The following is a 70,770-nucleotide window of genomic DNA, read 5'->3' as shown; positions in this document are numbered from 1 at the left end:
CCACCTGGGCTGCCCTAGATTTGAATTTAAATAGCCCCAGGTAGGGGCACCTAGGTGGCTCAGTTGGTTAAGCAGTTAAGTGTCTGTCCCTTGATCTGAGCTCAGGTCTTGATCTCACAGTCACAAGTTCAAGCCCTGTGTTGGGCTCCACACTGGGCGTGGAACCTACTTAAAAAGAATAAATAAGTAAAAATTTAAATAAATAAATGAACAGCCACAGGTGGCTAGTGTGACAGCCCTGGACTGCACAACTTTAGATGATCAATTAGACCCCAATTTAAGTGAAAATCTTTAATATAAATAATATAATTAGTGATTTTGCTGCAATGAAGAGAAAAATAACTGGTATGAAATATACCATAATGAATAAATTATGTATACCTTTATCTTGTTGCTCATCCAAGCATTGCTGGCCCAGCCATAAATGCCAAGACACACGTGAAAAAACTAAATTCAGCTGCCTTTGATAGTGGCCAGCCTTCAATCATATGACAGCCACGTTTTAGAGTGTTCCATTTTTGTCATTATAGAAGTATATTTGCCAAGGAGGACAGAACCCATTTTGTCGAAAAGCTTGTTAGCTGGGTTTTTAACTTTAAATATTCAGACATATGGTGTGTGGACTTCCGCTGGGACACTCACTCCAGCCCCACAAATGCTTGGGGCGGGCCTGTCCATGAATGAAGGCGGCTGCACGGGTGGTGTGTTGAGAGCCTTGCCAGACCCTGCGAGGGTGTGGGCAGCAGGGAGGACTCAGGATTCTAGTCCCTGTGTCCAGCGAGGACAATCGCATGAGCTCTGGCCCTACTCCACAAACGCAGGTGATCATGAGGATTATTATCCCCATGGTGGTGTGGGAGGCAGAAAAGCAAAGCACAGTCCAGGTGTGAGCCTGACCATGTGGTCCATGACTACGGGCAAACCAAATACGGGTGGTGAACAGAAGGTGCTAGGCGTGAGGCCTGGCACGTGGTTCTTATTCCATGAAGCCCAGAACTGGCCTGCCCACAGTAGCCCAGCAAGACAGAGCACCCGGGAGCCCCTCCTCGCCACCTCTTCTCCACGCACAGGGACCCTCTGACATCAGCACAAGCCTTGCCAAGATAGAAGGGTTCTCTAACAGCCCCGTGGATCTTGAGAAATTTGTTTTGTACAGAGCGCTTTAAACTCTCCCTGGAAAGAGGCTGTGAATAACAATCACTTGCAGAAATAACCACCACTTTGGAGCACCAACTGTATACCCGCACTGGATGCTTCTCATACATATCTTCATCACTTAAAGAACAAAAAAGTGTTTATGAGACCCATGACTTTCAGAATTTCTGAGCTGGAATAGGATTGGTCCTAAGTGACCTTGAAGGGATGTCAGGTAGTAAGATGGGGACCTAAATGTACAGAAAGCCTACCAGGGCCACTGTATGCTTTACCAACCCCATGTTAGCCTCCAGTACAAGGATGATAGCATGGCTCGGTGATTAAGTTACCTATGCAAGAGAACCCAGCAAAGAGATGAGCAGAATCAGCACTCAAGCTCCAGGCTCCTTCAGCTTCTCGAGAACACCACTACAGGATGAGCTGGGCCCTGACCCTCCTGTGGCCTTAGGAACAACTTCAAGCCTGTGGCAAGAACTATGCGATGGGGCCGTTCTGGGGGCACCCTATGCCCCAGTCATTGTATAACTAGGCAGTCAGTGAGCATCACGTCGAACTTGTGACCCATGGGACGTGGCTAATGCCCAGGATCGACAATGGATCAAATATGTGTCCACACAGAGAATTCTCCTGGACGCTGGTGCCCTGCTGCAGAGATGTTCCCCAGCAGTGTTACTTACAGAAGTGGATTCCAGGAAGCAATGAAAGCCTCTGAAAGTGGGAAATAATAAAAATAAACCAGTGTTCGATGATGAGATGGAATATGAGGCACACATTAAACTCAGGTTGCGAATAACTGTTAAAGACAAGGGAGACAGGCTTGCAGCAGGTCACATTTTTAAAATTACAACACAATGCTAGCTACAGCGTCTCTGCAGAAAAAGGACAGCAAGCAAACAAGCAGCACATTTCACAGTGATGATCTTAAGATGGTGGGATGAAGGGGGACTGTTGCTTTCATTTTTATACCTACTTCCCTTGATTTAAAAAAACGTTGCCCAAAGAGCACATGTTGCACTTATAATTGCAATGCTGCTTTATAATGACTCCCACTTAAAGTCAGATTAAAAAAGGGGCACCTGGGTGGCTCAGTTGGTCAAGCATCTGCCTTTGGCTCAGGTCATGATCACAGAGTCCTGTGATTGAGCCCCACGTTGGGCTCAATGTTCAGAGGGGAGTCTGCTTCTCCCTCTGCCTCTGCCCTTCTGCCTGGGGTCTGTCTGTCTTTCAAATGAATAAATAAAATCTTTTTTTAAAATTTAAAAAATAAAGTCAGATTAAAGCAAGAAAGCGGGATCCCTGGGTGGCGCAACGGTTTAGCCCCTGCCTTTGTCTCGGGTCATGATCCCATGGCCCCGGGATCGAGTCCCACGTTGGCCTCCCTGAGTGGAGCCTGCTTCTCCCTCTGCCTCTGCCTCTGAGTCTGCCTCTGTCTCTGCCTCTCTCTCTCTGTGTCTCTCATGAATAAATAAATAAAATCTTAAAAAAAAAAATAAAGCAAGAAAGCAGACCAAGGTCTTCAAAGGTTCATTTGCTTGTCCAAAGTCACACACCCACTGGTCATTCACCAGATCTGACTGGTACCTATTCAGATGCCAGGTGCTGTTCTGGACAGCAATGGGCACAAGACAGCAGGACTACACTTCCCAGCCTCCCCTTGCAGGAAGGTGGCCACATGGGTAAGTCTCCCCCTGGGGAATGGAAGCTATCTTGTAAGGCATATAGAATCCAGGTTGGTTTTCTTCCCAAGTCAAGAATTAGAACACTGCTAGGACCAGAAGCACCCTGTGTACCCAGAAGCACCTGCCCCCCTCGCCCCCGTTAGAGATAGCCAATGAGCTGATTTTGCAATAATCATTTGCTGGCTTTCCATATACCTTCCTCTGCATTCCTAAACAACAGGTGGCTTCCTATTCTTGAGCGTCAAATGACTGGATTCATAGTTCTCCTTGTGTTTTGCTTATCACTCAACATGTCTATAAGATTTATCTGTACTGTTGCCTGAAAGTGGAGGTACTCTCACTGCAGGATATTATTCTATTATAGGGATGCACACTACTCTACCATTGACGTTTGGGAGGTCCCCAAGTCTTCCTTATCATGAACAATACTGCTGAGAAAATTCTCGTCCATTTCCAATGACACACATTGTGCACAAGTTTCTCCAGGGTAGATGCCCAATGAAAATGAGCAGCTTTTTGTATGCTCACTGCTCATTTGTGTACTCTCCTCTCCCTCTTTGTGTTTATCTGCAAAACGATTTGTATTTTCACATTTTCTATTCGTCTTTTTCTTCTTGTAGTTCTTTATATTTCCTGGACGTTAATTATCTTGGTGGTTAAATTGTGCTGCAAATATGTCCTTCATAGCTCATCTTCTATTTTCTTCATGGCATTTTTCAGTGGATAGAAATTCATAATTTTTAACATGCTCTAGTTTATCTCTCTTTTCTTTAATGGTTTTAACCTTTTTGTGCCTTCAGATATCTTTACCTACCCTGAAACCCAAAAGCTAGTCCTTTCTATTTTCTAAAAGTTTCAAGTTGTTTTTTTTTTTTTTAATTTCACTTATAAATTTTTAACCCATCCAGGGCTTTTTTCTATATGGTGTGAGGTAGAGCTCCAGTTCCACTGTTTCTGTCTGGATAACCAATTGTCTCAGTACCATTTATTTAATAGACCATCCTTGAGTTGGTGAATCAGCAATGCCACATTTCACAAAAATCAAAAATTTTTTTATATGTCTGAATCTGCTTCTGGACTCTCTATTCTGTTCCAGGGGCCAATCTGCCTAGCCCTGCACCAACACGACACAGTCTTTAATTCCTATAGCTTTATGATAAGTATTTTGATCTAGGTAAATCATTCAAGGGTTCTAGACTAGAACCTTAAAAGACGGGCTAGTCCCACCATTCATTGAAAAACAGGCTTAAAGATGGAAAGCATCTTTTTACAGTGTCACACAGCATTTAACTAGGAACACTGTTAAGGGCTGAATGGTTCCCCTTCTCCTTCCCCCAGAATTCATAGGTGAAAATCTAATTTCTGGTGTGATGGCATCTGGAGGGGGGATCTTTAGGCCATAATTAGGTCAAGAGGGTGGGGCCCTCATGAATGAAATTAGTGCCTTATAAGAAGAGGCCAGAGGCTCCTTCTCTATCTACTACACAAAGATACAGTCTGTAGCTCATAACCCAAAAGATGTCTCTCACCAGAACTCAACCATCCTGGTACCCTGATCTTGTACTTCCAGCCTCCAAACCTATGAGAAATAATTCTCTATTGTTTATAAGCCACCCAGTTGATGATATTTTATTAAAGTAGCCAAAGCAGTTAAGACAAATGCCCATCTCTTGTCCTGGAAAGACATTCCTGTGCTATTTAATTGGGCAGCCACTAGGCACAAGTGGCTACTGAGCACTTGAAATACAGCTAATCCAAACTGGGATGGGCTGTGGGTATAAAATACACAGATCTCAAAGATTTGCAGTGAAAAGAGAATATAAAATATCTCATGGATAATTCATTTATATTGATTATATGTTGAAATGACAACAGTTTGCATATCAAGGATTAACTACAATATATTCTTAAAATTAGTTTCACCTGTTTTTTAACCTTTTAATGACAATGAGATAGAAAATCAGTCACACATTAAACTGAAGAGCTACTAAAAAATGTAGAACTACGTATGTGGCTTGTGTGATATTTCTTCCAGATAGCACTGGGTCATACTATTAAATTCACTCAATCAGGAAGCCTTTATTAAGGACCTAACTTGTGGGCTGCACCACAATAAGGGCTGTGCAATGAGAAAGGGAACAGAAATAGTTCTAATCGATGTGCTTCACTTCCTCACTGGACTCATTGTAGAAACTGCATCAGCCCAAGCACGGAAGGAAAAAGCTCTTGGTCCAGACCCTGGCCCAGATGGAGAGCTCTGTCCCAGTTGGAGAGAGCATTACCAGTGTCCAGATCTACAGATCATTCAGACCAACCCTTACAAGTCAACCAGCTGAGGTTCAGAGAGGATGAGACACCTACCCAAGACCACACAGCAAGTGCAGGAGAGGCAAAGGCCCATAGCACAGGCTTCATAGCTCCTTCCCTGCATGTTTGCATCTATCGCCTCTAGTCCAGACTTTGCTTTCCCTTCCAGCAAACCCTCCACCAACTTACTGTACTTCACAATAGCAAGCCTTTGAAAGTCCAAGTGCCCGTATCAGAGAAGACTCTGGATTTGGACAGCCAGCCCTTCCTACCTTCCAACCCAAAGAAAACCCACAAGAACTCCTCCATGTGTCCCCTTTTCCAGTGGGACTCCCCAATTCTATGAAGGAGAATTCACAACTCCCTCCTCCCCCAGAAATGGAGGCTAAGACTGAGCAGTTAAAGCCCAGTCCTGCCTCCCCACCCACCTCACCCAGCCCCATGCCATTTTCAGCCTAGACATCTGTGATCAAGCTTTGCCATTTGACCGGAATTTGGGAGACCTCATGGGGACAGGGACTCTCAGCAACTGCAAGGAGACAATGAGCTACATAGATGCAGATACCAAAGTAATGTCAATCCATCTCAGACTCACCACCTGCATACTCCACCCAGAAGCAGGAGACCTGAGGCAGAGGGCTAAAAGTCAGCAGGGCAGGCTGGCCCCCTGGATGCCCAGGCAGGAGGCAAAAGTGCAGCTTGTCCTCCCCTCAAGTCCTCTAGGGGCTGGAGGCAACTTCAGGAAAGGGTTTTCAAGCTAGCTTTCAGGCAAGCAGACCCCACAGAATCCTACAGGAAATTAATAATGATAGACCTCCCCCATTTAATTTGTAATCAATGCAGCAGGGACTCGCCTTCCACTCGGCAATCCAGTGGGAATATCTGCCATCACCATTTTGGAAGAAACAGGCTCAGGAGTGACCACAGACCTCACACTGTGAAAAGGTCAAGAAGTACAGGCAACTCTTTCTGGGTCCTACCCTCAGTTTCTCCACCTTAAAAGAGCACTTAACTCGTTCCTCCAGCTTGTTCTGGGGGTGGTGAAGGCTGGGGGGAGGGTGAGGAGCCGGGACGGGGGCGGGGGCGGGGGCGGTGCGGGGCAGGCGAGGGCAGCGCTGGGGGGCGGGGGGACACCGCGGGTGCATGCTAACACCGCTCATCATTAACAGAAACGCCCGAGAAAAACTGAGCGATTCCTCCGCTCCTGGCGCCACGCAAAATGCTTCGCAAGGTCCCCAGGGATGGGGGCGTTCATTATCCCCGTTTTGCAGACCTGGAAATCGAGGTTCCGGGAGGTGAAGCGACTCGCCCCAGGGCTCGCCGCTAGGAGAGGAGGCGCTGGGAACCCGCGCTACTCCCGGATCCGGGGCGCAAAGCAGGGCGCGGACACTCTCACAAAAACCACGAAGTCTCTTTTCTGGTTTCTTCCGGCCGAGGTGAGGGTCCGTTTATCAACTCGAATTCCCTAGGCGGCGCGGGGAGCGAGCCCAGCGGCTCAGAGCTGGGAGAAAGCCTTGGCCGCCCCTCCCCACTCGCACCCCTCCCCAGGCGTCCCCTCCCTGCGCGCCCCTTCCCCGCGCGCCCCCTTCCCGGGTGTCATTTTCCCCGCCGGCCCCTCCCCGTGCCGGCCCCTCCCCTTCTCCCCGAGTGCCCCCTCTCCGCGCGCCCCCTTCCCCGCGCGCCCCTCCCCGTGCCGTCCCCTCCCCTTCTCCGCGCGCCTCCCCTCCGCGCGCCCCCCTTTCCCTGCGCGCCCCTCCTGGTGCCGTCCCCTCCCCTTTTCCTCGCGCGCCCCCTTCCGGCGCGCCCCTTCCCCCCGCGCCCCCTCCTCTTGCCGTCCTCTCCCCGAGCGCCCCCCTCCCTGGAAGTCCCCTTCCCCGCGCGTCCACTCCCCGGGCGTCCCCTCTCCGCGCGCCCCCTCCCCGGGTGTCCCCGTCCCCGCGCGCCCCCACCCTCACCTAGCGTACTTCGTCTTCTGGAAATCCAGGAGCCGGGGAGCGAACATCGCGGCGATTCCATCAGCACCCAGCCCGGGGCTCCGACCAGCGGCGCTAGGAGGGAGCACGGAAGGGAGGGAGGGAGAGAGGGAGGCGGGGGCGCGGGAGCAGCAGGTAGGCGGGCGCGGGGCGGGGGCCGGCGGGGGGCGCGCGGAGCCCGAGCTGGCTGCGAGCCGAGCCTGAGCACGAGACGCCGACGCCAAATCCCGAGCAGATGGTGGCGGGGGCGGGGTGGGGAGGGGGGGCTCCGGGCCAATCGCCTTAGTCCCTGCGGCCTTGGCCCCCTCCGGGTCCCCGGAGGACCCCTCCAGCAGTGGCTGCGCGGAGGAGGAGGGAGAGGGAGGGATGGGGGGGCTTCCGATTGCAGCACCCCCCTCTCCCGGTGTGCCCTCCTCCTCCCGTAGTTTTCGGAGCGAGGTGACAGCCTGCTAGACGGAGCCCCGCTGCCCCCTCCCCCACCCACCCCCATCCGCGGCTGGGGCTGGGCTGGAACGGGAGCGGACAGTGCTGGCGCGCCAGCCATTCAGGCCCCTGGCGTGGCCGGCGGGGAGTAGACTTGTAGCTAGCGCTCCCCCCGCGGCCAGCGCCTCCTGCCTCCGAGCGCCTGCGAGGCGCGACGGCCCCAGGGGATCTGCCCGGGAATGGCGGCAGTCTCTGGGGAACCTCTCCACTTCCAGAGGCTATGACTCTAGGGACCCTCACGACCCCCAGGCAGGGACACACGCATTTGGCTGTGGGATTGCAGCGTACCCAGGATCTGCCCACCCCTCTCTGATCTTGTGCAAGATCCAGCTCTCTCCTTTAGGAGATCTTGGCCCCGGGTTATGGGCTTTGGGAAAGCACCCACGGGAGCAGATGACACCTTTGGGGGCTGTGGGAGGCAGAACAGCCTTCAACGTGGAAGGACAGATGCCCAAACTGAAAGACAAGCACCTCCTTCTCCCTTTCCTCCTCAAACCCCAGCTCCTTTCTATTTGTTATAGCAACTTTTTATTTGAGATCCTACTACACATCCAGAAAATAATCCCACCCATGGCAAAGAGACCCTATGGAATTCATTTCTGCCCTCCAGATGTTGGGCGCAGCCACTTGGCGGGCGTTGGTGTTGGTGGGGACTTGCAGGTACAAGTATTCAGAGGCTGCAGAGGGGCCAGGGCAGGCTGGAGGTGGGGACCAGGAAAGGGATCTAGGGATGCTTATGAGGTAAAATCCACTAGACCCTGCTGATGCATTAGAAATAGAGGGTGGCCACTGGGCTTCTGGCTGGCCCTGCTGGGTGGGGATGTGGAGGGAGGAGGAAGAGATCAGAGGAGGAGCTGCAGGGAGGTGAGGGAAGATGTGAGTTGGGTTTTGGCCAAGTGATCTTGAGGTCAAGAGTGGAAGCCTGGGCGTATAGAATGTGATGGATCAGAGGGTCCCCTAGGGCAGCCAGCCCACCCTGTGAAGAGATGCTGGGAAGGAAGAGCTGGAAGGTCCCTTGGAGCTGCAGGTTTTGAATTGCTCATCTGGACTTACCAGAGCGGCGACTTCCAGGATGATAGCCAGCCACCAGCCTCCTGCGTCTGTTTATTTCTACATTAAATAAAAGGAAATGCAATTTGAAATGCAGCTCTTTGGTCATATAAGCCACACTGCAAGTGCTCAACAGCTACATGTGACCAGTGGCTGCTATATCAGACCATTTCCAACACCGCAGAAAGTCCTGTGGGGCAACATGGCTCTAGAAGATCAGGAAGTCAATCAGGTGGGCGGTGAGCAGCCACTGGAAGTGAAACAGAAAAGACATCCCTTCCAGAGTGCATGGTGCCAGGGGAGAGAAAGTCATGTTCAAGAAACTTTTGTTTCAGTTGTCTTATATACATTTTGTGTGCTGGTCAGGATAGAAAATGTCTTTTTGCCAGGGGTCATGGTTAAGAGCGGGTGAGGCTCATGGCTACAGGGAACAGGGGACTGTCCCAAGGTCACACAACCAGAGGAGCTGCCCTGAAGCCCAGCTTCCCAGGCTCTGAACTCCAAACACGCATTTCATGGCCTCTTCTCAGACCTTGATCTCCATCACCATTGTTGTGACCCCGTCCCTAAGCCTTATCATCAGCCCCACTAGGACACACTGTCCCCAGGTGCCAGCCATACCTCCTCCTCAGCCCTCAACTTTAATTCCCAAAAAGGTCCCTGCTGGCTTTCTAAAAGTGAAAGAGATCAGAGGCCTGATCTCCCTGAGGCCCCTTCTGGGGAAGTCCAGGGCAGGCCTGAGGCATCAATTGTTGACCACAGCTGCCCAGAGGCTGAGGGAAGCCACAGGTGTGGGAGCAGACCTCCCCAGGCTGCTGGCTCGCAGGCCTCCTCCCGGCCCCCAGCCAGCCCTCGAAGACCTTCAGCTTGTCTTGGCCACAGGCTCAGTAGGGCCCCAGAGGAGACCCCTGAAGGGAAACAAACCTAGAAATGGATTTTCTTTTTCTCCAAGAACAAAACAAGTTGAATAAGAAATAAGTTACTATTTTTACTGCTGAGATCCAGTTGTTATAGCAACTGAGGGCCTGACTCCAGCTTGTGAAGGAGACAGGGTGGGCACCAGGGGTGGCAGCAGCCACTGGACAAACCTTGGGCTCCTGATCCTGGGGCCTTCCAGGACCCCCACCTCCCCTCTCCTCTGGTTCTGCCCCCCTCCCCAACAGAAGTCCACCTGTGCCCACTTGACCATGGCCAGTGCTCCCTGACGACTTCTCCCTTTGATGCAAGCCCACCTCCTGCTCACTGCATGGTCTCAGGACCCCCAAGCTTGTCACTGAGCCTGTCCATCACCACTCCTGGGAGGGTCACTGTGGCCTGTCTCCAGATACAACCTACAGCCCCTGCCATAGCAACCACTCACGATCACCTGAGCGCCCAGCCCCCCCAACTGCTCCTGGCCAAAACCCAACGCATCTTCTCTGGGGCTCTGCTGCTACTCCTCTGACCCCTCCCCATTAGGCCACCCCATACCACCCCCTGGGCCAGGCTGGCCATGGCTGGGAGCTCTGAAGGTGGCCTTCCAGGATCCAAGATACACCTCCACCACCATCTAGCCTTGTGCGCTGAACCCAGGTGCTTCCCACTCAACGAGGCTTGGTTTCCCCACTTGTAAAGTGGAAGTAACAGCGCCTGCTTTGCAGCTTTACCAAAGGAACAAAGGCAGCCTGGGTCAGACGTTTTTATTGGAAATGTGCTACCCCCTTAGTACCCTCCGTAGCTCTGCATGACAGGAGATGTTCCTAGTTCACGGACAAGGAGCCGTTCTCAGGCAGGCTGTCCCACACCAAGCCAACAGACCTACACCTGTCTCCCTGAATGGACACTGATTAAGCTCTTACTATCTTCCTGGCTCTTTGAAGAGGAAGAGTGGCAAGCAGGGAGGGAGAGAAACCTCCCCCCCAACCACCCATGCTTTTCACCCCTTCCCTGACCACATCACCAATCCCCTCCCATGAAGCCAACCTCTGCCATCCGTCCCCAGGACCCCACAGCACCCTCTGCCTTGATTCTCCTCCTCCCTCCTGGTGACTTCCGTCCCCAATCAGTAGATATGACACGGGCATCTACTATGTGCCTAGCAGTGTCTGGAAACAAAGTCCCCATTGTTTCAGCCTCGCCAGGCCACCAACCCTCCCTACCAGAGCGACTTTCTGAAACACAAGTCTGATTAAGTCCCTCTCCCTACAACCCTTCAGTGGCTCCCCTTGCCTTCAGGATAGTCAGGATAAAACAGCCTCGCCCACCACCCACACCCAATAAATGAATCCAAACAGACTCCCCAAATGTGTATGGCTTTCTAGAACTCTGTGACTATGCAGATGCTATCCCCTCTACCCCACCCCACCCCCAGACATTCTTCCTCAAGTTGTCTGACAGGTCTCTATTTCTTTTTTTTTTTTTTTTTCAGGTCTCTATTTCTTCTTCCAGACCCAGTTCAAAGGTCTCCTTTGCAAGAGCTTTTAGGGAACTGTCTTCTCCTTCCTTTTGTGCCAGCTCCAGAGCCCCACGGAAACATCCCGTCCATGCCCACCAGCCAAACACTGCCTGATGACGTACCTGCGGGGAGGCTTATTGACTGGTTACAGGGTGGAGGAGGGCCTACCATGGGGAACCGAAGATGGCTCCTCCAGGGAGGTCAGGAAGGACTTATGACAGAATTTGTATTTGCCTTAAGTGCTTGAGGGAGTTCAAGGAAGTGGGACTGTGCTTTTATTTTTTCATTTTTTTAAAAAAGATTTTGTTTATTTATTCATGAGAGACACACAGAGAGAGACAGAGGCAGAGGGAGAAGCAGGCTCCACGCAGGGAGTCCGATGTGGGACTCGATCCCAGGAATCCAGGTTCATGCCCTGAGCCAAAAGCAGACGGCCAACCGCTGAGCCACTCAGATGTCCCAGGGGCTGTGCTTTTAGATATTCTCAGGAAGCAGGACTCATTCTTGATGGGATATCTTAATAAGTCTTCCCTAGAATGGGGAAAGTGCAGGGTGAGGGTGGAGCTGTGATTGACAAATCAGTGACAGTCATTTGATTAGCCAGGAGGGTAGAGATATTTGGTATTTTTGTGCTTTGCACAGGGACCTTAATTTGGTCTGTGGTTAGACAAACTTTCAAGCTGGTTTTGCTCTCTGTCTCACTGTATCAGGGTCACAGAACAGCGTTGTCAGACATGGGTGGACAGTATGTGTCATCAGGCCAGTTCCTGGCTGGCAAGGGAGTGGGGGGTGGCTCATTGTCCTTTCTCAGTCCTCTGCTGTGAGATCAACTTCCAGCCCTCCACCTCCTAACCTTTGGGGACCATGACCACCCACCTGCAGGGCCAGGTGCAAGGTAAACAGTCACCTCAGGGTAGACAGGCAATGAATGGATGGTAGGCAGCTGGCACACATAACTTTTCTGTCTGTGGCTTTGCCACCAGCTAGCTATATTTTTCTGATGTGCAAAATGGGAAGAAGGAGAAGAATCACAGATCAAGATCCTGTGCTGGGTGCTTTGTGTGCATCAATCCGGTTTGCATGCATCCCTCTCTCCACACTTGCCCAGAGGTGAGCAGGTGCAACAGTGGACGCCGTGGGAACATTACTTCGCTGACTTTGGGCCAGTGGCGCTCAAATTTTAGCACTTTTTGCAAAGCTTCTAACAGTGCTGATGCCAGGGCCCCCTTCACAGGGACCCTGGCTCAGTTGGTTGGAGAGCCACTAAGTACCTATATGGTTTTACAGGTATGCTGGACAATCCTGAAGTCCATCCGGGTCTAGGGTATAAGTCCTTTTCCCCTGGTCCCCGACCCAGTGAGGTCGGGTTCCCCCTCCCAGATCTCACTGTCCATGCTTTTCTGTGAACACCACCCAATAGACGTACCTCTGGATTGGATTTAAGACCATAAGGGTCTGGACACCTGGGTGGCTCAGGGGCTGAGCATCTGCCTTTGGCCCAGGGCGTGATCCCGGGTCCCAGGATTGAGTCCCACATCAGGCTCCCTGCATGGAGCCTGCTTCTCCCTCTGCCTATGTCTCTGCCTCTCTCTCTCTCTGCATCTCTCATGAATAAATAAATAAAATCTAAAAACAAAACAAAACAAAACCATAGGGGTTAAGGTTAAAGTGGAGTGCACTCAGCAGACAGGCAGGAATAGTTTTCAAATCCTCCATCAGCCCCTCAAACCCCAAGGAATATGGCAGCAAACATAGTGGAAGCTCAGATACCCACACTGAAGCTGTCCTCCAGCACCAAGCTACAAACTTGCAAATGTTACTCCTTTCAAGGTTTTACAGTTTCTCCATCACTCTCTGTACCTTCAAGTAAGATCTGATTTGGGGAACAAAGTCAAAAGAAAAAAAAATTAAATTTCCCAGCAACTTAACAGCCCATCGACAAGTCTTTGGGAGTCTGAGTGACTTTCTTTTCACAACTCAACTGCCTTCACGTGAATGCTTCGCTAAGGACCAAAGGCAATCTTACCTTAACATTATCCCAAACTTAGGATTCTGGAAGTCTCCTTTATTTTTTTTTAAGAAGATTTTATATATATATATTTTTTTTTAAAGATCTATTTATTTATTCATGATAGACACATAGAGAGAGAGGCAGAGACACAGGCAGAGGGAGAAGCAGGCTCCATGCAAGGAGCCCGATGTGGGACTCTATCCCACGACTCCAGGATCGCGCCCTGGGCCAAAGGCAGGCACTAAACCGCTGAGCCACCGAGGGATCTCCTATTTATATAATTGACAGAGAGAGAGCATGCACGTGCACAAGCAGGAGGAGTAGGGAAAGGGGAAAGTAGGCCCTCTGCTGAGCAGGGAGCCCAATATAGGGGCTCAGTCCCAGGACCCTGAGATCATGTGTGACCTGAGCTGAAGGCAGATGCTTAACTGATTGAGCCACCCAGGTGCCCCTGTAAGTCTCCTTCAACATATAAAAATTTCTTTGGAAATTTCCGTTATTTTTACCTCCTCCCCCAGGAGATTTTTGTCGGCAATCATCCTCTAAGCCTATGGCCTATAGATATACATCTGAAGAGTCTCCCAACTAGGGTTTTACTAGACAGTAATAAATGCCTTTTTCCTAACAACAGGTAGCTCCTCAAGGTCCTGGAAACTTTGCTTCCAAATTCCTTAGAGACTTAAGCTCTCCCCAACCCCCTCTCAACTTAAAAGTATAAAATCAGCCACTCCTCACAACCCCAGGACAGCTCTTCCTGCCCACGTGTCCTGTCCCCGTGCTTTAATAAAACCACATTTTGTACCAAAGACGTCTCAAGAATTCTTTCTTGACCCTTTGCTCCCGATCCCCAACACTTCCTACATTATATATCTATATCTATATTTTATCAATAACCTATCTAAACTATATCTTATCTATAATCTACCTACACATATATGCATGTGGATATATACATGTACACATATATGTATACACACACTCATATATAGTTTATATATACTTGTATATCTCAGATTTTATAATATATATTCCAGATTTTATTTGATACATGTGGTTAAATAATTAAATATTCAATTTAGTAAAGATGTAATCGGTTTTACTAATCGATTCATGAATTGGTCAGCATCCCATCCAGCAGGCAGAGGGGAGTTCCACTGGGCTGCCAGAAAGGAAAGGTTTTTATTTTTTATTTTATTTTATTTTTTTAATATTATAACCCTTCTTTTTTTTTAAGATTTTGTTTATTCATTAGAGACACAGAGAGGCAGAGACATAGGCAGAGGGAGAAGCAGGCTCCCCACGGGGAGCCTGATGTGGGACTCAATCCCAGGATCCCAGGATCATGCCCTGAGCTAAAGGCAGAAGCTCAACCACTGAGCCACCCAGGAGTCCTGAAAGGAAAGATTTTTAAAGGCAGGGAGAGAATGGAAAAAGGACATTATTAGCAAAGAATGCATTATTTTAGACAAGTTTACCCTCCTAAGTGGAATGGAAAATGTCTATCCGTAAATTTCCTAGTGCTGACCAGGAAATTCCAGGTTGATGAGTTAAAGGTTACTTTGGGGGGTAGAGGGAGTAAAATTGCAGTTAAGTTAGGTATTAAGTCCTGGTTTTCTCACATGAGGCTTTTAAGATAAGTGACTCCATTTGGGCTTCCTTTTTAGCAATGTATGTACAACTGCTGGAGAGTTTGTCCAACCAGGATCCCCTGTCCCTTGTCATCACTCAGAGCTGGGACTCTGACCCCCCTCTCTTTGTTCAGCCTGATGGAGCAGGACTTGTCCTTGTCAGGTGGCAGGGGGAAAAACCTGTCTCTTGTATAGCTTTGTGGTCCCTGAGCCAGCTTCAGTTCTTCCCAGGAAGGAAAAGGAGCAGCTCCCAGGAACCAGCTTGTTCCAGCTTGGGTTCCTGGGAAGCAGGCTCTGGGAGGAGATTAAGCACAAGGAGGTCAATTAGGGGATTATTCTTGGGGTGAATGGCAAGGGAAGGGGGGAGTCCCATACACCTGTCACTGGGTGCAGCTGCAAAAAAGGGGTGCCGGGTGGGCACAGCAATCCCCCAAAGGGCCTGACAGCTAGGAGGGTACCTCCTCATTCCTGGAGATTGCCTCCTATTACTGGGGACCTCCCTGCTCTGAACTATCCAGGTTCTTCCTGGGTCGCCTGTACTCTGGTCCTAGCCTCCTACCTCCTCCAAATGAATGTCCCTTCTCCTGTCTGCTCCACTCCTGACTTAGCCCAGAATCCAAATCCTGAGCTTCCAAACCAGTAGAGATGAGAATTGGGGGAGGGGGTGTGTGTGGGGCAGATTATAATCTGGGTTATCTGGTCTCTATCTTCCAGACATCCTTCATCTCAGCACTGCGTCCCCAGGAGTTACCATCCAAATCCTGGAGGAAGCCAAATTACCTCTGCCTTTGCAAAGTGCCCAAGGGCACCATTCAAAGGACAATAATGCTGGAGAGACTTGCATGCAGGTTGAAGCTAAATTCAAATACAGGGCCTCCATTGACTGACGGACCTCAGATTTAAAACAAAAACAAAAACAACCAGGCAGGTAATATCAGTAATGATAACCTGAATTGTCAGAAGAATGAAGGAGGAGGTAACTTCCCCACCTGAAGGTGATTGTCCTCTGGCTTTTTTTTTTTTTTTTAAGATTTATTTATTTATTTATTTATGATAGACAGAGAGAAAGAGAGAGAGAGGCAGAGACACAAACAGAGGGATAAGCAAGCTCCATGCCCGGGAGCCCGACTCAGGACTCGATCCCGGGACTCCAGGATCTCGCCCTGGGCCAAAGGCAGGTGCTAAACCGCTGAGCCACCCAGGGATCCCCTGTCCTCTGGCTCTTTATTTAAAAATTTTCCCTGGGGCCCCAAGAGAAAATATCATTTTCTAAATATTCATGATAATGGGTGTGATGCGGTAAGTAGATTTTAAAATTTTGTTCTGGTTTTATATGTACAAGAAACACAAAACATCATTGAATGTTAAAAAGAAAACCACAGGACCAAAATGATGTCACTGCAGGTAAGGCCCCGCCAGTCAACCAACACTTAGTACCTAATCCAACTGCAGTTTCAACCTCCCAGAAACGTAATCTTTTTTTCTTTTTTGGAAACGTAACCTTTAACACATCAACATGCGAGTTCCCGGTCAGCTCTAGGAAATTGACTTAATGGATCCTATCCATTCCCCTTACGAGGGTGACCTTGCCTAAAACAACAGATTCTTTGCTAATAATTGCCCCTATCATTTTTTTTAAGATTTTATTTATTTATTCATAAGAGACACAAAAAGAGGCAGAGACATAGGCAGAGGGAGAAGCAGGCTCCCTGCGGGGATCCTGGATATGGGACTCGCTCCCAAGATCCCGGGATCACGACCTGAGGCAGACGCTCAACACCTGAGTCACCTAGGTGTCCCAGTTTCTGCTATCTTTAAACACCTTTCCTTCTCTGTGGCCCTTTGGAGCTCCCCTCTACTTGCTGGATGAGATGATGCCAGACACATGAATTGATTGGGAAAGCCAACCAGATCTTTAACATTTCCTTGGTTGAATTTTTGTTACTGAACACTAGACGGGTATGGATTGTGCTTTTCTCAACACTTAGGACTTTGGAACCACTGATTTGAATTGTTACTGACTCTAAGAGGACCTGGGTGGAGAAGGAAGTGGCTGGGGATCCAGGCTCCATCCAGCCCCTTACCACAAACAACTCACATCCTCTACCTGGGCCTCAGGTTTTTCATCTCTAAAGGGAAGCTATTCCAGTTCTAAAATTAAGATATAACAATACCAAAAGAAGAACAAAATTGGAGTAATCATACCATGTGATTTCAAGATCGACTATAAAGTTGTGGTAATCAAGACATTATGGATGTGGGGAAGGAATGAACACCTAGATCAGTGGGATAACAGGCCCTTTATTTTTTTACAAAGATGTCAAGGTAATTAATGGAGAAAAAAACAGTCTCTTCAACAAAGGGTGCTGGAGAAACTGGACAATCATATGCAAAAGAAAACTGTTCCTTCCCTATCTCACACCATATACAGAAATTAGTTCACAGGCTTCAATGCTTTCTAGCAGCTAGGGGACAGGGGTAAGCAGAAGTTGGTGACAAAGGGACACAAGATATTTGGGAGGTGGTGAAACTGTTCTGTATCTGGCTTGTGAAGGTATAAATCTTTCAAAACTCATAGAACTGTACACTTCATAAGAGGAAATTTTGCTGTATGTTAATTATACTTCAATAAAATTGAAAAGACCTAAAATTTATATAACAATTTTTAAAGGTTATTTACTTATTTATTCATGAGAGACACACAGAGAGAGGCAGAGACATAGGCAGAGGGAGAAGTAGGCTCCCTGCAGGGAACCTGATGTGGGACTCGATCCCAGGACCCCAGGACCACAACCCGAGCCAAAGACAGACACTCAACCACTGAACCACCCAGGAGCCCCTGTATAACAATTTTTTAAAAGGCCATATCTTTGTACCCGCCCTCTGTGTGTAGATGTAGGAGAGGTAAAGAGCAAGTGTGTGGTACTCATAGGTCCAGTTACTGCTATAATTGAGAATTATAAGCTTTAAGTGACATTAGTCACAGAAGAAATGTTCAGTGTTCAAATTTCTGGGAGCTGACTACCAGCTCCAACATTCAGCCCTACTCTCACCGAGGCCTCTCTGACATGCCCCAGCCCTCGTTCACCTTTGTCCAGTCTGCCCCACTCACCCACCTCTTGGTTACTGGACGCCCCTGATCCCAGACCCCCTAAGAAGATTCAGAGCCCAGGATCCAGCCTTAGAAGAGCCCCCTTGGGTCCAATGCTTGGGCCCTGCTGGCCTCTTGTGGCCAGAAGCAGAATTATCACATGATCGCAAGTTAAAACAAGTCTCGGAGCTGGCTCAATCTGAGCGTGTCTGGGGGTGAGAACGGGCCTGCTCACCCACCATCCTGAGTATAAATTAGAGCGACCTTCTCAGCAATACGTGTCAATATGTAGAATGCACGGACCTTTGCCCCATGACCCCAGCCCCGTGAATCACAGATGACATCTTCTTGAAAATGTATTTCCTCTAGTTCTAAATAAGAGAGAAAAGAGGAACATTCTCATCCTCGTGTTAAGTGAAACCATGAGAATGTAATCAGCCAAACCCAGAATGTGGGGCCAATTTGCAGGACAGCTGATCCTGTCTCTTCAGCAAATGCCTGGCATAAAAACTGGGGGTTGGAAGACTCTTTTGATTAAAAAGAGAGAGAGAGAAAGAGAAAGAGAGACTTCCAGATTCATCAACCAATATCACGTAGAGCCATAGTTTAGATCCTGGTTCAGAGGAACCAATGGTAAAAGGATGTCTAAGCCACAATCAGGGGAGTGGATTCCCAACCGTGTAGTAGATACAAAGGGATAATTGGGACAATGGCATTGCAGCCATGTTAAAAAAAAAAGGGGGGGGGGTGTTTCTGATATGTATCCTAAAGTGCACCTGGGTAAAACGAAGTGGTACCTGGGATTTACTTCTCAAATATTCCTAACAGGTGTCAGGGAGCAAACCAGAATGGCAAAATTTAGCCCGTTGTTGAAGCTGAGTAGTGGATGTAAGAAACTCATTGTGTTTTTCTATCTGTTTTTAGTATGTGTGAAATTATCCATAGTAGTGTTTTGTTTCATTTCATTTTGTTTTAATTTTTAAGTGCTAAAAGGGGAAGAGAACAGGCAACAGGTGGGGACGTGGTTGACAGGATGGTTAGGGATATTGGTCAGCCTTGGTTCCCAGGAGTTCTGTGCGGCGGAGACCTGGAATATGGGAGGCTGGAGTGGGGCAGACTGTAGGCAAAGGGAAAGTCTTCAAGGTGGGAAAGAGGGAAGAGAGATAGGAAGGATCAAGACAGGGCTGGGAGTAGAGGGAAGATGGTCCCAAGTGCGATGGAAGAGTGAGCAGAGCTTGGACAGAACACGTACTTCTAAACTGTGATGAGGAAATTGGATTTTGTTGGGAATTGGGATGGAGAAGTTGTCCAGGTTCCCATTGCCTTTTAGGATTCCTCTGAGCAGAGGCACCTGAGTGGCTCAGTGGATGAACGTCTGCCTTTGGCTCGGGTCGTGGTCCCAAGGTCCTAGGATTGAGTCCTACGTCAAGCTCCCTGCATGGAGCCTGCTTCTCCCTCTGCCATGAAAACAAGGCCTGCCACCCCATCCAGTCCCACGGCTCACTTGTAGAACATGAGCATCAGTCCCAGAAATTCTGGTCCCCACCCCAGCTCAGCTGAAGCAGCCCAGGGTCCCGCCCAGAGGAAATGGCAGGATCCGGGATAAGGAGCTCAGCGACTGTGCCAGAGAGGACCGACTTCCTGCAGAGCCCAGAGTTGAAAACTCCAAGCCTGAAGGGAAATCTGGCAGATTCCCACAGCCCTCCTGGAATTCTGGACAGCTCTGGGAGCCAGGAAGACTGTACCCACACCAGAGCATTCAGAGCAGCACTCAGGGTACACTTGAAGGCATTCCCCATACTGTACCCAGCTGTGTCAGAACATGTGAAGCCTCATTGCCACAAGGAGCTTACAAGAACTTTGGACCTGCATTTACTGAACAGTTAGCTACTGCTACTCAGTGTGGTCTCCCAAGCTGCGGTTTATTTATTTATTTTTTAAAGATTTTATTTATTCATGATAGACATAGAGAGAGAGAGAGACAGAGAGAGAGAGGCAGAGACACAGGCAGAGGGACAAGTAGGCTCCATGCAGGGAGCCCGACGTGGGACTTGATCCCAGATCCCAGATCCCAGGACCACACCCTGGGCAGGCGCTAAACCGCTGAGCCACCCAGGGACCCCAAGCCGGGGTTTAAAATGATATCCCAGTCAACACTGGCCATCTGGAAGATGGTGCGTATGCCCAGGGCTATTCCTCTCAGGAGAGACCATAGAAAGAATTCTGAACTACTAGCTTCTGGCTGAACATAAGGCAGAAAGAAGTGAACCCTCTGAGTTGTCTATGTTGCTTCTATGTCACATGCATAGCAGTAACAGGCAAAAATCTAACTTCTGAGGGGCTTATGCGCAACTTTGACCCATCAGTGGCTCATGCTGAACCAGGGACAATCCTAGAGAGGCAGGTTAAAAGGCAAAAAGAAGAGGTAAAAAATCTGAGTGGTGGTATCAGAGATTTCACGCAGTAGGATTGGGGGATGCGGGAGTGGGATGATTTCTCAGAATCAGTCCAACCAAGTCACTGAACAAACAGACAAATTACAAATGTGATCATCCTATAGATGCAGGAACGCTTTTGATCAAATCCAACCACATTCCATGGTAAAACTCAACTAACCAGGAAAAGAAGGGAATTTCACCCACGTGATATACTGGCAAACTTGTGAATCAAATAAATACAAGCTTTGAAAATGGAGCTTTTTAGCAAAAAGTGTACCAGGCAGATCAAATGGTGACTGTTCTCTGGGGACAGGGCTTTTGGGGAGCTCCAAGTCCTTTCCGCCCCCTCCAGTGACTGTGAGGCTGCTTGTTTTTATACCTGTCATTGTTGCAAGGCTGCTGGTTTTCAAGGCTACCATGAATCATGGAGGGAGAGATGGGATTAGGGAAAATGAAAATGCCGCAGATCTTCTCACTGCTTTTACAGAGATTCAGCTGTTTTGCTGTTTATATTAATGCTTCTTAGATTGTTGCAAGCCTGTAGTTAATTTCCAGAGTTCCAGAAAAGTGGATTTTGATCCTTTTTTTAATGCTCTCTTTGCTTTTGTGGAGGAATGGTTTTCAGAGGTTCTTGCTCCACTACTCTGGAAGGGCTTGCTCCCATTCATTCAATCTCCACAGCACTCTCAAGAGGTGAATTATTCTAGCCCTTAACGTTGTCAAGGAAGCGGATGCTCAGACAGGTTATGCGACTTACTTAAGGAGACGGACCTCAAGGGAGTCTGAACCTGGATTCGAACCTCTGGATGCCTGTCTGATTTCAGAGCTGTGTGGGCTCTGACATCTCTCCCACTGCCTCACTTCGTGCCATCACTCTTTTACTCAGGCCTCAGTTCCCTCCTCTGTGCCAGCTGTTCAACCCACAGGTTTATTTAGAAACTCGCCTGCGGGAGGATTGCTCATCTCTGAATGTTGCACATAAGAAGAATACTTGAGGAGTGTTTGAAGCACCAGTAGATGATGGTTCTGCTCTAAGGTTGAAAAGAGGAAGCTCTTCTTCATGGGGTTGGCATCAGGCCAGTTAGCTGGGCACTCCGGAGGTGATGATAGAAGCTCCGGGGCATCTTTCTGGCTCTACCTGCCATCAGGAATGTCAGTTCATGACGTCTCCAGGTGAGCTGGGACGTGAGGGTGCATTTCTGAATGACACATAGGTCAAGCTCTTGGATGCAAATCCAGCCTACTTCTGGCACCACTCATCGGTGGTTCCCAATGCCACCCAGGTAGTAGAGCAGTAGAAAGAAATGGGGTGAGTGGGCAGCAGCCCTTTGCTCCAGCCCATTCTGGCCACCAGGAATGGGGGCCAGAGTTTAGCTCTTCAGGCACGAAGTTCCCACTATTCTAGGTAATGGGAACACACAGTGAATGAGACAGGAGGGGGCGTTTTGTGGTCCACTGGAAAGTGATAAATCTTATCTAGAAATAGAAAGTAAGGAGAGGGATAGGGAATGTGAGAAAGTGTGGAGGTTACCATTTAAAAAAAAAGATTTTATTTATTCACTTGAAAGGAGAGAGAGAGAGAGAGCATGTGTGAATAAGCACAAGCTAGGGGAAAGGGGCAGATGGAGAGGGAGATGCAGGCTCCCCCCTGAGCAGGGAGCCCAATGAGCTCGATCCCAGGACCCCAAGATCATGACCTGAGCTGAAGGCAGATGCTTTGGAGGTCACCATTTTTAATAGGTTATCCAGGTATCATACCACATCTCTTCTGATCAATAAATTACTCAAGGCAAAGGAAGCTTGACAGTAGGCTCATGCCCTTGGAATTCACCATCCTTATCACATGTCTTATTGCCCACAGATGGTAGAATGGCTTCCTGAAGGTTTGGCTGTGGCCCCCGCTAAGAGACCACACCCTGTGAGGTTGAGACAGCATTCTACAATATGCAGTACATGCCATCAACTGAGAGTAAAGGTGGTAGTGTATCCTTGCATACGACAGCTGAGAATCCACTGAAAAATTTTTTGTTTCCATTCACACAACCCTGGGCTCCCTGGATTTTGAGATTCTAGTACCAAAAGGACCCCTGTTACTCAGGGAACAGAGTCATGATTCTGGTAAATTGGAAACTGAGTCTACCCCCGGCCATTTGGAGATCTTCATTGGCTGAACCAATGGAGTGAGATGAAGTTATTATCTTGGATGAAATAACAGATTCTGATAAGCAAGGGGAAATTTGGTGGCTTTTCAAAACGAAGTCGAGGACTGTGTCTAAAACCTGGAGGATTTATCAGACACCTCTTTGTGTGCCTTTGTTCAAAAATAATGCCTCCCCCCACCACGCAAAAAAATAATGGCCCACAGGAAACTGTGCCAACTGATAAAGACAGAACCACTAAAGACATTGCTCCTGCACGATACCTTGATTTCATGATTGGAGATGGGCTATATGGGCATCCACATATGTATATTTAAGCATGTACGCATGTGATATACCCATATGGTCAACCACAAAAATCAAGACCTAGATCAGTTCCAGCACTCCAGCTGGCTCTCTCTTGCCCCTTGCAACCAATCCCCCACCAGAGGGAACCACAACTCTGCCTAGTTTTGACTTCATATAAATGGACTCATACAGTATATATTCTCATATGGTATCTGGCTCTTTTCACTCAATATTGTATCTGTAAGATTCATTCACTTGTATATGGCCTTTCAATTGCTCTGTAGTATTCTTTGGCATGAATGTACCACAATTTGCTTATTCATTCTGTTGTAGATAAACGTTTGGGTTATTTCCAGTTTGGGATTATTATGGAAAAGCAGCTATGAGTGTTCCTAACCCTATCTTTTGGGGAAAACATGCACTGGGGCGCTTGTGTGGCTCAGTCCATCAAGCATCTGCCTTGGGCTCAGGTCATGATCCCAGAGTCCTGGGATGGAGCCCCACATCTCCTGCTCAGCGGGGAGTCTGCTTCCCCCTCTCCCTCTGTCTGTGGCTTCCCCTGCTTGTGCGCGCTCTCTCTCTCTCTGCCGAATAAATAAAATTGCTTTAAAAATTAAAAAAAAAAAAGAAAATATGCACTGATTACTATTGAGTATATACCTAGGAGCGAAATGTCTGAGTCATAGGGAATGTGTATGTTTAACTTTAGTAAATACTGTCAAATAGTTTTCCAAAGTGATTCTAACAATTAATTTTTAATTAATTAATTAATTAATTTGAGAGGGGGGAGGGGCAGAAGGAGAGGGAGAGGCAGACTCCCCGTTGAGCAGGGAGCCCGACATGGGGCTCAATCCCAAGACCCTGAGATCATGACCTGACCAAGGGAAGACACTTAACCGACTGAGGCACCCAGGTACCCCTAACAATTTGTTTTTTTAAAGATTTCAGGGATCCCTGGGTGGCGCAGCGGTTTGGTGCCTGCCTTTGGCCCAGGGCGTGATCCTGGAGACCCGGGATCGAATCCCACGTCGGGCTCCCGGTGCATGAAGCCTGCTTCTCCCTCTGTCTGTGTCTCTGCCTCTCTCTCTCTGTGTGTGTGACTATCATAAATAAATAATTTAAAGATTTCATATTTTGGGACGCCTGGGTGGCTCAGCAGTTGAGTGCCTGCCTTCAGCTCAGGGCATGATCCTGGAGTCCTAGGATCGAGTCCCACATCAGGCTCCTTGCATGGAGTCTGCTTCTCCCTCTGTCTGTGTCTCTGCCTCTGTGTGTGTGTGTGTGTGTGTGTGTGTGTGTGTGTGTGTCTCATGAATAAATAAATAAAATCTTTAAAAAAAATAAAAGATTTTATATTTTAAGTAATCTCTACACCCCAATATGGGGCTCAAATTCAGAACCCTGAGATCCAGAGTTGCAGGCTCTACAGATTGAGCCAGTCAGGTGCCCTGATTCTAAGAATTTAGAATTCTATTCTAAATTCTTATTTAGAATTTACTCTCATATTTACTCACAGTATATGAGAATTCCAATCGCTTTGCAGTTATTGTCTATACTTTGCTCAATTGTTTTAATTTTAACCAATATGGTATGTCAAAAAGTTCAGAATAAAAAACAAAAATCAACAAATCACTGAACCAATGATTAGAAAAGGTTTATTGTGTACACACCAAAGAGACAGTTTGCAAATGAGAAGCATGGAAATCAAAACATGGAAGGAGGCTCAGAAGCATATCATTGTACAGCAGCTTCTATAGTGACTATTCATTATCCCAAGAACAATGGGCTGCCAATTGGTTATTAGAATTTTCTTAAATGCAAAGGAATTGGTTAGCAGTTATCTCTTATCAATTTTGGGGAACTACTTCTTTTTTGCTTATGATTTTCAGAGGCACTAGCAAGAAGTGACCCAGGTCAAGTTAGCTTTGCCCGTCTTACAAAATAAGCTAAATTAAGCTTCGCTTGTCTGACTAAACTGGTTTTCTCTACTCAGAGTATTTTCAAGTCTGGTCTCTGTTTCTATTTGATTTTAACAGATAGATGCTTGTAATATCTCATTTGCTCTTAATTTGCATTTCCTTGTTGAATAGTAATGATGATAACGTTCTCAGGTGCTCATTAGCCATTTTGCTATTTTGTGAAATGCCTGTACTCAAGTATTTTGCCCAGGGAAAAAAAAAGAGTTGGTATTTTTCTTATTGATTTGTAGAAATTCTTTTAACATTCTGGAAAGAAGCCCTTTGTCAAAAATACATGTTGCAAATATATGTATTGCAAGTATAAGTACCCCATTCTGAGGCTTGTCTCCTCCATGTCTCGTAATGGTCTCTGGATGAGCACTGATGTTTTTAATTTCGATGAAGATTAATGTTTTATGTTGTGGTTAGTACTTTCTAAAGTGCTTGTTTAGAACACTTTATTTACCCCAAAGGCATTTTCCCATGCTTTCTTCTAGAGGTTTAGTCTTTTACCTTTCACATTTACATCTACAATCCATCTCAAACTAGTTTTTGAGTTTGGTGTGAGGTAGGAGAGCCAGCGCCTTCAATAGAAAAGGCCATTCTTTCGTCAATGATTTTCAATGCGCTCTTGACTCTGTGGCTAGAATTAACTTCCTTACACACAAATTTGATTGTGCCATTCTCCTGCCTAAATATTTTCAATGGCAGCCCATTGTTCTTGGGATAATGTTCAGTCTCTTGCTTAATGTAGCCTAACAACATCCAGTTTGATTTGGTCACCTCCGATTTCACAAGTCAAATCTGTCTCGTGTCCACCGACCCACTCTGAGCTCAACAACACTGAGCGGAGCATTCCCTGGACACACTCTCATCTGCGGACCTTTGCCATACAGAATGCTTCCATCTCCTTAGGTTGGTTATTTACTATTCAAACTTCAGGTCTCGGGACTCCTGGATGGCTCAGAGGTTGAGCTTCTGCCTTTGGCTCAGGTCGTGATCCCGGGATCCTGGGAGCTAGTCCTGCATCCAGCTCCCCACAGGGAGTCTGCTTCTCCCTCTGCCTGTGTCTCTGCCTCTCTCTGTCTCTCGTGAATAAATAAAAATCTTAAAAAAAAAAATTTCAGGTCTCACCTCCTCCAGGAAGCCTTCTCTGACTGCACAGTCCCTGTCCAAGTCTAGGTTGAGTGACCTCATTATATGTTCTCTTGTACCCCGACTTGTAATTGTGTTTAAGTATCTCCCCCACTGCAACTTCTGTAAGGGGAAAGACACCTATTTAGTTCAAATGGGAGGTACTTCCTAAATATTATTATTTTATTTATTTTATTTATTATTATTTTTCTAAATATTATTGAAGGTATGAATACATGGAAGGTGGTTTCCTTTGCCAGGGGCGCAGGAAGTGTGGGCTTTGAGCAAGAACGGGTTTCAGTTCTCAGGTCTAACACTTGGCCGATAGGGTAGTATTCCGAGCCTCAGTTTTCAAATCTGTAAAATGGGAATACAATATGGTCTCAGTAGAGTTGTCATAAGCATCAAATAAGATGCTGTACATAAAAAAATCCCGCACAACGACTAGCACACGGCGAGCCCTTCGAATATTGATTGACAACACGATGAAGTGCCCGGAGCGCCTCGCTATTTCGCATGCGCATGCGCCGCCCTGGTGCGCCCGCAAGCCCCGCCCGGCGCGCCCCCGCGCGTCCCCACGCGTGCGCACGTTCCGCCGGAACCCCAGGCCGCGGCCAGAGGTGAAGAGGCGGGACCTCCTCGATACGCCTGCGCCGTGGGAGGCCGTGCCCCGGGGGGCGGGGCCGCGCAGGCGCGCAGGCCGCCCCGGCTCCGGAGCATAAACAAGAGCGGGCACGGGATGAGGCGGCGGTTGATCCCCGGGCAGCCAGCTGCGGCCCGCGAGGCGGCGAGCTGGGCCCGGCCCCGACCCTGAGCTCACCCGACTCGCCCTCCCGCGCGCGAGCCCCTGGCCGGGCCCGCCCGCCCCGCGCCCACCATGAACCTGGCGAGTCAGAGCGGCGAGGCCGGCGCCGGCCAGCTGCTCTTCGCCAACTTCAACCAGGACAACACGTAAGGCCGGGCGGGGGGCGGGGGCCGGGGCCGGGGCCGGGGCCGGGGCCGGGGGGCGGGGCTGAGGTTGGGGCTGAAGCAGGTGGAAGCCCGCCGCCGGGGCCGGCCCCGAGGTCGGGCCTGGAGCCTGGGGGTGGAGGCCCGGGCGGGCGGGGGCGGGCCCGGAGCCTGGAGGGAGGGGCGCTGTCCTCGGGACCCTCCGGGCGCTGCGCGGCGCGGCGCTGGGGCTGCGACCTCTGGGCGAGGCCGGTGATGGAGACAGGGAGCGGTCTCAGCCGCCGACCGAAAGAATGGTTGCTTTACCTTTGGGGGGACCTCCCTTTTCACGAAGTTGGGGCGGAACTTTGTGCGCTGACCTGTTGTCACAGCCGCTTCCAGAGCGGTGAGAGTGTCTTCCTTCTGTCTCACCTCCCCTTCTTTTCGTCAGCCCTCTTCCCCGCTCCCCCACTCTTCCCCCCCACCCAGGTCCTTCTCCTGGTCCCCTTATCATCTTAGGGGCCCTTTCCCTTCTTTCCTTTTCTTCTTCTTGTCTCTTTCAATCTTTCTTTCTTTCTTTCTTTTTTTTTAAGGCAACTTTGATGTCCTGCCTGAGCAAGAAACATTTAGCAATAATCATGGCCTCTGATCTGGGGAGAAACTGAGTCAAGGGGGATGTGACAAATACTCCAGGAGTCTGGGTGCTTCGAGGAATGGGCGGTCCTTAGGGGAAGAGGGGGAGCCACTGATGCCACCCCGTGGATTCGGAGCACTGTCTGTCCAAAAGCCCATGTGGGTTGGAAGCTCATTCTTCAGAGGCTATCGGGGTGACCGGTGAGGATAGTTAATAGATGAAATTTCTGGAGAAGAAGGAGTTGTGGGACTGGAAGGGAGGAGAGCCATCTTGGGAAGTGAGTAAGAGGAAGTGATGTAAGTGAGGAGGAATGGGTCATTGGCTTCATCGTAAGTAGTTGGTTGAGTTGTTACTGGCTTGAATGGAATCAGAAAGGTAGAAAAAGTTTTTGTTTTTGCTTTTTTTTTTTTTTTTTTAAGGGAAAAGTTAGTTGCGGAACGGCAAACAGCAGGTGCTCAGCAGGTGCTCAGCAGCCCTTTTCCCCAGAATTGGGAGGTCAGTGCAGATGGTCCAGCAGTGGGATGGCAGTGAGGGTAGGAAGAAAGCGGATGCCCTGCTCCAGCTGCAGACCCCGAACCTGAAGTTCACAAGGTCCAGAGCTGCACCTGGATCTTAGAGTTGGCTAATAGTGGATCGGGGGCAGGACTGAGTTCTCTTGCAGTGATCTTCCCACCCTGCCCCACTCAGGTAGGATTGGGAGGACACTGAATTTAGAAATCATACTGTAGCAACCTTTAAAGATTAAAATACCTAAGTGTACTGTGTGACCAAAAACCAGTAAAACAAAAACATCTTGGACAACCTGTTGCCCGGTGGTTGTAACTGGAAGAGACTATATGATATTCATCCAGGAGCCGAATAGAGCATTTCAAGCCATCTGTGATTTGGTTTTTAAGCCCTTAGTATTTTGAGATTGGTAAGAAATGGTAGGTTCTGTGGGTTTTTTATGTCTTGTATAAACTACTGAATTTCCAAAATATTTTCTGCCATTTTTTTCCAGTTTTTCACTACCTGTCATTTATATTGAAAGGAAACCAAATACGAGAATGAGTTCTCTTTTGCTGTTCTTTCAAACAGGCTGCCAAATCTCTTATATAATGGAATATTTCAGTCTGGCCTGAAGTTAGACCTTTTCACACTTGGAAATCACGTGTTTCCCACTTTCAGTGAGTCCTGAAGTTCAAGAGATTTCTGTGTCATAATTTGAACTTTCTAGAGACCTTGATATAGTATAAACATAAATTGTTAAGAAATAGGATTTTACCCGAAGTTTATCAATTAAGATGGCTGTAATCTGTCTTAAGAAATACACGAGTTCCTGAGGAGAAGGTGCAGAGTTTACCCCTTTGCCTCCCTTGCCTGTCTCCAGAAACTATCTTAATAGAAAAACACAGTTTTTCACAAGACAGAAGTTACTGGTCTGGGATCTACATTCACTGTATTCAGTGAGAAAGTCTGGAAGCCTTTTCTATTCTATTTCACTTGATAGAATATATGTACATTATACAGTAATGCTTAATAAAAGGATACTCCTTGTATACCAAGGTATATCTGTCCTGCCTTTTTGTCCTGGCAATATGATTTCAAATATTGTGCTCATTTTTCTAGGATTCTTAGCCCAAAAGTATGAAGAAGTTTTGTTTTTTACCATTTTTTTTTTTCTTTTAAAGCTAGAGCAGTGAAAGAGGCACCAGGTATAGCTGATCTCTGTTACCTATTGACTAGTTAGTTCCAATCCTAGTTTCTGAAAGTAACGGTTTGGAAGATTTACCTTGAAGGAATTAATTGTTGGCTTTTGAAATTGAAGTTAACAAACTAATCAGTGGCAGAGTATTGCTTAACTGGAAATGTCAAGGATTAAAGTCCTCCACCAGATGCCACTCCGCTTGTGGGAAGCCCATGATGGTGTTGGCAACGTCTGTTTGAAACTACATCTCCAAAAGGGATAGATGAAAGAAAGGGACTTGATTTCCCAAGTCTTCTGTTTGTAGCATTGATGTTAGTGTCCAGAAAAGTGATGGAGACGCTTGTTTAACTGAGTTTCTTCTGGGTTACAGATACTATTCTGGGGAAGTCACCTCTCTCCATCCACTTTCTCCTCATCAGTATATTGAGAGGCTTCATTGTGGATGGTCTTTAAGGATCCTCCAACCTTAAAAGTTTTAGGTCATTCGGCCTGTTGGGTGGAGGATATGTTGGAGGAGGGCAGGACAATCGCCCAGGAGGATATTGTCCAGCAGCAGTGGCCCATGGAGAGGAGACTGGTCAGCTTTTAGGACTTGGTGTGACCCGTGGGACGTGGGTGATTACTCCCAAAACTCTGGTTTGAATTTAGAGGTGAACAGTGATTCCTTTATGGGGGAAAGATGAGAGGAAGATTAGGTTTGGGGGCAAAAGATGAATTCTGCTTTGGCTCCTGTGGAGTTTTAAGGCTGTAGGGCCATCCAGGTGGAGACCTAGGATGGAAATGCTGTAGGCTGAAGGGAAAGGGTCTGCTGTGGTGGGAAATTTACTAGATAGGCCCCCCGGGTCTCCCAGGTCTCAGCAGTTCAGCTCGTTCCCTTTTTGTGGGTAAGGACTGATGCCACTTAACCCTCTAGTCAAGTAAGAAGATAATGGAAAGGAAAAGCCTGTCGGGACTAATTATTGGTGAGAGGGCAAAGAAAAGGAAAAAGCTAAGAAAGAGATCTGATTTACATTTTGGGGTGGTTTTTTATTTTGTTTTTAGTGGAAATCACCGTTTTTTTAGATATTGTAACACTCAAGTTTAAATTAATTGACAGACTTGCCGTTGAAGATGGTGGATCAAACACAAGCATTTATTTTGGCTCCCTCCCGAAACCCTACTAAAATGTCAGTCAGTAAAATACCTAAGATATTTTAGAAGGTTGAAACCCATAGGATAGGGAGAATGAGAGAGGAGTCACTAGCAACAAAATTTTGGAAGTTAGCAAGCAGTACAGGAAAGTGGATCTCGAATTGCTAGTGGAGAAAGCAGAGAGCCAATCTGGTTTAAACTCAGAATCCCTGAAAGGCTCAGGATTGGCAGTCTAGGGAAGTTCTAGAAGTGGAATATAAAGGTGGGTGTGGAATGAAGATAAAGAGGATCGGCCCAAAACATGTTTCAGAAGCACTCACTCTCCCATCCTGGCAAAGGACATGGATCTTGTCTCCAGAATGTATAACAGGGTCTCTGGATTTTGACACCAGGCGCAGTTGAAGGCAGGGGTATAGTAGTGAAATGTGGGGTTGAGTAAATATATCCTTTTTTTCTATTACAGTGAGCTGGTTTTTCCCTTGTCAGTAAAAGATCTCACTGTGTTACTTTAAATAAAAACCAACCACACAAACAATTGGGGAATAAGATTATTTAATAAGGGAATCTCAAACTTACCTTTTACTCCACCTGTTCCATTAATGTGTCTGCCATTGTGTGGTCAGGCATATCGTGAGAAAATATTAAAAAACAGGATCAATCCCCAAAGAGAGATATATGAACCCGATTGCTAGTGTTATCACCCTTTAAAAACACTACTTTTATTGATAAAGTATATATTTATATTATACCATATATACCTATCAAAAATAATTGGAATATTTTTGTTTGCATTTCTTACTGATTGAGGTTTTGTAAACCATGCAATTAAAATTCTAGCTGAGGTGTTTAATATCCAAAGCCAGTTACTGAATATCTGTAAAAACATGAAGATTCTGATGTTTGGTCACCAACGCCTCGTTTTGACAGCTTCTTCTGTTAGGAGCACAACATCAAAATCCAGGTTCTCATTAACTAATTAAAGCTCATTCACTTTGCCCATGGAAGAAGCCCTCCTCTAAGCTTGTTTTATATATAATGCCAATTAGCTTGGTGATTTGGTTCCTAAGTCAACAAGAAATTAGCAAGGGAGAGGGGCTGTTAATGTTGGGGGGAGGGTTACAAGGCAATGACACCTGTCAGCAAAACGAAAGGTGGAATATGTTTTTGGAAATGCTGTAGTGGGGTGTGTGGATGGCTCAGTCAGTTAAGCATCTGCCTTCGGCTCAGGTCATGATCTCACAGTCCTGAGATTGAGCCCTATATCAGGCTCCCTGTTCAGCAGGGAATCTACTTCTTCCTCTGCCTCTCCCCCCTGCTCGTCCTCACTTTCGCTCTGTCTCAAATTAATAAATAAATAAATCTTTAATAATTAAAAAAAAAAATAAAGCCTCACCACTACAGTCTGGCCATTTGAGGTCAGTACACAAAACCTTTGGGAGCATCTGAGGGGGGTCAATGTATTACAATAGTATAGTAAGTTTAATGATGGGAGTCCAAGAAAAATAGGTGATAGGAGTCACCTATCCCCTGGTGATAGGAACACAAGAAAGCATATAATAAAAGACTTTTTCATTTTTTAATCAGAAATGGTGAGGGAAAAGGTATTGGTGCTTAAAATAGCATTATTTTTTTTTTTTGGAAAACATTTTCCCAAACACCAAATTCCTAAAAGTCCTAAATTGCTGAGATTTTGCTTTATTTATAGTTTTTCTGGATATTCTTCTATTTTTATTGGCTCCTTTATTGCTTTTCAAAATATTTACAGGTAACAATACCTAATTACTTCATTGATGTAATTAATTCAGTATAGTGAGGTATTTTTGTCCCCTAAAAAGGGCTGTTAGAAAATTTTGTTTCTGTTTAAATGTCTAAAATGAGCCAGTTAGAACTTAAAAATGTTTTGTTTTTTAAATATTTTATTTGAGAGAAAGAAAGTGGGAGCAAGGCAGGGAGAGGCAGAGGGAGGGAGAAGCAGGTCCCTACTAAGTAGGGAGCCAGACATGAGACTCGAATCCCAGGACTTTGGGATCATGACCTGAGCCAAAGGCATATACTTAACCTAGTGAGCCACCCAGGTGCTCCAACAGCTTAAAAATTTAATAGTGCTTGTAGCAGCTCCATTCTTTGAATATATTTCTTTTGCATATTGGCGAAAAAGGTTAGAAATTTCAAGTTTTTAATAGATGAGATGACCATGAGAGGAACCCTAATTTTTACTTTGGTGTGCAGATACTCCCAGTAAGAAACATCAGTGTTGGGCAGCCCTGGTGGCTCAGCGGTTTAACGCCGCCTGCAGCCCGGGGTGTGATCCTGGAGACCCTGGATCGAGTCCCACATCAGGCTCCCTGCGTGAAGCCTGCTTCTCCCTCTGCCTGTTTCTCTGCCTCTCTCTCTCTCCTCTCTGTGTATACTCATGAATAAATAAATAAAATCTTTAAAAAAAAAAAAAAAAAGAAACATCAGTGTTCATTATTTCTAGTCTTCTGCCTCCACTTGTTTTCATGTCCTCCCAGATATTGAATTCACAACAGTCCCTGTAGCTACTTCCTCATGTCCCATGCTTCCTGTTTTATTTGCTTGTCCTCTTTCTCAAAGCTGTGCTTTCTTCTTCTTTTTCCCCCCCCCCTGTGGTTAGTCACATTCCAGAGAGTAGTAATCTTCTAATGAGGAAATACTTCATTCTGTGTCCCAGGGCTCCCCTTCAGGCCTCTTAGCAAAAGCCATGGTGCTGGTGTTGGGTGTGAGTGGCTTCACCTTTTCTTTGTAGGTCAGCTGTGTAGTCTTCTGATACCAGATTCTAAGTTAGCTTTTTGGTTCTGTTTTATTTCCACCCCACTGCCCGGCCATAGTGTAACATAGGTGATTGAGCTGCATTTGCTGTGGCCTTGGCAGAAGGCAGAGGAATGTCATCATCTACTAGGCTGTAAATGTCTTTGTTTAAAGTTTGGTGTGTCAACTTATTTAGCTTTTGGACTCATATATATATCAGATCACTTAAGAAACCCCATTTTGTTCTAAGGGGGTCATTAACTTACGTTTGATTACTTCTGTTTATTTGTCCAATTTATCTTTAATATTTTGTAGGTTTTAAATAAGAATATTGTCTGTATTTTATTGGTCTTCCCCTTTTCATGGCTGCAAGGTGGGGCACCTTGCTCTGCCACTTTCCCCTCTTCTGCTCAGCCACCACTCACCTGCTACAAACTGTGAAATTATTTGTCCTAATTTTTGGTAGAAAGGATGGTTACTATTTGGTAACATGGAGCTAGTTTGTGCATTATCACTGTCTACACGTATCAGCTCTTATTTCTGATTTGGCTTTTTTGCAGGTCCCTAGCTGTTGGTAGTAAGTCCGGTTATAAATTTTTCTCCCTTTCTTCTGTGGATAAGCTGGAACAGATCTATGAATGCAGTAAGTGTTTGCTTTATTTTTCCCCCTTCCTAAAAAAAAATAGACAAAATATACTTGAATTGGAATGCGTTCTCAAATTCTAACACTGTGATTGAAGTCCAGATACCCCTTGACCAGCACTCTTCTTTCACCTTGGTTCTCAGAGATGGTACATGTTCTGCAAGGTCTGTGCATTTGCATACTTAAACATATACACATAGAAACACTTGTTTATGGGTTGTCTTTTTCAATATATGATATTGCGCTGTATGTATTATCCTGTCATTCCTCCCCACTTTAAATGCCATTATTTAAACGATTTAGGTTTCTGTTATAAAGGGTTTCTAGAAAGTTGAAAACCTCAGAGTCCCCAGAGGAATGGTTTGTTTATTTTCTTCTGTTGTCATTGTATGGCAGTTGAGTTGCCTGTGTTTCAGAGGCAATGTGGAATTGTGGAAGGGTCGTATGAGCTTTGACTTCTTGCTCCATCACTTATGTGTGACTTTAGATAGATTGCTTCATCTTAGACCCTACTTTCTTTGGTTTTCTTTTGTGTGTCTGTGTACAGTAGTGCTTGCTGAGTACATGGTAGGTACAGAGTCCTCCTCCCCAGAGAGAACATGCTAGAAAACTTTGGGCTCTTCTACATCTATAACTTGTTTTCTATGGGCTTATATAGTTAGACACACATAACATGTACACACATAAACATATACTTTTGTGTGTGGTTTTGTTTTATGGAAATGAGCTTGTAATAGGTTTTGTTCTTTATTTTTGTTTAAAAAAAACACGGGGGATCCCTGGGTGGCGCAGCGGTTTGGCGCCTGCCTTTGGCCCAGGATGTGATCCTGGAGACCCGGGATCGAATCCCACGTCGGGCTCCCCGTGCATGGAGCCTGCTTCTCCCTCTGCCTATGTCTCTGCCTCTCTCTCTCTGTGTGACTATCATAAATAAATAAATAAATAAATAAATAAACACGACTTTTTAAATTGAAGTGATTGTGAATTTACATGCAGATGTTGGAAATAATGCAGATTCCTCATACCCTTCTCCCAGTTTCCCCTAATGGTAACATTTTGTGAAAGCACAGTATAGTGTCTCAACCGGAAGAGCGACATTGATGGGACTTGTTGCTCCAATTCAGATTTCCTGAGCTTCACTTGTGTGTGTGTGTGTGTTTATAAGTTCTGTACAGTCTTAATGCCCTTGCAGATTCCTGTTTCCACCACAAGCAAGACACTGGACAGTTCCAACATGGCGGGATCCTTCCTGCTGTCCATTTATAACCGTACCTGCCTCCCTCCCACCTCCTACCCCCACCCTAATCCTTGCTAACCATGAATGTGTCCTGTTTCTCAAATTTTGCCATTTCAAAACTGTTATGGGAAAGAAAGGATATAACCTGTTGGGATTGACTTTTTTACTTAGCATAATTCTCTGGAAATTCATCTGAGCTATTGTGTGTCAATAGGTCCTTTTTATGACTAGAAAATATTCTGTGGGTATGGATAGACCACAGTTTAGCAGGGCTGTTACAAATAAAGCTGCTGTGAACATTCGTATACAGAGTTTTGTGCAAACATAAGTTTTTATCTCTGGGATAAATCTCTAAGAGTACAATTGCTGGGTCATATGGTAGCCTCAACTTTTTTCTTTCTTTTTAAAGAAGCTGCCTAAGTCTTTTTCCAGGTGGCTGTACCATTTTACATTCCCACTAGTAATGTTTGAGTGATCCAGTTCCTTTTTGTCTTTGCTGGCATTTGGTGTTATTGCTGTTCTTCACTGTGGCCATCCTGATAAATATGAGCAGTGTTGTCTCATTGTTTTTCTGATTTGCTTTTCCTTAACAGCAAATGATGTTGAGCATCTTTTCTTGTACTTTTTTGCCACATGTATATTCTCCTCAGTGAAATGTCCACCTTTTTGCCCACGTTCTCATGGTATTATTTGGGGTTTTTTGATGTTGAGTTTTGAGAGTTCTTTATATAGTTCAGATACTAGTCCTTTGTCAGACATGTGGTTTCTAAGTATTTTCTCTGTATATAATAAGCAGCCCTGAAACCTGCCAATGGCCTGACCTCAGTTGAGAGTCCCTGTTAGAGAATTAGGAGTTCAGTATGCACAGCTTACTTCTTGTAATTGGTCACAATGGGGTATGGATTCAGGGAGAGCTTGAATACTTAGCATTTCAGTCATCTATGTGTGTATGCAGTTGTGGGGAATCAGGTTTCCTCCTTGTTAATGTCAGTATCCCCTTCCTGAGCGAGTGTTCCAGTGTTGCCAGCTTTGCTTTCTCAATGGTTTGGTGTTCCATTTTGGAATTCTGTTCTACCTACCAATATCTCTGAAGTAGGGGCAGATGGGACAAGTAGTGCAAACAGGCTTCTCATTCATTCTTGGTTCCACTCACTCCATGAACACGTATTGAGCACCTGCTGTGTGCTACCCCAAAACCTTTTTTTTTTTTTTTTTTTTTTTTTTTTTACCATGACCCCGATGTGACATGAAGCTAGCCCTGTTCTGCTTGTAGAGATGCAGTGGTGGCCAAGTTCCTGCTCCCATGACACTTGCATGTAAATGAGGGGAGACAAGGTACAAGTACATACATTTGTGTCCAGGGTTAGGCTGGGGACACGGCGATAAGCACAGACATAGATACTGCCTCCCTGCATCCCTACCCCTGTGACAATAAGATGAAGACTTCAGGGAAAATGCTATTTCTTCTGCCAATTACTTAAAATTGTGGAGTTCTTGTGGTCTGCCAGGAAGTCAGAGGCCTTTACAGGCTCCCTCCCAGGCCTCAGCCTTCTTTCTACAGGAGGCCTTTCGGCTGACCCCTCACCTCCATCAGCAGAGTGTGTCTGACTTCCCTGACAAGTCTGTTTTTTGTTGCTGTCCCAAAGGCAAGCACCCAGGCCCTTCCTAGGAAGCTAATCAGTGTCTCTGACTCATACTTCCTGTGGGCTGCCTTAGAGTTGGCTCCTTTTTTGTCCTCAGATGTGGCCTGCTGATGCTTCTTCTCAAAAAGCCTTTTTTCTAGTATGTAGCTAGAAGATGTGATCTGGGTGATAAAATGGCTGTGAACTAGTGTGCTTGCTTATCTCAGGTGGCTTGTCAGTATTTTGAAAAATCTTCAAACTGCTCACCTTCCCATGGTCCCATGTATAATTGTTCTCTGTAGGGGCTTTCTTCAAAGAAGGGTAGCCTCATCTCTGGAGTCCATCAGGCTTTTATGAATTACTGAAAGATTTACTGATTCTGCATCCCAGCGAGCCCCTAAATTATGCAGTGAAAGTGTGGCTGTTGTGACTAGGGTCACCTGCTTTTAAATCCATAGAATTCCCCCTCCTACCCTTACTTGGGAGAGCCAGTGCTTACAGAAGGTGTAAGAAGACCAAATCCTGGTCTTTACTCTTCCTCAGAGTGAATCAGTTTAATGACTAATCTGTTCCCTTGAACTTTATTTACTGATTTTTGGTGCCTCATTTTTTTTAAAGATTTTCGATGCAACAAGATGTGATGTCTTGATAATATTGTGAAAAGTGGGTATTTACTGACCAACATAGTGAGGTGGAATACACATTTTTTTTTTCCTTCTTAGTGAACTTTGACCCTTAGAAGTAGATAATGAAAACGGACATAGAACTTTGGGAAGGTTAATACTTTAAGCTGGAAGCGATTGCCCACCTTTCCTCTCTCACACACTTTTCTTGAGCAGATAAAAGAATGTCCGTTTGGAAACAGGTTAGCCACCAAATCAAGATTGTTTTCTGGAATTTTTCTGCAAATAGAGGCAGAGCAAAAAAGGCACTTGATGCTCTAGTCTCAGCTGCATATCACGAACTCAGACCTTCACCTCTGGGTAACTGTTGCTGTTACAGAAAGAATGAGCCAGAACTGGTCTTGGAAAGAACGAGATGAACAACTGCTTGTTCTACTGTTGTTTTTTCAACCCCCCCCCCCAAAAAAAAAAAAAAAAAAACCTTTCTGCCTAGAAATAGTGGAAGATTTTTTCCTGACTATATTGTAATTTCTTTTTTTTTTTTTTTAAGGTTTTATTTATTTATTCATGAGACACAGAGAGAGGCAGAGATATAGGTAGAGGGAGAAGCAGGCGCCCCATGGGAAGTCTGATGCAAGACTCCATCTCAGGACCCCAGGATCACGCTTGAGCCAAAAGCAGACGCTTAACCACTGAGCCACCCAGGCATCCCTATATTGTAATTTCTAAAGTTACAGGAACTCCCATGTATACTTTACCCGTAGTTTGTGCCCTTTCGGCCTGTCATTCTCTCTCTTCCTCTCTCTCTGTCCTCTGTGTGTGAAGCTATATAATGTGCAAATGTGTGGTCTCCCTTCCCTGAAATATTATTGCAGTGAAATCCTACCCCGGTAGACTAAATAAAGGGTGTATAGATGTTATTTGTAAAATATCACGTAAGTTGGGAGGGAAAGTTGGTGTTTTCATATTCTACATTGTGTATGTTTGCACTTTTAAGTTTCCGAGCTAGGCAAACATATCTCAGGAAGCAGTCAGTTCCAAAATCGAGCATAAGCAGACGGTTCTTACCTGCACAAAGGTGACCGGTGCCTGCTTTGTCAACAGCAGTGCCTCCACAGACCCAGAGCACCTTTCACCAGAAAATTCAACTATCGCTGACCCTTCATCTGCATCTTAAAGTCTGAGAAATGGTGCTTCTGAGATCCTCCCGATTTGACAGACAACACTGGTTGGAATATTAATTTCAGTGAGAATGTATAGTTTGGGATCCTAGGGGGAGAAATCCAGTAGCCTCTCTGTCTAAATCTGTGGTGAGGAAGATCGGGCTCTTGCCTCCCTTTAGAGCTGCAGGCATCCGGCAGCCACACTTGTTTGGAAGTGTGTTAGGTCACTTCATGGTATTTTCCCTTAGTGCTCTAGAAGTTTTATCATCAGTTCTATGCAGCACCCACAGAAGCAAAAGCAGCATTCTTTTATTTTTGTACAGCATTCTTTTTTAAATCAAGTAATTCATTGCTTAAATTAGGCAATCTCTGGGAAGAACATTTGTCAGAAACAGTGGCCAGGGCCACCCAGAATGGGCCTTGAAGGCAAAGCTTTGGTGATCCTTGAGGTTGCGGAGGTTTACGTTCAGACTTTCATAGGGGTGGGTTGGGTGGGTGTCCCAAGTCTCTGTGACAGGCCACCGTGAATAATTACCAACGTTCAGCCTGTTTTATCCTGCTGTCGTTGGATTGCAGTGCCCTTGGGTTACAGACCTGATGCCTTGGCACCGTCGTTTTGTGGGAGACTGTGCTGGGTGTGTGGGCTCCAGGCCTGTTCACATGTTTAAAGAGAGCTCTTGGGAGGGAGGTAAAATGTAAAAATGTTAAAGAGCTTCTTGAAATAATGCAGTAGAAAGTCAACAGGCCTAAGCCACCAACTACATGGAAAGACAGGTTGCTTTCTGAAGGTGTGTTCCTAAAAAGGTGGGGACACTTGGTGCCAGGATGGAAAGGAGCTCTGAAGCTGTTCTTTTTGTGTCATTCCCGCTTCCCATGTGGTGACAGAAATGTTAGCTCTAGGGTCCCCTGATTCATCTGCCCTTCACACAGGGCCTTGGCCTCTTTCTGGTTCCTGGCTCCTTTGGAAGTGTGATGAGAGCTGCAACAGTTTCCCTTGGAAGACCTGGTAGTTAGTATATGATTGGGTGGTTTCAGAGACCCGAAGCCTGCGTGAGGGTCCTAGGATTTGGGGTGTCAGGGTCTCTGAGAAAGACTCCCCCACCTTCTCCAGGAGGCTCCACCCGACAACTCATGTCCACCGTCCATCCCTGCTGCCCTATACATCTTGCCTCACATCTTAATATATTGGCCAGAATTCTAATTCTGCAGTAGTCTGTGTGGTTTAACAGCTTATATGCCATAAAAATCACTGTTTTAAAGAATAAGAGTCAGTGGGTTTCAGTATATTCACAAAGTTGTGCAACATACCGTAATCTAATTTTAAGACCTTTTTCCCCAGAAGAAACCCTGAGTCCATTAGTAGCCAATGCCCACTTCCCTGTGTCTGCCTCACCCTGGGCAGCCACCACGTATCTGCTTTCTGCCTCTGCACATCGGCCACTCTGGACGGTTCAGATAAATGAAATCAGATGGGACTGGCTTCTTTCACTTAGAATATTTTCAAGGTTCATCCATGTGGGAGCATGTCTCAACACTTCCTTTCTTTTTATTGCTCAAATAATATTCCCTTTACATGAACATACCATGTTTTGTTGAGGGACATTAGGGTGGTTTCTACTTTTTGGCCATTGTAAATGTGCTCCTGTGAGCATTTGTGTGGACATGTGTTTTCATGTTTCTTGAGTAGATAGATGCCTGTAGGAGTGGAATTGCTGGGTGAGCATCTTTCTTTGGCCCACTAGTAAGTAGAGCTCTAAGATAAACTCCTGGAGCTAGAAAGGTGGAATCAACAGAAAAACATGTGTAAATAGATAGACATTGCTGAGTTGCCCTTAAAAAAGGTTCTTATTGACAGGGTCTGAGTGTCTGTATTCTCATTTCCTACACTAGGTGTATATTTTAATGACTCTGAGATAAAAATACAGTCATTTGCCTTTACATTTCTTAAATCATACCTGAAATGGAGCTCTTATTTTTTTTCATGTGGTCATTTGCTTTTTTTTTTTTTTTTTAACTGTTTTCTTTCTTGATTTTTAACTGTTCCTTTGCCTGCTTTTCTGTTGGATTATTTGTCTCTTGCTGATTTACAGCAAATTAGCCATTTGTTGTGGGTTGCAGATATTTTTCCTGGATTGTTTGCTTTTTGACCTTGTTTATGGTATTTTTGCTGTGTTGAAGTCTTGAGTTTTTGTCTTTTCAAATATATTTGCTCTCCTAACTTCTATGCTTTGGAGCATCAGAAAGGTGTTTCCTGGGGGCAGCCCAGGTGGCTCAGCAGTTTAGCACCGCCTTCAGCCCAGGGCGTGATCCTGGAGACCCAGGATCAAGTCCCACGTTGGGCTCCCTGCATGAAGCCTGCTTCTCCCTCTGCCTGTGTCTCTGCCTCTCTCTCTCTCTCTCTCTCTCTCTCTCTGTCTCTCTCTGTCTCACATGAATAAATAAGTAAAATCTAAAAAAAGAAAAAAAAAAAAGAAAGGGGTTTCCTATTTCAGGGGTGCATAAAACAAATTTCCAATGGCATCTTTTAGTTCTTTGGTATTATGTTTTACCTTAAGTACTTGATCTACCTGGAATTTATTGTGATGTTATGATATCTTTCATTTTTATTCATAGGCTAGAAAGGATAGTTTCCCACATCCTTAGTTATTTAGAGGGGCTTACTGAAGTATTTAGGGGTGAAATGTCAAGATAATAATGAGCCTCTTTTCAAAATTTCAGAAAAGAAAAACATAGCTGAAGCTAAATGGTGGCAGAAAGATTTGTTAAATCTGAGTGATGGGTATAAGAGGTTTGTTATACTGTTCTCTTTTATGAGTATTTGCAGTTAAAAATACTCATAGCTTTATGGCTTCCCACATTCCCCCATTTAAACAAATTCTAGGGCGCTCAGGTGGCTCAGTTGGTTGAGCATCTGCCTTCAGCTCGGGTCATGATCCCAGGGTCCTGGGATCGAGTCTTGGGTCAGGCTCCCTGCTCAGTGGGGAGTCTGCTTCTCCTTCTTCTCCCTTTCCCTCTCCCTCTCTCTTTCTCAAAAAAAAAAAAAAAAAAAATCTTTAAAAAAAAATTCTTAAATCACATCCGCATTTTTTTCTTCATTAAAATTTCAAAAAAATTTCAAACTTGTAGTTTGATAAGCAAACATCCCAACCCACTAGTTGCCCTCTTCCTCTGCACTTGAATTTAAGCAAATGAATAACACCTTCTATCCTCTTCCCAGCATTTTGTTAGTGGAAATTTTCAAACACAGAAAAGTTGAGAATATTTTACAGCTACACCCATATGTCCACCACTTAGAGTCTGTTGTTAACACTTGGTCATATTCATCCTGTCGCATATCTATCTGTCCATTGATCCATCTTCTCTTTTGTGTGCTTTTCAAGAGACGTCATAGGCATCAGTACATACTTCCTTAACTACTTCACCATAGATGTTACTCACTAGAGTTCACTGTTTGTTTCTTATTTGGGGGTGATACTTACATACATTCCATTTATATGGAATGTATAAATCTTAAGTAAACATTCTATGTTTTGACAAATCATATGTCTCCTATCAAGGTTTACCATCACTCCAGAAAGTTCCCTCATACTCCACCCCCCCACACACAATCAATTCTGGCTCCCTTTTACCCTCTAAGAAGTAAGGAGTATTTTGGGTTTTTCCTGCTATAGATTAGTTTTGCTTGTAATAGAACATCATGTAAATGCAGCATGTACTCTTGGTAAGATTTCTTTCACTCAGCATGTTTCTGAGGTTTATCCACTTTATTGCATGTCTCAGTTGCCCACTATATAAATATATGAGTTTGTCCATTATATTGGTGAACATCTGCACTTTTTCCATTTCCATTTTTAGCTATTATGAATATAGTTGTTATGAACATTATCTTACAAATATTTTTGTGAGCATATGTTTTCATTTATCTTAAGTAAATATCTAGGAGTGGAAAGTTTTGTTTTATGAGAAACTACCAGATTCTCCTCTAAGAGGCTATCCCACTTTGTATTCCCACCAGTGCTGTATGAGAGTCTGGTTGCCCCAGTGAGGATTCATCAACTTTGGGTGTTACTAATCTTTTTTTTTTTTTTTTTTTTTTTTTTTTTAAGATTTTATTTATTTGACAGAGAGAGAACACAGGCAGGGGGAGGAGCAGAGGGAGAGGGAGAAGCAGGCTCTCCTGAGCAGGGACCCGATGCAGGGCTCCATCCCAGGACCCCAGGATTGTGACCTGAGCTGAAGGCAGCCACTTCAACTGAGCCACCTAAGCACCCTGGTGTTACTAATCTTTTTAATTTCAGCCATTCTGATGTGTGTATACTGATAATCCATTGTGGATTTTTTGTTTAAATTTTATTTTATTTTTATTATTTTTTTTTAATTTTGTTTTTTAAAAGATTTTATTTATTCATTCATGAGAGACAGAGAGAGAGAGGCAGAGACACAGGCAGAGGGAGAAGCAGGCTCCATGCAGGGACCCCGATGCGGGACTCAATCCAAGGACTCCAGGATCACGCCCTGGGCCGAAGGCAGGTGCCAAACCGCTGAGTCACCCAGGAATCCCCTTTTTTTTTAAGATTTTAAAATTTATTTATAGAGAGTGTAAGGGAGGAGGAGCAGAGGGAGAGAAAGAATCTCAAGCAGACTCCCCACTGAGCAGGAGCCCGACTAGGGGCTTGATCCCATGACCCTAAGATCATAACCTGAGCCAAAATCAAGAGTCAAATGCTTAACCCACTGAGCCACCCAGGTGCCCCTGGTAGTTCTATTTTTAATTTTTTGAGGAAACTTCCTACTTTCCATAGTGGCTGCATTGATTTACATTCCCACCAACAGTGTATGAAGGCTCTCTTTTTTCCCACATATTTGCTAACACTTGTTATATTTTGCCAATCTGACACATATCTCACTGTAGTTTTGATTTGGATTTCCCTGATGATTAGTAATGGTGAGTGTCTTTTCATGTTCCTCTTGGCCATCTGTATGTCTTTGGAAAAATGTCTCTTCTAGTCCCCTGCCTATTTTTTAATTGAAGTATTCGATTTTTTGGTGTGGAGTTGTAAAAGTTTTTTAAAATATATTTTGCATATTAACCTGTTATCTGATGTATGATTTGCGAATAGTAGTTAGCTTCTTCATTTTGCTGATGGTTTCCTTTGCTGTACAGAAGCATTTTAGTTTGATATGATCTCATTTGTTCATTTTGGCTTTTGTTTCCCTTACCAAAGAAGACTGATCCAGAAAAATGTTGCTAAAATGAATGTCAAGGAACCACTGCCTGTGTCTCCTGGGAGTTTCATGGCTCCAGGTCTCACATTCATGACTTTAATCTGTTTTTAATTTTTTTGTATATGATGTGAGAAAGTGGTCCAGTTTTCCCAGCACTATTTTTTGAAGAGACTGTCTTTCCCCAGTGTATATTCTTGCCTCCTTTGTCGTAGGTCGGTTGACCATGTGTGTGTGGGGGTTTTTTCTGGGCTCTCTATTGTGTTGATTTCTGTGCCTGTTTTTTGTGCTAGTACCATTCTGTTCTGGTTCCTGTAGTTTTGTGGAGTGGTTTGAAATCAGAGAGCATAAGAATTCCAGCCTAATTGTTCTTTCTGAAGATTGCTTTGGCTCTTTGGGATCTTTTGTGGTTCCATACAAATTTTAGGATTCTTTTTTCTGGTTCTTTGAAAAAATGCCCTTGGTATTTTGATAGGGGATTTGTTGAATCTCTAGGTTGTGTTGGGTGGTATGAGCATTTTAACAATATTAATTCTTTCAGTTTGTGAATGTGGAATATACTACCATTTATTTGTGTCTTTTCCAGTTTCTTTCATCAGTGTCTTACAGTTTTCAGAATACAGGTCTTTCACCACATTGGCTAAATTTATTCCTAGGTATTTTGATAATTTTTTTAATGTAATTGTAAATGAGATTGTTTTCTTAATTTCTTTTTCTGATAGCCCATTATTAGTATATGGAAACACTACAGATTTCTGTATGTTGATTTTGTTTTCTGTGACTACTGAATTCATTTATAAGTTCTAATAGTTTTTTGGTGGGGTCTTCAGAATTTTCTGTATTACAGGATCATGTGATTTGCAAGTAGTGATTGTTTTACTTCTTCCTTTCCAATTTGGATGTGCCCCCCTCCCCCTTTTTTAAGGCCTTCAGGAAAACACATGGTCACATGGAGAGGCATGAGGAGCACTTTTGTTAGAATCCCATGACTAGCATTGCTCTGCACGAGGCTGATTGAGCTCTTCTCAGATCCCAGGGAGATTACATCAGTCTACTGGAAAACCAGGACAGATTTTTCTGTCCAAACTAGGGAAAAAACTGCCACTCGTGTGGCAGGATGACAATGATTTATATCTATATTTTATCTTTATATCTACTATCTACCTACCTTTTTTTTTTTTTTAAACTGAAGGGTAGCCGACACACAATGTTCCATTAATTTCAGGCATACAACATAGTGATTCCACAACTCTTAGGGCATACTGTGCTCACCATCTGTCACCATACAGCACTACTGCATTATCACTGACTGTATTCCTTACGATGTTACCTTCCATCCCCATGACTTACTCCATAACTAGACACCTAACTCTACTCCCCTCTGCCCATCTTTCCAAGTCTCTTCCTTCTGTCAGCCACCACTTTGTTCTCTGTATTTATGAGTCTGTTTCTGTGTTTTTGTTTCTAGATTCCACGTATAAGTGAAACCATATGGTATTCCTCTCTGTATAATACCCTCTAGGTGTACCAGGTTGTCGCAGATGGCAAGATCTTTTTTTTCTTTTTTTTTTTTTTTTGTGGCTGAATAATATTCCAGTGTGTATGTATACCACATCTTCTTTATCCATTCATTTATCAGTGGATACTTGGGTTGCTTCCACATCTTGGCTATTGTAAATAATATTGCAGTAAATATAGAGATGCATACATCTTTTCAAAGTAGTGTTTTCATTTCTTTGGGTAAATATCCAGTGGTAGAATTCCTGGATCACATGCATTCCTTTTTTTTTTTTTTTCTTTTGGCATTCCATTTTTAATTTTTTGAGGAGCCTCAATACTATTTTCTACAGTGACTTCACCAGTTTACAGCCCCACCAATAGTGCACCAGGGCTCCATTTTCTCCACATCATCTCGAACATTTGTTTTCTTTTTGAGGATAGCCATTCTGACTCGAGTGAAGTGGTATCCCATTGTGATTTTAATTTGCATTTCCCTAATGATTAGTGATGTTGAACATCTTTTCATGTGTTGGCCATCTGTATGTTTTCTTTGGAAATATGTTTATTCAGATCATCTACCCATTTTTAAATCAGATCATTTGGTTGAGCCAAACAAATTTTTTAAAATATATTTTGGATATATTTACCAATTTTCAGATATGTCATTTGCAGATACCTTTTTCCATTCAGTAGGTTGCCTTTTCATTTTGTTGATGATTTCCTTCACTGTGCAGAAGCTTTTTATTTTGGTGCAGTCCCAATAGTTAATTTTTGCTTTTGTTTCCCTTCTCTAAGGAGACATATGTAGAAAAGTATTGCCAAGGTTGAGGTCAAAGAGGTCACTGCCTGTGTTTTCTTTAAGGAATTTTATGGTTTCAGGTCTCACGTTTTCGTCTTTAATTCACTTACTCCATTTTTTTTTTTTTTTAATTTATCTACGATAGAGAGAGAGAGAGAGAGAGGCAGAGACACAGGCAGAGGGAGAAGCAGGCTCCATGCACCGGGAACCCGACGTGGGATTCGATCCCGGGTCTCCAGGATCACGCCCTGGGCCAAAGGCAGGCGCCAAACCGCTGTGCCACCCAGGGATCCCACTTACTCCATTTTGAGTGTATTTTGTGAATGCTGTGTGAATGGTATTTAAGAGACTCTTTTCCCTGTTGAATATTCTTGCCTCCTTTTATTTCTTTTTCTTTCCTATGGCTGTGGCCAGGACTGTGTTGGGTCAAAGTGGCGAGAATGGGCTTCGCTGTCTTGTTCCTGATCTTAGAGGAGAAAGCTTTCACTGTTTGACCATTGAGTATGATATTAGCTGTGGGATTGTATGTGACTTTTACGCCTTTATTATGTTGCGGTCCACCTTCCAGTTTTTAAGAAGCTCGTTCCTTCATTTATCCTGTCTTACTGTATTATCATCAGTCACTACATTAGCATGTGTAGTAGCTCACGTGTTCCAAAACAGACACTTGCCTTAACTATACAGATGACACTTACGAGTGTATACACACAGGCTGCCAGCCATCCCCACCGTTCTTCACATCTTTGTAACACGGCTTCTACTGCTGGTTGCCAGAGTTCTTCTCCACTTCCTTACCACCCACCCCTTCACATTTCATTCTGCCTCCACCTTGCCATCAAAATTTGTCAAGGTCACCAGGTAACATCCATGTCCCCAGATTCAGTGACTGTTCCTTGTTTCACCTCAGCCACATAGCTCTGGGCACAATTGCCGTCTTCCATTGGCTTCTGGGTCATTGGGCCTGGCTTTTCTCTCTCACTCCATCCCGGATGCTGGCTCTCCTCCTCTGCCTAACCTTGGACTGTTTTGGAGCCACCCAGGGCCATGGGCCTGATTCTCCTTGGCCTCAGCTCTGTGCTGGTGGCTGCTTGCTGGGCCAGTAGCTCGGTGGTCAGCATCTCATTGTATGTTTGATGGGTGAAGTAAATAAGTAAAGTCATGTCAGACAGAGGAGTGAGAATCCATTCTTTGAAGAAAAATACAATCTGTTATCATTGTGTATGGTAGCCATACATACCACTTCGACCAAGTGGCTGTGAACATGGAATTAGGGACCCGAAGAGCTGGTGCTGGGGTCAGGTTCCTGGGAGCCTCTGGTCACAGTGTTTTCACCAACTGCTGAATACATTATCTTGTTTTAGATGAGTTTCTGTTCAAAGACATCTTATTTTAATACATATTTATTAACAATGAACTCACCGCAACAACACTGTAACTCCTGCTAAACAAAGCTTATCCAGCGCACATGATTCTCCAGGGGTGCATCACAGCCTTCTTGCCCTTGGGAGCACCAGACGGTGCTGTGGCTGGGGGCCATTTTAAACAGTGAGATCACTGACCAAAAGCACAGAACTCGAAAACACAAGACCATGGAAAGGACGGTTGTTCACAGTATGAGCTGAAAACAAAGCAGAGCATATCACCCTGTTCAGCCTCAGCTGAGGACATGTGCATCAGGTACTTCGGCGTTTTGTTTTTTTGTTTTGTTTGTTTGTTTGTTTTTTACTGCTTTGTGCGTGTTCACAGAACACTATAAAGGCACCACAAGTATTAGTTTTGGGGGTTACAAATAAACGTTAGCAACCAGGGAAATTTATAGGTACGGAATCTGAATAATGAAGATTGACTGTATTTAGAAATAAGGTTTTTTTCACCACTGATTTAACTTGGAGGGGCAGTGAATTTAAATAATATTTACTTTCTAAGAAGTCAGCATCACATATGCTGACTTCTCTTCACTATTCACAGTCCTACAGTGAATAAAGCTGAGGCTCTAACTCTTGTTTCACCATTGAGAAAATGGGTACTGGGTCTTAGTAAACAGCAGACACAAGATTATAGTCTGATTTTCATGAAAGGCCTCCCTCTCTTGGACACCACCATACCCCCATATGTACTGAATCATTGGAACAGCTCAAACTTTAATGGACATTCGGTAACCCCTTCTTGGCTGAAGGCCGTTTGAGGAGGTTCCCACGGGCAGCATTTGCCACCCTCAGGACACAGGCAGGGACAGGTACACGGTGAGGCAGGGAACCTGAATGCTGCGGAGTGGCGATCAGTAGGCCGCTCGCGCCAGGCCAGGACTGGCGGCACTAGGCCTGGGGCTCGGGCACCATCCTCCACCATTTGAAGGCAAAGGGCACCTGGCGGATGTTGGCACAGGCACAGAAATCCCCAATTTCGGTCAGGTAGCAGTCAAAGTCATCGATGAAGGTGCACTTGAAGCCCAGGGGCTCAAGCAACTGGTAGATTTTTTTCTTCCAGGCAGCAGGTACCCTTGATCTGGGGCCCAAAAGGCTTGGGGATGCCCAGATTCTTGCCCATCACAATCATCTGCAGCAGGTCAGGGAAGTAGGGCCTCTCGAAGAACTTGCCGGTCTGCTCGCTGGAGGGCACGTTGGTCAGCTGCTCCAGGCAGAAGAGCTGCGGGATGTCGATGATGTCCCTCTCAACCAGGCCTAGCTCCTTCTTCAGGATGTCGCGGTTCGGGTTGATGCACTTCTCTCCGTAGTCGTTCTGCTTTCTCATGTTTTCGTCAGCCAGAAGCTGATTGATGGTGTTGGCCTCCCGCCCGTTAGAAAGGAGCTGGTCCTCCCGGACCTCTTCAAACAGAGCCATGTCCCCATAGCCCTCCTTCTGTTTCTCCTCGAACAGTCTGTAGCAGGAGCTGGGGCTGGCCAGTAGCAGCCGGAAGCCCTTTTCACCCTCACTCTTGTACTGTGTGGGGATGAAGCACATGAACTCATCCATGTGGCCCACCATCAGCCAGTCCGAGAGGAGCTCCACCGGGGCCTGGACTCGCTGGGCGTAGAGGAAGTCCCGGAGGGCCTTGCTCATGTCTCGGCCCTCCTTGCTGGGGTAAAAGCAGCTGCCAATGAGGATCCTGCCTAGGGGGTACTCTTTCCCTTCCACCTTGACAGGTGGGGACACCATCAGGTTCCCAATGGAATCAGTGTAGCCCTGCCATGCTTGTCCAATGCTTGTGTTAGAATGAATGCACTTGGACTTTACCAGTTTCACTGCTCCTGGGGTGGTACTCCTTCACCACTGACACAGATATCAGGGGTAAGATTAGCCCATTTTTTAGGTGTGACCTTATTCAAGAGATTATTGTGTTTTGTTTAATGGCACTTTGAAAGGTTTTGGAAATAACCCAGAATCTAATCATAGGTCTATTTCCAGTCATCCAACAAATACAACCAGCTACTCTTGAGCCAGGCGGTGCCAGAGCTGGGGTACAGCCTGAACTGGCAGGGAATACCAGTGGGTGACCAGTGGTAATGTGATAACTGGCAGAATGAGAAGTAGAGAAAGTAATTGATTAAGTGCATCCCAAAGAGTCATTAAATCCTGGAGAAAGAGTGAGGTAACTGGCAAGGAGAGCCTGAAGAGGGAGACATGGAGCCATGATGGAGGAAGTACCCTCGGTCCCTGGGTCTGAGTGGCCAACTGCCTTGCATATTTGAGTGTGGTGGCTGGGCACACCCCCCCCCCCCCAGCCTCTCCCAGGTTCAGTGAGCCCACTGCTCACCGAGCCAGCTTCAGGCCATGATGTAGTGTCCATGCCAATTTACAGAGGGGAAGGGGCTGGTCAGAGAAAGCAAGTATTGGGCCCAGAGGACATTCTCACTACACATGATAAACATTCTGACTTCGGATCGGCCTCCTCTGAGTTTGGTCGCCCTGGTGGTTGAGCTCTGCCATGTGCCAGGCAGCATTATGAGGACTATTGCCTTCATCAATAAAGACAGAGCACACATCCCACCTGCGTGAGGCAGCAGGACCTCTCTTGATTGTGCCCTTCAATTGAGAGTCTGGTCCTGGGAGGGATCGGCAGTTTCTCTGAGATGCTGCCGGGCCAGGGGTTGCAGACTGACACATACTCTGCATAAAGCTTAGCCTGCTGCTGGGGGGAAGAGAAGTTAGGTTCTGTGTAAAAGTGACTACAAATCTAGCACTTGATTTTACTACCTATTCCATTCTCGGTAATAGCAAAATCCTATCATTTTTCTCCCCAGAGGTATGTATTGTGTCATACAAATATGACTGGCTACCACCCAGCATGTTAGTACCTAGTTGTGCTGAGCACATCAGGCCATTACCTCTACGTCGAAATGACTAATACCAGGCATTTTCCTAGAAAGTTTCTCACTCTCTCTCTCTTTTTTTTTTTTTTTTTTAAAGATTTATTGATTTATTTTAGAGAGAGAGCAAACAGGGGAGGGGCAGGGGGGAGAATCTCAAGCAGACTCCTCACTGAGCACAGAACCCAATGCAGGACTCGACCCCACGACCCCGAGATCATGACCTGAGCTGAAATCAAGAGTCGGATGCTCAACTGAGTCAGATGACTCAGCTACTCAGGTGCCCCTAGAATTAGTTTGTCTTAATAAAAGGGCCCTTAGAGCTTATTCTTACATTTATTTTCTCTAGTAGTTGGGTTTTTTTCTTCTTTTTTTTTTTTTTTTTTTTTTTGGTAGTTGGGGTTCTTAAGTGTGTCTTTGTTACACCGTTTATAATCTAGCAGTAGAGCTAACGGAAAGGAATCCTTTCACATAACTTTATATTTTGTCTTTTGTGTGAATTTTCATATAAGGGCATCTCATTTACAGTGGAAACATTGTTGAGGCTTCAGATAGTCAAAACTTCCAGGTCCTTTGGGCTGGACCTGTCTGGTCATCTCTGTTCAGTGTGCCTCACTCAGGTCCAGAGAGAGAGTATGGCCTCGGGTCATTGTTGGATTGATGAGTGATGCATGTGTGCTTGAAACACCTGGCACAGCTGTCCTTCCAGTAGCACAGATAAAGACAGGCCACATGTAGAAATAATGTGGATTGTTGCCTCTGTGATTTTTCTACAACTCAGTATTCTCTTTGCTTCTAGATCTGAACTTAACTCAGGTATTTATTAATAAAACAAAGGGCAGAGATAAAATCGGGGTATATGTGGGGCATTTAATGGAGATGGGGTAGGTGTGAAGTGATTATCTATGCAGGATCTGTTATCTGGTACTTTCTGTGCAAAATGCTGTGTGCATTCATTTTTAACTCACTATCTTACAAAGTAGGGGGTGTCCCCACTTGAGGTGGGGAGCAGGGAGATAACGAGCATAGAGTGCTGGCTCTGGGCCGGTATCTGCAACCCCTCCTAACAATACCATAGAGGAGCTGCGATCCCCATTTTACATATGAGGAAGACAAGACATAGAGAGATCAAGTCATGTAGAGACGATTTGGGGCCCATCACTTGTCAGGTACTGGTGGGAAAGGGCCAGGACTGCAGGTGTCAGCAGGGAAATGAGGCCTCTGTCCTCATGGAGCTCACATTCCAGGGTGTATATAAGGAGCCACCCCGTGAGCTGGATGATGTGAAAGAGGAGCAAGGAGGGCCTCCTTTTGAGAGGAGCAGGGAGACCCGGAGAACAGTCTGCCCACGGCTCCTAAGTGGTGAGTGTAGCCCCAGTGTATGCCCCCAGGCTGATCTCCATACACTGCTATGTTCTGGGATCGTCCCCACAGCCTGGTCCCGTCACCAGAGAGCCACTGTGTAAGCCCGTGGTACTCTACAAGGTGGGCATGTACAGTTAGAAATGCACTCGTGTGTGAGTAGATTGCACCTATGTTTTCTTTCTACTTTCAGCTGATACGGAAGATGTGTGCATTGTAGAGAGATTGTTTTCAAGCAGCTTAGTGGCCATCGTCAGCCTCAAAGCTCCTAGAAAGCTAAAAGTTTGCCATTTTAAGAAAGGAACTGAGATCTGCAACTACAGCTACTCAAATACCATACTGGCCGTGAAGCTGAACCGACAGGTAAGTGACACTTACTTGACCCAACTGCCAAGTGCTCTGCCTGTATCTCCCTGTTTTCGGCGTGGCTTTGGGCTGTCGCTGCCATTCCAGAGTTTCCTGCAGCAGCCTAGCAAAGCTGACAGTCCTGGGCCCTCGACCCGTGCACCTGCTCACCTCACACTACCTCCCTGACTTAACTGTTTTCTCAACAGTTTGCTCAGAGCACACCACCCCTTGCTCTCCTCTAGATTAAGTTTTACTTACCCATCAAGACACAAGTCTTAGCATTTCTCTGTATACCCATGTACTCATCCATAGAAATCTGCTAGCATCTTTTTCCTGTTTTCTTCTTTTTTTTCTTTTAAACTTTTTTTTAAGGTGAAAGACTTACTCCTTTTTTTTTTTTTTTTTTTTTTTAATTTTCCCCAAACTCACAAGAATGTCTAGCCCAGAGTATGGACTTGGTGGCTAACACTTGAGTTTATTTCATGAGACCACCTCATGGCTTTTGCTTCCCCACAAAATGCAACAGCACCCTTAAGATCCTTCAGCTTTTCTGGGATGACCACATATTCCACACGCAGGGAACGTTAATTAAGTTGTTGGATGTCACTGCGGGGCCGGGGGTGGGTGGGGTGGTCTGAGGTGTGCTGACCAGGTAGAGTGGTTGCAGTGGAGGCCTGTTGGGATTGGTCTGTTAACTAAAGGAGTTGGCTAAAATGGGAAATTATAAGATTATAACATGTTGAACATCTTTTAAACTTAAAATGTGTAAGTGTCCACTCATGCACCAACTAATGCAGAGCTGCATGCATACCAAGTTGTCTTTCTTGCATGAATCATCCCCTTGGTGCATCAGCTGTGAGTAAATTCATTCTCTAAAGTGGAGTGTGAACTTAGACCCCTGTGAGATAATTCGAGATAATTCGAGGGCAGAGTGAGTTCTGAGACTTTTAACAACCCCGAGGCTTTCACTGTCCTCTCGCCATGCTTCCATTCAGCACGGGTTTTTGAAAGCCACTAACCTACCAGACCTGTCCAAGGCACTTGCTCTGAATTTCATGAGGAGAGGGGTGTGAGCTGAACAGAAACCAAAAACACAAACCGTACTTTTCTTTGCTATAGTTTGCTAGTTTCTGAAATAGCACGTTCAATGGCACGATTTGTGGTCCTAGTAGAATTGGTAGAGATGGTCATAGGAACAGGCAGAGCTGGCTGTGGACGCTACTTAATTGGTAGATGAAGAGCATGGCGCTGCAGGAGGGCCTCCTGGCCACGGCCCGCACTGCCATGCCGCGCTTGTGCAGTCCATATGATGTTCCAGAAGGAGAGTCAGTTAAGAAGTTAAGAAGATGGAAGCAAGTATTGTATTGGCTCTTTATGTTTGGTTTTCTGTCTCGTGTCTCTTTCCTAGAGGCTGATAGTTTGCCTGGAGGAGTCTCTCTATATACACAACATTCGGGACATGAAAGTACTGCACACGATCAGGGAAACCCCTCCAAACCCTGCAGGTAAACTGATTGTGGGAAGAAAGCCCTAGTTTTCTGGTTCTGCCTTTTAAAGATGAGCTCTTTTCTCCATGTAGGCTCCACCAACATAGACAGCTTTTGAAAGTATTGATTTTCAAATAAGCAAGCTACTACCTTCCTTCTGCTGTTGGTCTTGTGACCACATAAATCAGTTTCATCAGCTCCCAATTCCAAGGCTGCTGATCAGTTCCAACCAAAGGCCTTCAGTCTGTTTTTATAATCCTCCTGTCACCTGAGGAGGTGGCTTTGGGGGTGGCACTGGAAACACACTAGCACAGCACCCCCAAAGCTGTGTCTGAGCCCCTTTGCTTTCTCCAGTCTTTGTTACATAAATACTAGGGTGCAGCAGCTAAACAGGACCCCCTCTGGACCTGACTCTCCGTGTTTGCCTCCGTGTGTTACCACAGGCTTGTGTGCACTGTCGATACACAACGACAATGGTTACTTGGCATACCCAGGCAGTGCCACTATTGGAGAGGTGCAGGTCTTCGACACCATGAATTTGGTGAGTCTCCTTTTGTACTGGGGTCATCTGCTCTCTGCAGCAAGCACCATGGAGCCTTTGGAAAATTGGGTTTCACTACCGCCTTCTTAATGAGCAGAGCAGGTCTGGGTGACCTCTGACTTCAGATTTCTGCCCAACCTCCCATGGTGCTGAGCTCCTGACATTGTGGATGTTTGGAGGAATGGAGAGAGCTCTAAAGACTTAATGGATAAAGTGCTTTGCTTTCTATAAGGTTTTGAGCAGCATTTCCTTGGGTCCCTTCCCCAGTAAATCTGGTACCTGTGGTGCCAATCTGGTACCAATTTGATCAATTCAAATTGATCAGGATGGTATTTTAGTTACAGCCACTTGGCACTTCAGCCTGATGACCAGTGGCAGCATGGGGTGTGGTCTTACTTCGTGGCAGTCATGTCACATTGGTTTTGCCTTTCAGAGAGCTGCAAACATGATCCCAGCTCACGACAGTCCTTTGGCAGCACTGGCGTTTGATGCCAGTGGAACCAAGCTTGCCACTGCCTCCGAGAAGGTGAGTCTGTTACGGCCTGATAGGAAACTAGTTTGGGGGTTCGGCACTGTCTCACTCTGCTCACACAGTGAAGGTACCAAATGAGTTTCTGTGCTTACCGGCTCCCAGAGAGGCACAGATAACCCGCTTGGAGTGCGTTCTGTACCACCGGAGCTGGCCCATGTGCCAGTTGGAACTACAGAATCGTGCAGAGGAGGCAGACGTGCATAAGCAGCACCCCCAGCATGCTTCTCGGTGACATGCTAGTGTGAGCTGTGCCACGGAGCTTGTGTAATAGTGAAGAGCAGATGTAATTCTGGCCAGGGTGAGCCTAAACACATTGCAGTGTATTTCCTTTTCTTCTTTTTTTAGTTATTTAAGAAAATTATGATTATACAATATGTATAATTTACCATACTCTTTTTCTGCATAATACTGGATTTTTCTAAGTTAAGAAGTACTTCTAATGGCTGTACAATATTCCGTTGTGGTTTACTTGAACATTACCCTTTGGAGACATTTATATTGTTCCTAATATTTAGAGTGGAATAATATAATATTTGGAATATTGATAATAGTGCATTTGTTTTACATATAAATCTTTGAGCATCTTTATTTGCTTAAGAGATTCCAAAGAATGGGCACCTGAATGGCTCAATTGGTTAAGGGTCTGATTCTTGATTTCAGCTCAGGTCATGATCTCAGGGTCCTGGGATTGAGCCCCACAATGGGCTCCGCCCTGAGCATGGAGCCTGCTTAAGATTCCCTCTCTACCTCTGTCCACACACTGCTCACCCCCCAAGAGAGATTGTAATGAACAGACTTTCGGGGTTAAAAGGATGTGGTCTTTTTAAAGTTCTTTCCACATAGGACAAAGTGACTTTGGCCTTCCTTCCCAGCCTCCATGACACCAAAGGGTCCTTGTGCTCTTCCTTGCAAGGCTGCTATTTCTTGTTCCATTGCCCTTTCTGTCATCCGATAATACCATGCTTTGGCCTTGGTCTAGTTCCGGCCTGTTCCTCAACTCTGAATACCAGTACCTGCTTTTTAGCTGCCTAGTTGTGCTTTGATGCTTTCTCACTAAAAACCTAAATTATTAGCCTCCCTTCTGTTGCCTGTCCACCTTGGTTCAGCCAACCAGCTGGGCCAGTGAGAAAAGTCCACTCACTTGAACTTTCCTGAGGGGTCTCTGTGCTTGACTCTCATATACAGTTTCTGTAATGACCGTGCTGCCGTCTGTGGGTCACTTAGTCATTGGGTGTACAGATCCTTTATATTCATGACCCCATTCCATCCCCTCAGCAAGGTAAACACTTTCTCATTTCCTGTCGAGGGCTCAGAGACCATTGATTTGCTCGAGGTCACCAAGTTGGGCGATGACAAAGGCTTTGACTCCAAGCCTGGCTTTGCTTTTATTTTTATTTTATATTTTTTTTAATTTTTATTTATTTATGATAGAGAGAGAGAGAGAGAGAGGCAGAGACACAGGCAGAGGGAGAAGCAGGCTCCATGCACCGGGAGCCCGATGTGGGATTCGATCCCAGGTCTCCAGGATCGCGCCCTGGGCCAAAGGCAGGCGCTAAACCGCTACACCACCCAGGGATCCCTGGCTTTGCTTTTAAACACCACTGGCCAATTACACTGTCACCTTGTGCATTTCTACTGAAGTGGCCATTGTGTTAGTCCTCAGTTAATAGTTTCATCTCCCCAGTTTTTGTGAGGTCCTGGAAGCTCCCTAAAGTACCGTGGACTCTAAAGGCAATTAAGAATACAATGATTTTTTTTATTCCTGGGTTATGAAGAGCAATCTTTTGATTTGCTTTTAACCAGATCGTCTTAGTTCACAGAGTTAGCCCCCTAGAGACCTCCCCCATTCTGCTGGGTGCCAGGGCCATGTCTAAGTGTATGCTGAATCCTCTTTCAGGGAGCACAGTCAGGCTAGGACCAGCAACCCTTCAGTAGTTAGTATTATGCACTAGGTATGTTGTTTAAAAAAACAAAAACAAAAAACCTCTAAATCAGAAAGCTAAGACTACAAGGAATAAAACCTTTGCTATGGTTATTTTTGCATCCGAATGTATTGTTTTATCCTTCTAATTATCAAGAATTCTAAACTCATTTGTTATCCTTTTATCCAGAGGGAATCACTGTCTTCGAAAAACATTTTATCTAAAAAAAAAAAAAAAAAAAAAAACATTTTATCTAATGGATTTGTTTATTTTAGAGAGTAAATCTGTTATTTTAGAGAGTAAATCTGTTATTTTAGAGAGTAAATCTGCTGAGTGTGTGTGCATGGAAGGGAGGGGTGGGAGAGGGAGAGAGAATCTTAAGCTGATTCCCCACTGAGCACAGAGCCTGAGGCATGGCTTCCTCCCATGATCCTGAGGTCATGACCTGAGCCAAAACCAAACCTGAGTTGGATGTTTAACCCACCAAGCCACCCAGGCACCCCTTTTAAATAAAATATTTTTAAAAGGGGTACAGTTCCTGGTGGTCTAAAATTAGGTTGTTTATAGTTTATTTTTGCTATTTATAAACAGGTGAGATATTATTAACAGTTTTTATACTAAACAGTTTGAACCTTCTGAAAGTATATGGTGTCAGGTTACACGCTGAGTAGTTCTTCATGTCCTGAGAATCTTGAAATACTGCCTGTTTGCAGGTTTTCCATTTTGCTATAGGAGTCTTTCTTGTGCTACTTTATTACCATAGCTTGCTAGTGTTCTTTTAACATTTAGATGTTGAAGGTACCGTTTGTGTTCAGTTTCCTGGCTGTTTTCTCTTACTTCTCCCAGATGTTCAAGTACTGTCTCTCCATCCACAAACCCCCTGTTACTTTGTGGGAGGCAAGAAGTGAGGGAGTGGCAGGGACGCTGGCATCTTGAGAGTGGCTCATTCTTATACTCCTTTGGTCCTACAATCTCCCTTGACCAGTGACTCAGCCTGAAATGACAAGAAAGGATGGATGTCGGGGGTCCCAGGTGTCTCAGACCATTGAGTTAGGTGATGCTTCCCGATGTGCAGTACGTGCTTCCAGAGTCAGTGTGTGAGAGTTGAAACTTCACACGACTTAGAAGTAGAGCCATTGCACATTAGATGTCAAGGCTGTTGGTGTTTGAGATAAGCAGGGAGTTACAGCGGCAGTATCTAAAGAGAAGAGTAAATGTTCAGTAGGCAGTAGAAGCTGGGAATGTTCTGCGGTGCTGCTGGTGTGCAGAGGGTGTGTGGGGGCCCGTATGCAGAAGCTGCCAGTGCAAGGTCCCCCTTCTCTGTTTCCTTCAGGGTCTATTGTGAAGAAGACAGGCTGAGTTTCCTCCGTTAAAATCCTTTTCTCTTTCCTTTTACACCTCTCACAGGGGACCGTGATTAGAGTATTCTCCATTCCAGAGGGACAAAAACTCTTTGAGTTCCGGAGAGGAGTTAAGAGGTAAGTAAGATATGTGAATCTCTGGAATTGATCTGGAGGTGACATTTGGATTTCAGTTCTGTTTTCTCCAGGTCAACAAGTGGAAACTTAAAGCAGCCTTGGGAACCCCATTTAAATGTGTAAGTGCTTTCAACCCAGCTGGATGGTCAGGGGAGGTTTTATTGTCCTCCTGAGAAGTAAAGGAACGTTTTTATAAAGCAAACTGGGTTTCATTTGTTGTGATCCCACCTGAACCGAGGGTGATGGTCAGGCAGCCCAGGGAATGAGAAAGAAGTAGCCTGACTGGCCCTCTGGGGCCTCATAGCTTCCTCCACCTGATCGGAGGTGGTAGGCCAATATTTTCCTGAATATTTTCCTGAATGGTCAGCATGCTTCTATCCTGCTTGTCTACTCTGGAAACTAACCAGCTTCCCCTCTGTCCTGTCACCCCACTTATTTCCCTGTCTGCATACCTTACTGAGTCTGTACTTAGCACTCCCTTTCTTGACACCCGCTTGAGAGGAAGGAACGTCCATCCTGCTTGGTTAGGCCTGGATCATCTGCCACAGGACTGGCTCGGGGGGGGGGTCTGTTCCCCATTCCAGAGGGGCAACTAAGAGTACCCACCTCGAGGCAGGAACAGGGCCAGGAAGTATTCCAGAACCTGCAGCTATCAGCCACCCCCTTCTCTGTGAACTTTGCACTGTGTGTCACCACTTCCTGTCAGCCGTGGGGTCCTTCCCAGAGATGGCCCACACGTGCTATAGGGTCCTATCTCCAAATGCCCGGGTCCCTCCCCATTACTGCCTCCTGTGTTTCTTTCCTCTTTTTCCTTGGTTTTCCATTACGCCACACCATTCTAGATTTTTTCTTCTGTATCTCACTTCTGCCCTGGGGCCTTTCTTCATCCTGTTCTGTACAGTCTCATAGGCCCATAAACTGTGTTGCCTATGTGCTGGTGACTCCTCACCTGTATGTGTAGCCCAGGCTGCTTTCTGGAGATGTTCCTGTATTTCTCCTGCCTGCTGGATGCTGGGCCCTCCAGCGACCAGTCAGAATGTGCCCCATCTGCCCATCATCTTGTAAACGCTGCACTGTCATCAACCTGGAACCTGAGTCAAAGGGGCTTCACACTGGCTCCTTTCTCACGTCCAGCTAGGTGTTGATGCCCCGGGTCAGTCCTACCCACTCCCATCTCCCCGGCATCCCTGCACACCCAGTTCAGATCGCCACCACCCGACCTCTTATGCACCTTGGTATCTGCTTTTGGCCCTTTCAGTCCCTTCTTCAGACCATGGCCCCGGTTGCTCTTGCATCAGCACAATCAGAGCACACCCCCATGTGGAACCTTCAGGGCCTGCCTCCTGCTGGTAGGGCTAACTCCAGATCCCTCAGCCCTGGTCTATAAGCTGGCCTCCCACACCCTTGTCCTTCAGCTGTGTTCCCAGCTCCAGCCACACTGAACAGTGGTTCCACTGTCTACGTGGGGTCTCCTATGCTGGTGTCACACCTGTGACCTAACCAACTTCTGAACCCTTGCAGTCTAGGTTGAGTGTTCTTAGGGAGGCTTTCCTGATCCTCTCGCAGAAATACCCTTCCCTCCATGCTTCTCTAGCGCATCCACTTTTACTTTTTGGCATCACTTTGTTTGCAGCAAATTTACTATCTGTATTCACACCTCACAGAGCCATTAAAGTGAGAACCGTTCCTGATTTATACCCAGAGCTTTGTACAACACTGGACACCTCACAAGCAATTAGTAAACATGTACTAGATTGAAAAGGCCCCTTCTTTTGACAGGGCAAAACATGCCTTGTATTTGTAGGGCTATAAGGAAATGCAGATTTATTTGAGGATTGGGATTTTTACAGTGGTTTTTCAGATAAACTGTAAGGTTTTAGCATGTTGAAAGTTTTATTCTTAAATATCAAGGTTGCCATTTTGCTTTCTTGCACATTAAGTAACTGCTATAAATTAAATTATTGGATTTTCTTTTACTAACCTTAGTTTTGTAAATCCAGCCTAATTCAGAAAAAAAAAAATGGTTTCATGAAGCCCTGATTCCCTTTATTATTTGGAATTTCAGATAAAATTGGCTAAGAAAATATTAAAGAATTGCTCTTGACTTTTTTTTTTTAAGATTTTATTTATTTATTCATGAGACACACAGAGAGAGCAAGAGGCAGAGACACAGGCAGAGGGAGGAGCAGGCTCCATGCAGGGAGCCCGATGTGGGACTTGATCCTGGGACTCCAGGATCATGCCCTGGGCCGAAGGCAGGTGCTAAACCACTGAGCCACCCAGGGATCCCTGGTTTACCTTTAAAACATTTTCCCTTCTTCAGAAAAATTTTTGAAAAGCAAGCTGTAGAGGTTCCTGGGTGGCTCAGTTGAGCATCTGCCTTCAGCTTGGGTCATGATCCCAGAGTTCTGGGATCTGGGATCGCCCCACGTCAGGGTCCCTGCTCAGCAGGGGTCTGCTTCTCCCTCTGCCCCTCCCCCTGCACATGCTATGTGTCTCTCTCTCAAATAAACAAAATCTTTTAAAAGGGGAGCGGGGGAGGGAAAGCTGGAGAGAAAAAAGAAAGATACCAGTAGACCCAGGCATGCCTATTCTGGGAACTTTACTTGTCTGGCTTTTTAAAGTCACTGGAGAAAGGTGACAAATTGCCCACACCAAGGCTTGTGGACAACTGTGTAACTCTGCTCCCTCTTCCACTTGCCCTCAGGTGTGTGAGCATCTGCTCCTTGGCCTTCAGCATGGACAGCATGTTCCTCTCTGCATCTAGCAACACTGAGACTGTGCACATCTTCAAACTTGAGACTGTGAAAGAAAAGTGAGTTGCAACGAGACATTTGTTTTAAAAAAAAAAAAAAATACAAAGCTCCCTCTCCACTGACTGGATGAGGATATCAACAGAGACACTGTCTTACCTTTAGTCATTTTTGCCAATAAAGACCCTGAAGCCAGCTCTAGAATAAGTGTTACCACATCCGGGCACAGCAGGGAAATGACCTTCCCTGAAAGATGAAGCAGGGAGGGTGAAAGTGGATGGCCTGGGGTCTCTGCACACGTCCACCTCTTAGCGCCACCTTGACCCACAGAAACACTTAGAGGTAAACACCCCTAGGAGTGGGTGCTGGCTCCAGCATGCCCACAGTGATCTCCATTTTTAAAGCAATTGATTGAAATTATGTGTTACTGTGAGGGGTGTGCCTGGAGAAGTGCTGGTCCTTTTCTTAAATGTTAAAAAGATACCCATTAGAATGAGTATTGTTTGTTTATATGCTGTCCTATTTAGAGGAACGTTTAAGATGACTTACAATATATGCCGGATGAACAGCAGCAAAAAAAATGGGGTCTGGGAAAATAATTTGAGATTTTGCTAATAAGGTTTTTGAAGACTTCCTGTTAAAAATATCTGGGCAGGAGGAGGGTAGATCATGAATTTGGCCTGTACATCTTTACATTTGCTGTGAAGTTGGGGAACCTCATCCTCTGCCACAGTCTGATGTGGCCGCTCATGAGGAGCACAGCTCTTCTGGGCTCTGAAATCTGACAGGTCTCCTCTGATCCATCCCGGAAGACATGCCTATAGTGTCCCCACGCTTTGAGACTTTGTCATTCTCTGCATCCCTTCGTCCTGAGATACAGGGAATTCTCCTCAAGTTTCAGAGCTAACACTTGCTCCTGTGAGTGGGGCCTGGTCCTTCTGGTGAAGAGTCCCTGTATATGTATCTGATGATGGTTCCTCCTTCCAGACCTCAGGAGGAGCCCACCACCTGGACTGGGTACTTCGGGAAGGTACTCATGGCTTCCACCAGCTACTTGCCCTCCCAAGTAACAGAAATGTTCAACCAGGGCAGAGCCTTTGCCACAGTTCGCCTGCCTTTCTGTGGCCACAAGAACATCTGCTCACTGGCCACGTGAGTAGGGATGGGCATTGCCTCTTGTGTTTACCGGGTGCGTCCAGTCAGAAGTCTGGTCACAGGTCACCAGAGATGGTGGCGCGGCAGCCTGGCTAGGTTTCTCCTCATCCAGGAACAACCCACAAACTCAGGCCTTTGACTTGATCAAAGTGGAAGAAGGGGGAACCCCCCCCCCCCCGAGTGCCTCTTCACCATTACTAGAATGATTCATCTGCAGTGTTCTGATCCAAAAAGTCTTCCTCTTTTTTGGGGAATGTTTGTAATGGTAATGAAAAAACCTCTCAAGTCCAAACTATAGGAGGTTGCCAATATTTAACCCTTGGGGGGCCTACAAAACCAGCAGGTTGACATAGTTGAAGGCTATCCGTGTCACTCTGGAGTACAGCCTCAGAATGCACGTGGCACCTTGAGAGCCTCATTTGATTATTCAAAGTACATCCATATAGGAAAATACTGTTGAAAATTCACTAATCTCACATCTTTGTGATTACATGAATCTTATAAATACTATTTTACATCCTTTTTATGCCGCTAACTCAGATGGAAAAGCTTATGAAAATATCTACCCTTAGTAATTAGAGAAGCCATGAGAAATGGTTTTGTTCCCACCTATTCTCCTGTGGGCTTCAGTGTCTGTTCACAGTAAATACCCCTCAAGGCTTGAGCCCTTGATGCTACAGCCTCAAGCAACACAGTGGGTGCGATCTTTTCCCTTCCCAGTAGATAGGATGTCGAGTGCACAAAGCTAACTCAGTGCTTTTTTGGGGCGGGAGTGAGAGGATTCTTTCCTGGCCATGCCAAAGGCAAGGCTGCTGGTGTAATAACATTGTCTGAAAGTTGTGGTCCTAGAATTTGGTTCTTTTTATTCTCACTAGAATTCAGAAGATTCCCCGACTACTGGTGGGAGCTTCCGACGGGTACTTGTACATGTATAACCTGGACCCCCAGGAAGGAGGCGAGTGTACCCTGATGAAACAGCACAAGTAAGCGGGCCTCACACCAGCCATTTCCGTGAAAGCCAGTGTGCAAAGGGATGCATTCCAGTGGAGCTGGCCTGTTGATAAGCTTTACTTCCCCAGACTGTACTCTCCCACACTTCTCTCCCGCCTTCTCACTTCAGTAACTGGGAAGAGATTGGACAGGTGTCTGGTGTGGCACTTGTCCTTCCCCAGTACAAGTGGACTACGGTGGGAACTTAGCATTTTGCAAGAAAAGGGAGGGTGCTCTGGGTGGCATCCCCTGGGTGGTACACATCCCAGGAGCGCCTACAGGCTCACTGTGAGATGGACGTGCTCTCTGGGAAAAGAAGGCATTAATGTTTGTTGATTGGGAAGTAGTGCAGTTTGATTTTGTTTTTGCTTTTTAAAAATTATCCAGAAAGGCAAGTGGGTGGCTCAGTGGTTGAGTGTCTGCCTTTGGCTCAGGTTATGATCCCGGGGTCCTGGGATCGTGTCCCACATCAGGCTCCCTGTGGGGAGCCTGCCCCTCTACTCCGTTTCTGCCTCTCTGTGTCTGTCATGAATGAATAAGTAAATAAAATCTTACCCAAAAAATTATCCAGAATTATCCAGAAATTCTCTAAAAATGATACTATAATTAATTCTAATGGGGATGAAAGTGAGTGTTTTTTGTTTTTTGTTTTTTGTTTTTTTTTTATGATAGAGAGAGAGAGAGGCAAAGACACAGGCAGAGGGAGAAGCAGGCTCCATGCACTGGGAGCCCGATGTGGGACTCGATCCCGGGTCTCCAAGATCGCGCCCTGGGCCAAAGGCAGGCGCCAAACCGCTGCGCCACCCAGGGATCCTGAAAGTGAGTTTTTTTAATAGTGAATTCTGTTTATGATCCTCAGTCTTAAAAATGCAAGATTATCTCAGTTAATATAACTTTCTTCGTCAGACTTCCCATGTAAAAATTTTTGTGAAAAATCCGAGTGAACATACCCACGGAGAATTAGCTTATAGTGAGCACAGCACAGGGCGCACACATGTGTGTCCATTTGGAGCACCTTCTTGCATTTGCTGGGGCACCTCTGGCCCTGCAGGTGCATGAGGCAGGTTGTCAAGATCCCCATCCAGCCTCACTGTTTCTGTGTTTCTCTGCTTCTACCAGGTTGGATGGAAGCATGGAGACAACCAATGAAATCTTAGACTCAGCCTCTCACGACTGCCCCTTAGTGACTCAGACCTACAACACAGCTGTCGCCACAGGTACTCATGTGCCTTCATCTCCGACCAGACTTGGTAAGGGCTGTAACGCAAACCCCTGCTGCGGTCTGTGCTTGGCGCTCTTACCCTGAGCAGAGCTGCCCACCTGTCACTTTCCCCACACACAGGGGACAGGTAGGGCTCAGAGGCAAGCTCTTGTCACCTGGGGGTTTCAAAGCTGAATTCATTTTCATTTTTGAAGGAATAATAGTGATGATAGCTTGGGTGACTTCAGGTGCACGTGAATTGTCCCTGGCTTGCTGCCTCTTGGCTAAAATACTCCCCTAAATTCTGACACTGCCAAGCAGGTGTCCTTGGCCCTGTGTAATCATTCAGCAGGCACACCTGAGACACCCCCGCATCACTCAGGGCCTGGGAGGATGGCAGGCCTGCGTTCAGGGCCCATCCTGCTGCAGGAGCTGGGTGGTCAACATACCAACAGATGAGGCCATGTAGCTGTAGCTGTCCCCCACCCCAACCCCTCTCCCAATCAGCTTGACCTCAGATTGGCAATCCTATAGATTTGCTCACACAGGAGATTGTACATGCTCGCTGTGACTCTGAGATGAAGTGGCCCTTTCCATCAGGTGTCGCGCATCCAGCATCAGCAGTTCGAGAACTATTCCCATCCTCCCTGTTCGCTGAGGAAAATTTGCGGCCTGTCCGTCGGAAAGCTCCTACTTACTCTGCAGCCGTCTTTTTGACATTTATGAATTTTGGAAAATAAGTGACTTCATCTTGAGCTGCCCAAGGCCGCAAAAAGCTTATAGTCAGAGATTATAGTTCAGTCTTAGTGTGTGCTGCAGCTTGTAGCTGTCTGGGTCTGGCCACCAGGCCCAGCCTCCCTGCCTCACTTGCCTCACCCGCCTCACCCGCCTCACCCCTCCACACCCTGCCCCTGAGCGTGGCTGCGCTGTCTCTTTGCAGCCTACGGAGACGAGCTGGGGGCCGTGGGCGGCGCATGTCTGGAAGAGGAGGCCAGCGCTCTGCGGCTGGAGGAGGACAGCGAGCATCCTCCTATGATTCTTCGGACGGACTGAACTTGACCTGTGAACTCTGACCCCCGGAGCAGAGAACACTGGCTTGATGGAGGACTTTGTGTTATGCTGCTATGAACTTTGACCTGAGTTGGGGAGAGGATGGCAGAGACTTAAAAAGAAAAAAAAAAAAAAGATCGTAGCTGTAGTCTTATTCCATACTGTTGAGAAATACATCGTTTTCACTTCAGTGGCTTTTAATCCTGCTTAGGAATCTTAGCTTTTTGTTTGTTTTCTGTTTTTGCCAAAATTAACTGTTTGGTGAAGCCCTTGAAACCTTGCTTTGCATGCGTTAATGTGCCAAGCCAGCATAGGAGAGCTAGAAGCCACTTTATAACAACTGCAGTTGTTTGGTTTTTAAAATCTGTATATAAGGAGGAGCGTACACAAGGAGAAGGTGGCATCGTGCAGAGCGGTTCTGGGTGTTAAGGCAGGTTCTGCTCAGGCGGGTCCAAGAGCCCTCTCTGGGTTTGCCAGGCTCAGGGGGCAACAGCCATGGGGAGGGGTCCTCTCTCTCCAGAGCCCCTCCTGGGCCCTTCCCCCCATTTTATTTTGTTAATTAAATTCTTTCCAAATTGGATTATTCTGGGATCTCTTGCTTGCCGGACTTTTATTTTGTTTCTGGCTTTATTTTTCATGTGGGTATTGGAGGAGAGATTCTTTCTGGCATTAAAAAAATCTTCCTTTCTGACAGCACATGAACTCAAAAGAACACCTCAGAGGGCCAGAGCGAAGGAGAGTGGTCTTGTTTTGTGTAATTAAATTATCTGGTCTTTAATTTTCCTGTTGAATAACTGTGTGGGGGTTCTGTTTGTGTGTTTTTAAGGAATTTTGTAGCTACTCCCTATACCCATGGAGCATAGAATTACAGTGTGGGGGGCACCCGAACTGTCCTCGGACCTTGAGCCCCGCCGTCTGTCAAGGGCTCCTCTCACCCGTGTCAGGAGTACTAAAGAGAGGGAAATGCGACAGACCTGGGGAGAGGGGAGGCTGTGAGCACCGGTTTTACAGGGTGATATGTGCCTTTTCTATTTTAATCTTACAGAATTGTTCAACAAAGTGACGTGAGATTGTGGTCACAAGTCCTAGTGTTAGCCCAGCTCCCCTTTTCATTTTTACAGGAGTCGCACAACCACAGATACCTCAGAATCTGCATTCCAGACCAAGACATCTAGTAGTCAAAGTTTCGAGGCAATTCAAGTGGTGTAAAAGGTCGTCATAGATTCTTGACAGAATGGTGACGGGTAAGGACAGAAGTTAAAACAAGGCAAAAATGTTATCTGCCCTCCCTTTGCCCCGTGTCAGCCTTCTGGACAGAGGAGGTGCAGAGGCATGTGCTCCATGTTGAGGGGGCTGCTGCAGCAGTTGGTGGAGCTGACTGCACACTTTCCATACCCAACCTCAGGGTCTGTCTGTACCCTTACAGCTGCATATCCAGTGGTTGGTTTGAAGGTGAGAGCCTAGGTGCAGAGAGCACCCAGATAAGTTTGGACAGCAGCGGAAATCTCTAGAAACGCTGGTTAGGGCAGCAGCCTGAGATGCTGTACGCTACTGGTCAGAGGTGAAGGCAGAGTATACTGTACCTTCCTTTAAAGGCTGGCACACCACCTGCATCCCTGACGAAGTGTGACCCTCAGGCCCAGATGTGATACAGTGTGCATCTGCTGAGCACCGAGCAAGGATACGCTTAACCTAAGGACTCTTGAGGGGCCGCACAGGACACAGCCTGCCTGTGTCAGACCTGGGAGGCCCTATCTCTGTATCTTCTGGAACAAGGCACTGGACTCTGTGTCGACGGCTGCGGTGAGTGTTCACGGGAAAACCAGTGTCAGGTGCGTAAGGCTGATGTGGGGCCCTCAGCTAGGGTCTCCTCATTACCAAAGAGAGAATGGCCTTTCCGATTTTGTGTTAAATATTGCTGATCTTGGTGTCTGAGTGTTGGCTTCTGCACTCATGGCGATGTGGGCAGTCAGTTCTGCTCTGTGGTTTCTCCTGACCAGAGGTGTGTGACTTCATCTGTCCTTGAGACTGGAGGTCCTGGGAGCTGTGGGACTCCCCTGTCAGCCACCATCTCTTCAGTGGTAGGACAGGCGGTTAGAAAAGGTGGCCTGAGTGGCTTGTGACCACTGCCCCTGTCCTGTAGCAGGGAGCCCCTGGCAGGGCTGGCTAGTCCTGAGGTGCATGCAGGGGACGCAGGAGAGGAGAGAACTGGAGGAAGCTGCTGAGATGCTCATTAGCAGAACACTTGGTGCCATGCTGGAAGCTCAGACAGAAAGGGACCCCAGTCAAACTGACATGGCACTAATTTGCTCAGTTCCAAACTGTACACCAATGTTAACTTTGTATTATGTCATAACGTTCCAAGCTCCCGAAAGAATCATGGGATAGGAAACGAAACCCAGAAACTTACTTCATAGACCCATGTGGATTTGGGACCAAGCCTGTGTGTTTTCTTTTTTTTTTTTTTTTTTTTTTTTTTTTTTTTTTTTTTTTTTTTTTTTTTTTTTTTTTTTTTTTTTTTTTTTTTTGCCTGTGTGTTTTCTAAAGCAGCGGAAACCACAGTTGGATTGAAGCTGGAGTTGAAAACACCTGCATGCAGCCCCCAATTCTAGCACCTTCCTTTTGGCATGGCCTGGGTGGGCCCCCCAGGGGCCGGGGTCTCCTGTGCTGGATCGCAGGACAATCCCTGCCTGGCGGGGCTGCTGTCAAGTGCTGCGGGCACCCAGGGCTCAGCGCCCCATAAACCCTGAAACAGAAACTGGTCTTATGGGATGAAACTAATGGTGGTTTTCAGTTCTCGTTTCTGAATACTAAGCTGGTCAGAAAGAAATCTTCAAGAACAACGTAAGTATAAGTCACAGTGTAGGTCACGTGGCTCCCTTTCATCCCTGCCTTTCCGCTTCTGTGTTCTAGGGCCTCTGAGCAGCCACCTATGGTTCTCACAGGAGGGAGTTCCCAGGCTTTGCCTCCTCACTGATCCATTTGGGGAGCAGACGAGAAAATAGTTGGTCATGTACAGAGAAGACTAGGCGTGCTCAGGTCACAGAGTGAAACGGGACAGTCGGTGGTGGGAACACTGTTCCTGGCTCTTTGCAGCTATTGTTTGTAGCCTTTGTAATGGCAGCAGCATGGAGCTGTGCATGGGCCGTGCTGGTTTGGTTTGTGTGTCCCCTGCCCTAAATGTCTGTAGGTTCTGTCTTCTGCATGCAGGGAATGACAGGAGCTCTCATTTAAAATGTCTTTGTGACTCTGTAGCTAGCACAGCTGAAATTCCAAATACATTATTTTACAAGTGTACTTAATTCTTAAGATGGACAGGTCGAAAACTTGGTTTGGGTTCTGTGGTATCAGAGATGTAGAAAGATCGGGCATTCAGGCCATTGGTATTCTGTTTGGGAAGAGTGCTTTATATAGAATTCTCTTTTGTGAATAACTGATTTCTTACTGAAAATATAATGATTGCTTATTGCCAAGCAGATCTCACTGATGTATATTTTAGTTCCCACCCAGGTCCTAACCCTTGGCCCATATTGTACCTTTTCATTCTGTGGATTTTGTGAAGCACAAAAATGGATTTTGAGGCATGGCCAGCCCCTCTATCCTTCCCTGGTATCTGGCCAGGAAAGTCTTTAATTTGGAAAAATTAAATCTTTTTAAAGCTCAGAATTTAAAGAGACTGTTTTGATTCCTCCTCTCTATATTGTTTCACTCTTTACTGAGTTGTAATTTAATTATATTTCTTCTTACATTTTCTTTTCAGGTGAACCTGTTGTATGTGCTGCCAGTGTATATGGGGTCAGGGGTGAGGTGGGAGTGTGCGTGTGTGTGCATGCGTGTGGATACATGTGCACCCATGCCGCAGGTAGATATGCTTACTGGTTATATCCCAGGCCAAATCGGCCTAGAAAGTCCACTGCTATTAGCATTTTACAACTGTATTTAGAAATTAAAACTTGTTCACAGGCTGTGTACCTCTCTTTTGCACCATATTTAAATGCACTGTAATTCTTCCTAGAATATTATGGCCAAATATCAGAATCCTGAAGTCTGACTGAATTCTTATGAAGGTTTTCATCCAGAATTGATTTTTGTCCTTTGTGAACTAGATTACACGCTTCTTTCTGCTAGTGTTCTTAGCCTCTTCTGAAAGATTTTCTTTCCTAAGGACTGCATCTCGAGGGATGGGCAGGGCTAAGCAGATGAGTGCTCCCCACATGGAGGCTGTTGTGAGGCTCTGCTGGGGCAGCTCCACTCAGTACCCACTTGAGTTCCCACCCGGGTTCCTGCCTGGGTTCCTGCCCAGGTTCCTGCCCGGGTTCAGCTGCTACTTTAGGTGTAGTGCTAGTTTGGTGGCTTCTGTTAGAGGCACATCTTGTGCATGCTGGATTGCTCTGCCACAGGTCTCCCTCTAGGCTGGAAGACTTGTTCCTTTTACATCAAAAGCTAAGACATGCCTGGTGAGCGTTCTGCTTTTCTAAAGAGCCTGCAGTGTCCCCAGCAGGTGAGTTTCTGAAGGGGTGGCAGCTAGTCGCCGCTGGGATTGCCGCCCTGTTCCAGGGCATTGACACAACATTTAATTTTTCAGGGAAACACACAAGATTCCATACATCTTTCCATGTGCTCATTTTGGTTCCTGTTTTTTTATAGAGAGCATTTGTGATTTTGTTTTTGCTACTATATATATATATATTTTTTTTTTTTTTTTTTTTTTTTTTTTTTACTGGCTTCACTGTAGGTTCTACATAAAGATGTACTTGAGTTTCTTTAGAACAGCCAGGCATGTTTTCTCCAGGGAGCGAGAAGCGGGGTGGCCGAGAGAGAGCAGTGGGGCCTTCTGCCACTCCCTCCATCCCCAGAGGAGGCCCCTTTGACCCTCTCTCTTGACCTACCCCGATCTAGTTGGAGTCTGGCAGAGCCAGGACATGAGTGGGTGTAGGCAAGTCCCCGGGGGCAGTAATGCCAAGCTGGGCCCCCGTGAGGTTGCACACCTGTGCTGTGTCCGTAAGGGGCCAGTCCTACAGGACTCCAGGTGCTTGAAGCAGGAAAGCAAAGTGCATATTAAACGGAGAGCATTATAAAGTCTGAGCACCTTTGAAATGATCCCCTTGGGATGCCAGGTTCAAACCAGAGAGCCGGCCCTGAAATAAGCCCTTAAGTAAAATAAAGTGAAACCCTTAGAAGTTTCTCCCTGCCTGCCCTTGTCACCTATAATAATGGGGAATAATGATGTTAGGTGGTTTTTAAATTGAACACTTGCTTCCATTTACATGAGTTCCTGGCTGCCGCTGGTACCTGGCTCCCCCTGGGCTGATCTTGCTCATCACGTGGCCTCGAGGAGGATGAAAGGCCAGGGCGCATTGGCATTGTCACCAGCGAGGCTCTTCAAGGGAATGGGGGTTTTGGAGATCATGGGGGCAGACCACATGCGGCTCTGTCACTGTTGGCTGTGCTTTCCAAGGGGACCTTCCTTGTCGTCCTTTCTGTTGGCAGGGTGGAAAGAGGCAGGAATTGGTCATCATTAGCTTGCTGGTTTTGAACTTAAATGTAACTACTCTGTTGTGCTTCGAGGGCTTGGACCTTCCAGCTTAGTCTGGCAGGGTGGGGTCCACAGTTGCTGGGCTCCTTTATAAATAAAATGCAAATCTGTTTAAAAATCTAAACATCTTGTTCTAGTTTACAGTTCTGCTCCAGTGACAGACTCGTCTCTGGAAGCCCTCAAGGTAAGGTTTTCCTAATGGGGTGGATGACTGTCCTCCATCAGCGGAGACAGCACCCTCCTCAGATGCTATGTGTCCCTTTCTTCCTCCTTCCCATGAGGTTGGGCCACTCCCCCACCTGCTCCACAACTGGGGACATGTGGGAAAGCAGGCCACCAGCGGGGGCTGTGATTCCATGGGG

The 70,770-nt window shown here is 46.0% G+C and overlaps 1 protein-coding gene and 1 long non-coding RNA gene across 9 annotated transcripts; both read left to right on the top strand.

The window, feature by feature from the left end:
- The first annotated feature begins 6,268 nt into the window (after nucleotides 1–6,268).
- On the top strand, nucleotides 6,269–8,745 carry LOC102153496. The gene is made up of 3 exons (XR_005360652.1): nucleotides 6,269–6,577; nucleotides 8,119–8,257; nucleotides 8,559–8,745. It is a non-coding gene; the product is annotated as an uncharacterized LOC102153496 (long non-coding RNA).
- A 17,749-nt stretch (nucleotides 8,746–26,494) lies between these two features.
- WIPI2 (WD repeat domain, phosphoinositide interacting 2) lies at nucleotides 26,495–68,538 on the top strand. 8 transcript variants are annotated; one of them, XR_005360647.1, is made up of 13 exons: nucleotides 26,924–27,121; nucleotides 33,497–33,579; nucleotides 51,609–51,778; nucleotides 53,172–53,268; nucleotides 53,694–53,791; nucleotides 54,225–54,317; nucleotides 57,653–57,723; nucleotides 60,431–60,538; nucleotides 61,464–61,628; nucleotides 62,507–62,614; nucleotides 63,741–63,871; nucleotides 64,763–66,675; nucleotides 67,786–68,538. XR_005360647.1 is itself a non-coding variant. In XM_038539573.1 (12 exons), the coding sequence occupies exons 1-12, from the start codon at nucleotides 26,666–26,668 to the stop codon at nucleotides 64,873–64,875; spliced, it is 1,278 nt and encodes a 425-aa protein (XP_038395501.1). In that variant the 5' UTR covers nucleotides 26,495–26,665; the 3' UTR covers nucleotides 64,876–65,463. The 8 variants fall into 8 exon arrangements, 7 of the variants coding, with proteins under 7 accessions (XP_038395501.1, XP_038395498.1, XP_038395496.1 ...); XM_038539573.1 differs by lacking the exons at nucleotides 26,924–27,121; nucleotides 67,786–68,538 and adding an exon at nucleotides 26,495–26,739 and having other exon boundaries at nucleotides 63,741–63,838; nucleotides 64,763–65,463; XM_038539570.1 differs by lacking the exons at nucleotides 26,924–27,121; nucleotides 67,786–68,538 and adding an exon at nucleotides 26,495–26,739 and having other exon boundaries at nucleotides 64,763–65,463.
- Nucleotides 68,539–70,770: the final 2,232 nt, after the last annotated feature.

Source organism: Canis lupus, chromosome 6, assembly GCF_011100685.1.
Source record: "Canis lupus familiaris isolate Mischka breed German Shepherd chromosome 6, alternate assembly UU_Cfam_GSD_1.0, whole genome shotgun sequence".
NCBI lineage: Eukaryota > Metazoa > Chordata > Mammalia > Carnivora > Canidae > Canis > Canis lupus.
The sequence above is the reverse complement of the archived record's forward strand: the minus strand, read 5'-3'. Positions and strand labels throughout refer to the sequence as shown.

Bases quoted from the DNA above. Each gene is read 5' to 3' on its own strand.
- WIPI2 (XM_038539567.1), top strand. From the start codon at position 27,030: ATGGTTGCTTTACCTTTGGGGGGACCTCCCTTTTCACGAAGTTGGGGC. The intron at 53,269-53,693 runs GTAAACTGATTG...GTGTTACCACAG, and splicing joins AACCCCTCCAAACCCTGCAG to GCTTGTGTGCACTGTCGATA. The intron at 54,318-57,652 runs GTGAGTCTGTTA...CACCTCTCACAG, and splicing joins TTGCCACTGCCTCCGAGAAG to GGGACCGTGATTAGAGTATT.